Source organism: Amblyraja radiata, chromosome 6 (assembly GCF_010909765.2).
Source record: "Amblyraja radiata isolate CabotCenter1 chromosome 6, sAmbRad1.1.pri, whole genome shotgun sequence".
Classification (NCBI taxonomy): Eukaryota; Metazoa; Chordata; class Chondrichthyes; order Rajiformes; family Rajidae; genus Amblyraja; species Amblyraja radiata.
Window position 1 is genome coordinate 25313765 of NC_045961.1, and position 72089 is coordinate 25385853.

General features: G+C 43.3%; 1 protein-coding gene across 1 annotated transcript; it reads left to right on the forward strand.

Annotated features, from left to right (window-relative positions):
* The first annotated feature begins 46590 nt into the window (after positions 1-46590).
* On the forward strand, positions 46591-54489 carry LOC116974700 (collagenase 3-like). Its single transcript, XM_033023420.1, has 9 exons — positions 46591-46755; positions 47636-47784; positions 50007-50132; positions 50592-50753; positions 51448-51562; positions 52625-52758; positions 52939-53098; positions 53310-53413; positions 54389-54489. Exons 1-9 carry the CDS (start codon positions 46604-46606, stop codon positions 54487-54489), a joined length of 1203 nt encoding a protein of 400 aa, XP_032879311.1. The 5' UTR covers positions 46591-46603.
* The last annotated feature ends 17600 nt before the right edge of the window (positions 54490-72089 follow it).

Consider the following 72089-nt stretch of genomic DNA (forward strand, 5'->3'; position numbering starts at 1 on the left):
AAATGTCCCATGACCATCATAGTATTGCCTTTTTTACATGCCAATTGTAACGTACCCTATATCCTATAATTTGGGGGCCTGTAAATAACTCCCATTAGGGTCTTTTTACCCTTATCATTTCTCAACTCTAGCCACAATGACTACATCTTCTGATCCTTTATCACCCCTCATTAAGGTCTGAATTTAATTCCTAACCAACAGAACTACCCCACCCCCTCTGCCCACCTTCCTGTCATTCTGATGTAACATATAACCCTGAATATTTAGCTCGCAGCTCCGATCATTTTGCAGCCTTGCCTCTGTAATTCCCACAACATCATACCTACCAATCTCTAACTGTGCTTCAAGCTCATCCGCTTTATTTCTTATACTACGAGCATTCAAATACAACACCTTTGATTTGGTATTCACCTCCTTTCTTACACCGGTCCCGATTTTACCCGACCTTACTCTCTTACCCCTTCTTAAACTTTCTGTCCCATTAATCATTGATTGTTGGGCTAGAAGGTAAAACTCCGCTATTCAGTACATCCACAGTAGAAAGAAAAGTTGTGTAGTTATACGAGAATGACGAAACTCAGCAGAGATCAACTGACACACCCATGCTGGTTTTCCCCAACAGTGCTGGTTTCAGAAAATGCATACCAGCAACAAACACAAAAAAATCAACTGATTCCCAGAAATTAGTCATTTGTAAAGGAAATTCTATGATTGCATCTCTTGTGGTTATTTCTACCTTGTTTGGGCTGTGATAAACAAGATACCGCTCCTAAGCTATTAATGTCTGGAATTGCCCCAACACTCCACCAGAGTTTAATCATCATTTAACAAATTACACATCAGTATCAGTACCCTGCAGGATATGTATCTTGTACCTTTTATTAGCACTCGTCTAATTCATGATCTCATCACCAAGTTAGAACTCAAACTCCTGATTTTTTTTGGCAGGTTGAGCTCGATGTTCTGAAATCCAACAGAGTTTTACCTTCTAGCCCCACAATCAATGAGATAAATCCCAGGTTTCCTCTAGAGATTCCCATGATTGACATTAATGCTGGACAGAGAGGCAGAGAGGCACTGCATGGAAATTGACCCATTGGCTCTACAAATGCGCACTGACTATCAATCCATTTACACTAATCCAATACTAATCTCATCTAATTTTAATCTCTCCATATTATTATTAATTCCTCCCAGATACTACCAGTCACCTACACACAAGGGTCAATTTATAGTGGCCAATTAACCTATTAACCTGCTCGTATTTGGGATGTGGTGGGCAAATGGAGCACTTGTGGTCACAGGGAGAATGTGCTAATTCAACACAGACAGTTCCTGAGGTCAGAACCTAACTCAGGTCTCTAGTTCTGTTAGGTAACTGCTGTACTGAGTCTGATGAAGAGTCTTGACCAGAAACATCACCTATTGCTTTTCTCCAGAGATGTTGCTTGACCCGCTGAGTTACTCCAGCATTTTGCTTTTGTTTTTTGTGTCTATGTTCTATATTTATAACAAGGATGCTAAAAGTAAAGGAACAATTAAAGTTACAGATAACCCTCACACAAAAGAGGGGCAGTGTTTCATCTATAACAAGATTTTCTATAACATTTGTCATTGAATCCCATGTTATAAGAAGCGGAGATGTGTTCCTACAGATATTTTTTCTCTCATCTGCTGGTTCATAACAGGAGGCTACTTAAGAGATTGCCTTGTTAGTTTCCAAACCAAATCTCTTAAATGGCCTGCTGCTGCATTTGGAGGCACAAGTGACTGCATACATTGTAATCTAGAGTAAGAAACAACTAGAATGGAAGGTAATAGGAAGAGACAGATAAGGAGAGTGGAAAATAGTGGGCAGATGGAGCCATGTTGGGGGAGGGGAGGATTAAGGTAGGTGGCAGCCTCTATTGTGTCCACTAGTCACCTTCCAGATTTGCGTTTGAATGGGGACCTATACTTTAAAATACATATCAAATCTAGATGAGATAATTCAATGATATAACTCACAACAAAACAATTGTCGTTTAGGTTTACGACTTGCATTTAAATGTGCTGGCCCTGTTTCAGACACCCTGAAGGTAAATAACGTGGAAACCACTTGAAATAAAAACTGCCAGCCCGCATGATTAACCTCCGGTGCTGTAAAAGCTACTACATTTTTTTGCACACACAATATAAAGGTGAATCGAAAAAATAGAGATAGACGAAAATGTGTGTTTTTTTTTTGTATTTTGTCTTTATTTATTATTTCCCCCCAAACCCCCCCATACAAATTCCATAAGAGTAAATTTTATTCTGTACTTTGGATTTTTTGGTGGTAATTTGTGAACTCCATAATGGTGAATTTCCGTAACCTGAAAGGCTGTAATGCAAGGGGTCATCTGTATATGATAAATAAACAGAGCCCAGGTGGCCTTGCCTGCCTTCTAATGAGAAGTCTAATGAGAAAAAGATCCCCAAATTCCCCTCCCACTAGTCCACACTCAGAGCCTTCATCGTTGATGACAATTTGGGGCACAGAGTCTTTTTTATTTAAATCTTTTTATTTGAATTTCACAGCAATTTGCATACATACAATGATAACAGACAGTGACAGTCAAGGCATAATTGTGCAACAGTATGTAAGCGACCCTCAAAGCCCTTACCCTTACCCACCTTCAACCCACCTGAATCAGGTCGGAACCAAACGGGGACAAACAACACTCACATACATACACATCCACACAAATATGGTAAGATAAACAAAACAAAAAGTACAAAAAAAAGAAAGAAAAAAAAAGGGGGTCACTAATAACAGTAAATAAGTAAGTAATTAAATAAATAAGTGGGGGGGGGGGGGGGGGTTAAGGGGAGAGCAGCTGCAGTAGAGCAGAACAATGGTGGAGAGCACTCAGTACTCTTCCGAGTCCGGGGACAAGTTGAGAGAGTTAACAAGTTCCAAGAAAGGGTTCCATGTATCTAGGAATGTCTTGGTAGAGCCTTTGAGAGAGAACCTACGTTTTTCAAGCTTTAAATTGTAAAGCACCTCCTTAATCCAGCGGGCGTGTGTCGGGGGACAGGTAAGCCTCCAGTTAAGCAAGATCAGTCTCCGGGCTAACAAGGTTGTAAAAGCTAGAACCCGTTTCACCGCAACAGAGAGGTTGGTGTTGGGAGGGGTACCGAAAATGGCTGACAGTGGGTTTGGAGGAATAGTCTGGCCATAGGCTCTGCTTATCAAGTCGAAAGCACTCCTCCAAAAGGCTGCTAGCTTAGGGCAAGACCAAAACATATGTCTATGATTGGCAGGGGATTGATTACATCTGTTGCAGGTGTCCCTAACAGCGGGGTAAATTCTAGATAATCTTGCATTTGTGTAGTGGACTTTGTGAAGGACTTTGCATTGGATTAGGCCATGACGGGCACATATGGAGGAAGAATGGATCAAATCCAAGGTAGAGTCCTATTGCTGGTCTGTTAGTTTCGTATTCAGCTCACCCTCCCACGCAGCTTTTAATGAGGTATGAGGTTTCAATATAACCGACCTTAACAAGTTATACAAAACAGAGATGCATTTCTTCCGGTTGGGATCTAGAGCTAAGATGGTATCGGTCAGAGTTTCAGGGGGGGCGATTTGGGAAATGGGGGAATGTCTTCTTCACAAAATCCCTAATCTGGAAAAAAAGGTGGGAGTTTGGGAGGCTGTAGTTGGACGAGAGCTCCGCAAAGGACGAAAAGATGCCATCCTTGTATAGGTTTTTGATACTACTGATACCGTTGCTATGCCAGGTTTTGAATGCGTGGTCTGTACTTGAAGGTTTAAAGATGTGATTTTTAAGCAGTGGGGTCAAGATGGAAGGGCCTTGTAAACCGAAGTTTTTCCTGAGTTGACTCCATATCTTGAGCGAGAGGGACGCAATTGGGCCTGAACCCACAGATGTTATAGAAAGGGGGAGTTGGGAGCATAGGACAGACCGCAACGGAGATGTGAACTCGCCTTTTCCATGTGTACCCAGGTCGGTAGGTGGTCGCAATCATCATTCATCCAATACAGGAGTTTTTGCAAGTTAGCTGCCCAATAGTATCGCCTAAAGTCAGGAAGTGCCAAACCACCGTCACTCTTAGGAGACTGCAGTATCGCCTTTCAGATTCTAGCCGGTTTGCTACCCCATAAAAATTTAGATATTGCCCTTTCTAATTTATCAAAAAAAGATTTAGTGATAAGTATAGGGACGTGCTGGAAAAGATACAGGAATTTGGGTAGGACGACCATCTTGACCAGATTTATCCGGCCCACGAGGGATAGGGGTAAAACTGACCAGCGGTCAAAATCTCTTTCAGCTTTCTCAACCAGAGGCAGAAAGTTTGTGCGAAACATATCAGATAAGGGTGTTGTGATAAAGACGCTGAGGTAGCGAAACCCGTCCTCTGCCCATTTGAATGAGGTTAAAGAGCGAGGGAGCTGCTTAGCCAATGAGTTAATCGGTAATAGCTCACTCTTTTGGTAGTTAAGTTTATAACCAGAATACGCACCAAACCGTTCTAAAATATTCGTAATCACAGGGAGAGAGCTGACTGGGTTCGAGATGTACAGGAGCAGGTCATCTGCATACAATGAGACTTTATGAGTTGTGTCGAACCGTGTAATACCTTTAAAGCCCTTCTCTGAGCGTAACCAGACCGCTAAGGGTTCTATCGCGACAGCAAACAGAAGTGGTGATAACGGGCAACCCTGTCTGGTACCTCTCTGAAGGGGGAAGTGGGGCGACAGTGTGTCGTTTGTTTGTACTGAGGCCATCGGGGACGAGTATAATAGACTGACCCAAAGAATAAAACTGTTACCGAGGCCAAACCTGTCCATCGCCTCATATAGGTACCTCCACTCGACCCTGTCGAAAGGTTTTTCGGCGTCGAGGGAGACCACTATCTCCGGGGTCTCACTACTCGGTGAATGGATGATGTTAAGGAGACGCCTAGTATTGTGTGAAGACTGTCAGCCTGGTATGAACCCTGTTTGATCTAACAAGATAATAGAGGGCATCACTCGTTGAAGACGGAGCGCAAGGGCTTTAGAGAGGATTTTGAGGTCCACGTTCAGGTGTGAAATTGGTCTATAGCTACTACAAAGCAGGGGATCTTTCTCCTTTTTAAGAATTAAGGAGATAGTAGCCCACGACAAGGTGGGCAGTAGGCGACGATGTAAAAACGCCTCATTGTACATATCTCTCAGGACTGGTGCGAGGAGAGCAGGGAAAGCTTTGTAATATTCTACAGTAAAGCCATCAGGGTCGGGTGACTTTCCGCTTTGCAGCGATGTGATGGCTGCTTGGACCTCAGCAACAGTTATGGGACCACCCAAGTCTCTCATGGCTTCATCGTCAATTCGGGGAAACGTCATACTACTGAGCATGTCACCTGCAGTGGGAGGACAATCGGAAGCGTATAGTTCAGCGTAGAATTTAGCAAATGCTTCATTAATTCTAAGAGGATCAGTATGAATCTCCCCTAAGCTGGATCTAATGGCTGGAATTAGCCGTGAAGTCGCCTCGGTTCTGGCCTGATGGGCCAAAAGCTTCCCAGCTTTATCCCCAGATTCAAAAAAGTGTTGCCTAGATTTAAGCAGTCGTAGCTTGGCTTTATTAGTAGACGTGAGGTCAAAGTCTGTTTGTAACCTAAGGCGTTCTCTATAAAGGTTAGGGTCTGGGTCAGATGTATATTTGTCATCAATGTCCTTTATTTTTTGTAACAGGTCTGCCGTTTGGGACGTCTCGGTTCTTTTCAGGTTGGAGGCAAAAGAGATAAGTTGGCCCCTAATATAGGCTTTTGAAGCTTCCCAGAGTATACCTCTTTCTATGTCCGGCGAGTCATTCAGCTCAAAATATAAGGTGATTTGGGAGTGCAAGAATTGCATGTAGTGAGCCTCTGCTAGTAATGAGGAATTGAACCTCTGTTTAAAGGGGTTAGCTCGTTTACAAAAGTGGAGATCGAGGGAGGTTGCAGCGTGATCTGATATTACGATGCTATGATACTCGCTGGATTTGATTTTGGAGAGCAGTCTGTTATCTAAGAGAAAGAAGTCTATACGGGTATAGGTACGGTGCACGTGGGAAAAAATGAAAATAATTTAGTCGTGGGGACTGTAAATCTCCATGGGTCTGTGAGCCCAAGTTGTTTGGCAAAAGCATGCAGAGTCTTACCTGATTTAGAGGCTTTGTTTGAAGATCTGTCCAGTATAGGGTCTTGGACCAGATTAAAATCTCCACCCACAATGACGTGGTGATTTTCAATATTTGGGAGAGATGTAAAACATTTGGTTACAAATGAGCTGTCATCCCAGTTGGGGCCGTAAATGCTGGCCAATATGACAGGTGTGTCTTGCAGTTTGCCAGACACCATGACAAAGCGGCCAGCAGGATCCTCCACAGTTTTCTGTGGTTCAAACATAATGTTCTTACGAATCAGGATAGCAGTACCCCTAGCCCTATCATTAAATTTCGAGTGAAATAAGTGGCTAATCCAGCCTCTCTTAAGCCGTGTTGTCTCTCTGTTACGAAGGTGGGTCTCTTGAATAAAAAATATATCGCCTTTGAGCTGTTGCAAGTGGGTCAAGATCCTGTCAGTCTTGGTAGGACTTCCCACCCCCCTCACGTTCCACGAGACAAATCTAAGAGTGTCGTTTGTGTTGGCCATACTTAGCTATATCCAAGCGAGTGGGCAGAGCGCTGTAGTACTGCAAGTCGAAACGGAAGAGCGCATCGAAACCAGCTGCCGAGAGTGGGGATTTGGGGGGGGGGGGGAGAAGGAGTGATTTAAAAAAAAAAAAAGATACATACACACGTACACACACAACAAACAAGTGGGACACATATCACTTAACCATCTTTCAAACCTGAGTCCCCGGACCTGAGATCCCCCATGTCCCAACTGAACCTTGAGTGCCCATTGCACCAAGGTGCGTTGTCCTCGCATCCGCATGGAGATATCCGATCTTAACTCCCAATATTTCCACCTCCCAAAGCAACAAAATCGCTCAATGTCAGTAAAGTAACATAAAATGAAATGAGTGTAGTAATAATAATAATAACAATGATAATAATAATTTGAAAAATAGAAAGTAGAAATAAAATAAAATAAACATAAATAAATAAATACAAAGTTGAAATAATAGCCATAGTAGTTGCACTGCCAATGTCATTGCTAACACTAATGGTAATGGTTGTAATGATGATAGTAATAATAAGACAAAGCAAATTAACAAAATGGTGATACTGAATAAGCAAGACAACGTATAAGTGGAGCAAGAATAGCTTCCTTTGGTATTACATAGTATATCTTAAAGTCGACAAGGTATAAAGAAAGAGTTAGCGTTAGAGAAGTTAGCAAGTTGCAAACTGGGCTCTTGGATTAAAGCGCAGGGCAAAAGAACATCAATTAAGTATTGTTAAATAAAAATGCTGTAGGAGCAGATTGGTATAACACAGCCTTTTTTTTATTTATTTATTTATTTTTTTAATCAAAAATATTTATTCAAATATTAAAATAGTATTGACAATACAATAAAACAAAACACCACCATAATACAAGACGAACAAATATGCTAAGCAACTGCTAAACAATTATATTGCCATCCTTGTCAAGGATACATTCAACCCCCCTCCGTGCCCAGCGGTCCCGGAACTCCCTCAGGGTGCCCGTAGACAGGGCGTATTCCCTTTCCATCCGCACCCGGGCACGGATATAACACAGCCTTTTTTTTTTTTTTTTTTTTTAAATCAAAAATATTTATTCACATATTAAAATAGTATTGACAATACAATAAAACAAAACACCACCATAATACAAGACGAGCTAAACAATTATATTGCAATCCTTGTCAAGGATACATTCAACCCCCCTCGGTGCCCAGCGGTCCCGGAACTCCCTCAGGGTGCCCGTAGACAGGGCGTATTCCCTTTCCATCCGCACCCGGGCACGGACGTATCCCCGGAAAAGGGGCAGGCAGCCGGCTCGGGTAGAGCCCTCAACCGTCTGGCGCCGTGACTCGCGGATGGCCAGCTTGGCCAGGCCCAGGAGCAACCCAACCAGCACATCTTCAGCCCTACCCTCTCCCCTACGCACAGGGTGTCCAAAGATGAGGATGGTGGGTGAAAAATGCAGCCAGAAGGCAAGGAGCAGCCCCTTTAGGTATTGAAACAGTGGCTGCAGCCTCACGCACTCCACACAGCCTTGGCTGTAATGAGCTCTTATCAGCCCCAGACAGTCCGCTAGGAAGACTAGTGTAAACAAACTAGCCGAATGCTGGCAGCGTTAGCAGCCAGCTGCCAAAAACAAGAAGGCAGAGACCAGATCACGAACCACAAAGTGGGTCCCTTAAGCCCAATTTTATAGCATATGCAGGTGAAGAACCTTTCAAGTATGATTACACATAAACATTATAAGGAAAAGTTGGTATAAGATAGTCACGAATCGTGGTGAATTCTTACCAGTCTCATACATTTCAAGACAGGGGTCTAGTATAATCAGCAAGGCCGAGCGCTAGCAATGGCTAATTGCTAAGAGCAGTCAAGCTAAAGTTAGTCCATAGTGTAACCGTAGATTAACCGGACCCCTGTGCCACTCGGATATAGACGTACCGAGCGAAGTCAGTCGTCTGTGGGTCCCGGTCTGCGTCGATGGTAAGATGAGATGAAATCCTGAGCGTCCTCGGGAGATGTTAGTCGTCGCCTCTTTCCTTCCCCGGCCATGATGAACAGCTTGGCTGGATAATGAAGGGAGGATTTGAGACCCAGGTTGTACAGCTCCTTCATAACGTCTCGGTACGCGGAGCGTTGTTCAACTGTCTCGGGACAGTAGTCTTCGAAAATGTGGATCGGGATATCCTTGTACTTCAGCTTACCCCTCTGTCTCCGAGCCTCACGCACCACCAACTCGCGGGTCTGGTATCTTTGGAAGCAGATCACAACTGCTCTGGGTTTCTCACCAGGGCTTGGCTTGGCTGTTAGCGTACGGTGGGCTCGGTCTAGCTCCGGGGCTGATTCCAGTGTGTGTTCGCCAAGAGTCTCGAGCAGGAGTTGAGAGAAAAAAGCTGTTGTTTGGGGGCCTTCGATGTTCTCGGGGAGACCGACTATCCTTATGTTATTTTGGCGACTCCTGCCTTCCAGGCCGATAAGATTAGACTTTAGCTTGGCGTTCTCTTCGGTCACCGTAGTTAGCATTGTCGCTATAGCTCGTATGTCTTGGCTGGTGGTATCGGCAAAAGACTCTAATGATGAAAGACGGTGTTGGTGATCTAAAATTGTGGTCTGGATATTGTCCAGCTTCGTTTCCAGTTTGGTGAACGCTGCGTTGAATTCTGCCAGTAGCGATACCTTGTGCTCTGTTAACATGGCTGCTAGCGTGGCCATGCCGGTGCTGGTCGTCGGGTCTTCCGTCCTTTGCTCCTCTTTCTTTCCTCTGCCTGGCATCTTTACGGCGTGGAGAGGTGCTGTCAATGGTGTTTAAATATTTATGGGTAGTTATAAAACTTAGGCTGAGCTATAATAAAAGTTGGAGGTGAACAGGTCGGGAGCGTGGAAAAGTGCGACTACTCCAACATGTCGCCCCCAGCGGCTCGCACGGAGTCTTTTTTTACAAATCTCCAAACTTGGCTTTGATGTAACGTGTTACACCAAAGCACCTTGAATGCAAAATAGAAAATAATGATTTCATGATGCAGCCAAATTAATTTTCTTCAAATTTAATTACCTTGAATTATACTTTTCAACAACTTTCATCCAGTAAAGTGTCCAGGTGGTGAGCATTCCTTACAAAGTCTCCTTGTCTTCCAAGGCAGCTCCCTGGGGTCCAGGATGACTTACTTCCATTCTGGCCTTGAGGGCTAACCATAGATTAATCCACCGATGGGGCAGGTATGACTGATGGCCAGGTGGGCAGGTGGGTGATCACCTGTCGCTTAACCTGGGTCTCCGTACCCGCTTAATGAAAGATTTCTAAATTCTCAATACCATCCTGAATGCTCTTTCTCCACCTTGAGCAAGCAGAGGACACAGATTCCCAGAGGTCTGTGGCTGTATTACATTTCCCAGGAGGCAATAAGCACTCTTTTCCTTTGTTCACCTCAAATTCACTTCCATTGATAGAGTTCGGAAAGGTGTGTTTGTTTCGGGATTCATGAGTCTGGTGCCAGGCAGGGGACTGGTGGAGTTAGTTGTGTTTCTGAGGCCAGGAGTCAAGGGTTGAGGGTCGCTGAATTTAGGTTTGTGGCTGGAGTCATGGTCCAGAAATCAGCATGGTTAGGTGTGTGGTCAGCATCAGGAATTGGAGGTTGGGGTAGCCGGATGTGTGGTTAGACTAGGGGTCAATGTAGTTAGGTGAGGTAGGAGTCAACGGTCAAGTGTCATTAGTATGTGTTTGGTGCCAGAGGTAACAGATCAGTGTGGTTAGGTGAGTATCTGGAATTATGGTTTGGTGACTACCATGTACATGGAACTGGCAAACTAGCCTACCGTGTAATGCCCAAGTGGTTGCCACAATATTTTATGATAAAAATAGATTAAGCTTTGACCTTTTCTACCTCTTGCCTTTTCCAAACTTTCCAAACCATTCCACATCATTCATGTAAACCACATTTTGGCAACATAATATATAATTAGAACATTTACCTCACTTGTCTAATTAGAGGTTTGTACATCAAGCCACTAACATACAAGTGTTTAAGAAGGAACTGCAGATGCTGGAAAATCGAAGGTAGACAAAGATGCTGGAGAAAAAGGGTGTGAAGAAGGGTCTCGACCCGAAACGTTGCCTATTTCCTTCGCTCCATTGATGCTGCCTCACCTGCTGAGTTTCTCCAGCATTTTTGTCAACATAAATGACTGTCCCAATTGTGCAATCTTGTTGATACCTTTCATATTTCCAAATAGGTTTGGTATCAGTAAGTTCCTATAATTTGGGTATTTGAGTGTTATGATATGCAACAGTTACGTTATAATTTTCTATGGAAAAGAAAAAATAAATATGCTGACCATTGGACAAATGAGTTAGCTTTTTGGTGGATGTATGTGGAGCTTTTCCACTGATATTGCGATACCGGGAAAGTTCAATGCAACGATTCTGTGGCCACTGCTGCCTGTGGTTCTATTTACTGTAGATGCTAAATGTTTAGCAGTTGAATCCTTGCCCACTATTTCCAAGATGTGATGTCAAGGAACTGTATCACTATCTCTAAGTACTGGCAGCATTCTTGAGGTTTTCCTTTCTTCGGTTTAGAGTCATGTCGTAGTTTGGCACATTGCGACTGTGGTGACCCAAATCCTAGACTCATCCCATTTTCGTCTCACATTTGCATGAACTCTTGCCATGTCCTACCATTCATCTACACACTCAGGCAATTTACAGTGGCTAATCAAACCACTGACCCACACGTCTTTGTGCAACTCTTCAGAGACAGCCCCCGAGGTCAGAATTGAACCCATGTCGTTGGAGCTAGTTGGCAGTAGTTTTAGCAGCTGAACCCTCATACCAGTCCCGTCGTGGGCCGCTATCTCTTCACCTACACACATATCGCATGCTCAGTCATGGATTTAAATCAATGCCAATTGTCCCTGAACTTCAGTTCTGGGCATGCAATAGGAATTTTATTTTGTTAGTAATGGTAAGTGATGCAAATAACTATCAGGAAGTACAAGCTATTGCAACAACTACAGGATGTTCGAGTTTCGTGTGTTTTGGCATGTGGCAATAATGAGTGCTGACATCCAACTGTAAAGGAAAAATTCAAATAAGCGAAATGGGCCACAGACTCTTTAATGAAAATTCCAGTAAGGGGCAAATTGGTATACTTTTAAATTCACCATGTTAATTTTGAAAAATTAAATGCATATACAAACATGGGAGATGTGGACTGACTTTGAATCTGGATTTGCGCATCTACCCTTTAATAACTGAAATAGGTCAGGAGTCAATAGTGTATAAATGTCATATATACTGACCACAGAACAATTAAATTCCTACTTGCAGCAACACAGCAGGCCTGTATACACAATTCATATTAATAATACATAATAAACAAAACATTACTAAATTAATAATCACAATACTAGTGCAAAAAAACCTCAAAGTCTTCAGTGTAACCAAAGACAGTCTATAGAGGTTCATAATTGTGGTTAGTGTTGTGTAGTGTTCACGAGGCTGATGGTTGTTGGGAAGAAGCAATTCTTGAACTTGGTGGTTATGGTTTTCAGAGTCCTATTCATTCTTCCCGATGGTAGGAGTGAAATACGAGTGTGGCCAGTGATGACTATTCCTGATCAGCCCTTGTCCATCTAAATGCATGTATATCCTATCCCACAGCATTGGTGCGCTGGAGCGGAGCGGGCGATCCCTTGCCTGGGTCGCCGCGCTAGAGCGACGCGCTGGAGCTTGGCGAGCTGGACCGCCGAGAGCAACAACTCCGGGCTGCGGGTCTGCGGAGCGGAGCGGGCGGCGCCGACTTTGTCATCGGGAGCCTGGGAGCTCCAAACCGGCGCGGCCTTGTCGGCTTCGGCAGCCGCGGGCTCCAACCAGGAAGCGGCCGTTCCAGGTGGCCCAGCCGCCGAAAGGACTCTCCCGAAGCCGGGGCAAGACCACCCGGTGAGAACGGCCAGGAACATCGGGCCTCCGTAGAGGCAATTGCGGCGGCCTCAATAGGCCTGACTTTGGGGTGAACATGGGGTGGGGACTGGACATTGTGCCTTCCTCCACAGTGCTACCCACTGTGGGGGGATGATTTTTTTGTCTAACTGTAGTCTTGTAGGTCTGTGTCCAAGATGGCTGCCGTGAAGAGAGAGTGAACGCTGGCGCGCTTTGGCTGCCGCTGCTCCCTCTTCACACTGTGTTTTTGATTTTCTGTTTTTGGATTGAATCCTGTTTTTAATTTGTGTCTCTGTGATGTCTTTATTACTTGTTTTATTCCGATTATATGTTATTCCGATATACTATGTAAGGTGTCCTTGAGATGTTTGAAAGGCGCCCATTAAATAAAATTTATTATTATTATTATTATTATCCCTCAGAATACCCTCTAGTAACTTACCGACGACAGATGTTTAGCTCACTGGTCTGTAGTTCCCCTTCTTGAATAGAGGCACATCATTTGCTACCCTCCAGTCTTCCAGCACCTCGCGTGTATTTAATGATGAAATAAATCCCAGCGAGGGCTCCTGCAATGTCCTCTCTAGCTTCCCACATTGTCCGGGAATATATTTGATCAGGCCCAGGAAATGTGTTTATCTTCATATGTATCAGGACCTTCAGCACCTCTGCGGTCGTATTACTGACTGTTATCAAGACACTCCCAGTGACTACTTCATGCTCCTCGTCCTCCTCTCTTTCGCCATGGTAAAAACAGAGGTGAAATACTCGTTGAGGACTTTGCCCATCTCCTGTGGCTCCACACAGAGTTGACCGCTTTGATTCCTGAAGGGTCCCACTATCTCTGGTTACCCTTTGCCCCTTTATGTGTTTATAAAATCTCTTGGGTTTATCCTTAATGCTATCTGCCAGTGTGATGTGGATCTTCGATGATATAGGCTGCCTTAGATCTATTCGATGGTGGGGAGGTCAGTACCTGTGATGTTCAGAGCAGAGGAGAAAAAGAGCTGCCAGATTATGCAATGCTATATTCTTTCTCTGGATTAGCAATTATTTTATTCCTGATTTCTATATCACAGGAAAGGTCAGATTTAATAGTCACTTAAAAGTCCAGCTTACAACCCAGCGGTATGAATATTGATTTCAAGTAACTCCTACATTCCCTCGACTCAGAGCATCAGGTAAGTTGGGACGTTTTTTCCAGTCTGATGAAAAATGGCCACGAGTACAAAAATAGACCCGAGGACCTACGGCTGGCATAACGAGCCGGTACGATATATCCACGGACTCCTACGGCCTCCTACGGACTCGTTACGAACATTCTGTGAGTTTGAAAACTCGTGAGAATTTGTGAATAACTCAGGGGAATTTGTGAATAACTCGGGAAAGTGGGACAGGCCCTTAACTCCAGCAGTTTATGTCTATCTTTGCTATAAACCGGCCTCGTTCTTTTCTATAAACTAAAAATGTAGGAAATAGGAGCAGGAGTAGAAATTGGATCTTCAGTCCTGCTCAGCAGTTCATCAGGACTGCAGCTGATTTGTATCTTAGTATCTCTTTTTGCACACCTCTTACTTTCCTTAATTATCTGAAAATCTATCAATCTCTGTTTAGAACAAACTCAAGAGTAGAGAATTCCAAAGATTTATTATTTCCAACATCAAGAAATTTCTCCCCATGTCAGTTAGAAAGTTGATCCATTATTCCGAGACTGTGACCCACATTCTAGATGACTTGGCTGAGAAAAAACATATCCTCGCAATCAGCTTGTGGAACCATGTTAGAATTTTCAGTGAAGTTTTGTCTCGTTCTTTTAAACACTAGTGAACACTAGTGAACACTAGTGAACAAAACACCACAAAGTCCAGAACTGTTTAGACAGGTTATAAGGTAGCATGTGTAGTCAACCGGTTAAGAAGAGAGGGGGAGAGAAAATAGGCAACTATGGAGCAGATTGTCTGACATTAGTAGAATTGAAGAGAGTTGTTCAGGGCATCCTGAAAAAAAAGAATTACTGGAGTCAACATGGATTTATGAAAGGGTAATTATATTTAACAATTCTATTAGAAGTTATGACAGTCATAGAGTCAAAGGGTCTTACAGCGCGGAAACGTGCCTTTTAGCCCAACCCGCCCACACCAACCAACATGTCCCATCTACACTAGTCCCTTCTTGCATTTGGTCCATATGCCCCTAAACCTGTCCTATCTGTGTACATGTCTAAATGTCTCTTAAACATTGCAGTAGTACCTGCCTGAATTACCTCCTCTGGCAGCTTTTTTCATATATCCATCACCCTTTGTGTAAAAAGGTTTAATAGATTTCTATTAAATCTTTCCCCCTCCCCTCACTTTAAACCTTTGTGCTCTGGTTCTCGAATCCCCTACTCTGGGCAAGGGACTCTGCATTTACCTGATCCATTCCTGTCATGATTTTATGTACCTCTATAAGATCACCCATGATATACTGAATACTGCCGAAAGCCTTTTTGACTACCCTATCTACCTGTGGTGCCACTTTCAAGGAACTATGTACCTGCACTCCTAGATTGCTCTACTCTACAACACTCCCCCACTGTTCACTGTGTAGATCTTGCCCATGTTACACTTCTCAAAATGCAACATTTCACATTTTGCTGTATTAAATTCTATCAACCATTCCTCAGTCCACCTGCCCAAACGATCAAATTCCCGCCGCAATTTTTGACAACACGCTTCACTGTCTACAATATCACCCACTTTCGTGTCACCTGTAAACTTGCTAATCATGCCATGTACGTTCTCATCCAAATCATTGATATAGATGACAAACAACAATGGGCCCAGCACTGAACCCTGAGACACACCACTAGTCATAGGCCTCCAGTCTGAAAATCAACCTTCCACCATCACTCTCTGCTGCCTTCCATGAAGCCAATTTTGCATTGAGCTATCTCTTCTTGAATCCCATGGGATTTAACCTTCCAGAACATCCTACCATGCAGAACCTTGTTGAATGCCTTACTGAAATCCATGTGTCCAATGTCTACAGCTCTGCCTTGATTGATCTTTTTGGTCACATCCTCAAAGAACTCAATCAGATTTGTGAGACACGACCTCCCATGTGGAAAACCATGATGACTATTCCTGATCAGCCCTTGTCCATCTAAATGCATGTATATCCTATCCCTCAGAATACCCTCTAGTAACTTACCGACGACAGATGTTTAGCTCACTGGTCTGTAGTTCCCCTTCTTGAATAGAGGCACATCATTTGCTACCCTCCAGTCTTCCAGCACCTCGCGTGTATTTAATGATGAAATAAATCCCAGCGAGGGCTCCTGCAATGTCCTCTCTAGCTTCCCACATTGTCCGGGAATATATTTGATTAGGCCCAGGAAATGTGTTTATCTTCATATGTATCAGGACCTTCAGCACCTCTGCGGTCGTATTACTGACTGTTATCAAGACACTCCCAGTGACTACTTCATGCTCCTCGTCCTCCTCTCTTTCGCCATGGTAAAAACAGAGGTGAAATACTCGTTGAGGACCTTGCCCATCTCCTGTGGCTCCACACAGAGTTGACCGTTTTGATTCCTGAAGGGTCCCACTATCTCTGGTTACCCTTTGCCCCTTTATGTGTTTATAAAATCTCTTGGGTTTATCCTTAATGCTATCTGCAACATCTGTCTCCTGCTCATTTTTCCACCTGATCTCCTTGTTTAGCTTACTCCTTAGTTCGCAAAACTCCTCTAGGGATACACATGACCCCAGCTGCCTGTACGCGTCCCACGCTACCTTCTTACTCTTGACCAAAGCCTCAATTTCCCTCATCATCCAGGCTTCCTTATGCCCCTGTCCCACTTATGAATGAATGAAAACTTTATTGTCATTCAGATATACACCTAAACACAGTGCACCTTGAACGAAATTTCGTTGCATTTGACTCTCCAAATCAGGTAAATAGTAAAAGTAAAAGTGCTAGGTGCGTCCATAAAAATGCCTCATGTGCATGGTTCTGTAAAATAAATATATATAAAAAGTTTTTTAAAAGTGTCGATATTTAAAAAGTTCTAGCCTCAGTTTTGTTGATTGTTCAGTAATCTTATGGCCTGGGGGATGAAGCTGTTGCAGAACCTGGTTGTCCCGCTCTTCATGCTGCGGTACCTCCTCCCAGAGTTAAGCAGTATAAACAGTCCAAATTGTGGGTGTGTGGGGGCTCTGGTAATGCCCTTAGCTCTAATCAGACAGCGCTTGTACCCCATGTCCATGATGGAAGGAAGAGAAGTCCCAATGATTTTTTCCGCTGTCCTCACCACTCTCTGAAGGCACTTCCAGTCCGCAGCTGTACAGCTGCCGCACCACATAGAGATGCAGCTGGTCATGACCGACTCAATTGTGCTTCTGTAGAAAGTGGCGAGAATGGGAGGGTGGAGGTGTAAGCTTCTCAACCTGCGGAGGAAGTACAACCGCTGCTGTGCCCGTTTTGCCAGAGATGTAATGTTTGTGGACCAGTTTAAGGTGTCCGTTATATCCACCCCCAGGAACTTGATCCTTTTCACCTGCTCCACTGCTGAGTTGTTGATGCAAAGTGGAGTGTGACTGGGCTGAATTTTCCTTCTGAAATCGACGACAATCTCCTTGGTTTTGTTCACGGAGGTTTTTGTCAGTCTCCCTACCTGCTTCCACTACCTGCAACCTCCAGCAACCACCTGCAACCTCCGGGAACCGCACGGAAACCTTGTATGCGGCGCAAAGTCTCCAGAGGTTTCCGTTCAGGTTTCCTAAGTGGGACAGGGGCATAACAGTTGCCTGCCTTGCCCCTCACTCTAACAGGAACGTTCATGTTCTGAACACTCTCAGCACACTTTGAACAACATCCCACTTTCCTGACATTCCTTTACCTTCAAACAACCTACTCCAATCAACTGGAGCAAGTTCCTATCTCATACCCTCAAAGTTGGCTTTTCCCCAATTTAGGATTTTAACTCGTGGGTCCGCTCTGTTCCTATCCATTACTATCTTAAACCTAATAGAACAGTGGTCACTGGTCCCAATAGACTCATGAACAAACACTCCATCCACTTGCCCTTTCCCAAGACTAAATCAAGCATTGCCCTCTACCAGGTAGGGCCCTCTACATATTGCCAGAGAAAAATATCCTGAACACATTTAACAAATTCCACCCCGTCTGAATCTTTTGCACTCTCACATTCCCAGTCAATATTGGGAAAGTTAAAAACTACTACTACTACTACTAACTACTACTACTACTAACTACTACTACTACTACTACTACTAACTACTACTACTAACTACTACTATTACTACTACTACTACTACTAACTACTACTACTACTACTACCTACTACTACTACTACTAACTACTACTACTACTACTACTACTACTACATAACCTTTTTAGACCTGCAGCTGCCTGCAATCTCCTGGCACATTTGCTCTTCTAATTTCCATGGACTATTTGAGGGTCTGTAGTACACACCCTCAACAAGGTGATCATCCCTTTCTTGTTCCTCAGCTCCCTCCATATGGCCTCACTAGATGAACCGTCTGTAATGTCACCTCTGAGCAGAGCCATGACATCCTCCTTAAGAATAATGCAACCCCCTCCTCCTCTTTTACCCTCACCTCTGTTTCTCCTGAGGCTCCTGTACCCTGGAACATTGAGCTGCCAGTCCTGCCCTTCTCTTAACCAGGTTTCCGTAGTGGCCACAACGTCCCAATTGCACGTACTGTACCTATTCATGCCGTAAACTCACCTCCCTTACCCGTCAGACCTCCTGCAACAAAATAAGAGCATTTGAATCTACCATTTCTTCCAGCCTTTTCTCCTGCCTATTCTGTCCTCTATACTTTCTCTCATCAAACAGAACAGAAAAGAGAGAGAACCAATAGAAGCATAGTGTTATGATTCTATGACTCTAAGCGATGAGATTCCAATTGGACTAATAGATTCTGCGATAATATGACACACAAAAAGTTAATTCAACAAATGACTTAGCGTGGAAGGTAATATAATGGTAATAATAGGTAATTAGCAGCCAACCTGAGGCACAGCACTAGTCACATGTGGTGACTGTGAATGTGAGATAAGAGAATGGAAATTCTCAGCTTTGGAGACTGTAATTAGTTGCATACCACAAGGATTGGTGTCAGGCCAAAATAAATATTAATTATTTGGTTTATGGGAGTGAATGTAATATACTTGAAATGCTTAATATCAGTCTGCATCTAATTGAGAAAGACGCAGACTGGCCTTTGGGGGGGGGGGGGGGGTTGGACAGGCTAGATGCAGGAAGATTGCTCCCGATGTTGGGGAAGTCCAGGACAAGGGGTCACAGCTTAAGGATAAGGGGGAAATCCTTTAAAACCGAGATGAGAAGAACTTTTTTCACACAGAGAGTGGTGAATCTCTGGAACTCCCTGCCACAGAGGGTAGTCGAGGCCAGTTCATTGGCTATATTTAAGAGGGAGTTAGATGTGGCCCTTGTGGCTAAGGGGATCAGAGGGTATGGAGAGAAGGCAGGTACGGGATACTGAGTTGGATGATCAGCCATGATCATATTGAATGGCGGTGCAGGCTCGAAGGGCCGAATGGCCTACTCCTGCACCTAATTTCTATGTTTCTATGTTTCTAAATAACAGGAAGTTAGTCAAAGGTCCATCATCTGCAGTACCTTCTTAAACAATGTAAGGATCCTTATCAGTAGCCCACAGAAGTTTCTGCTAGTCGAGGATACAGAATTCTCAGGAAGTTCCCAAGCTCCCAAGACTTGTGTTTAAAACCAGCTAGGTGAATAACAAATAATGTGACAGATTTGTGGACTAATTTGGAGTAATCCATCATGACCAATAAAGTAGGAAAGCATGTATTAGGTGAAAATGCTTGGTGTCTTTCTATATAATGTTTTGAATGTTAGCATGCCAAAACAGCAAGCAATTAGGAAGCCAAATATAGTGTTGCCCTTCTTGCAAGAGGATTTCATTACAAGAGCAAAAGGATCTTTCGGTAATTAGTGGAGCACCACCAAGGGTCACCAGATTCATTCCAGAGGTAGGTGAGTTGTCCTCTGAAGAGGGTTGAAATGAAGTGGGCCATATATTCTTGAGTGCTTAGAAGAATGAGATGTGATCTCTTTGAGAGATACAAATGTTTTCCAGAACTTGGAAGGGTAGATGCAGGGAATATGTTTTCCCTGAATGGTTTTCCAGAAAGAAAAAAAAGAAGAGGCAGAGACAGTAGGCTTGTCGGAGAGCTGGGAAGGGGAGGGGAAGGAGGGAGAAAACAAGACTTCTCTACATTGGTGGGACCAAGCGCAGGCTTGGTGATCGCTTCACCCAACACCTCCGCTCAGTTCGCAATAACCAACCTGATCTCCCGGTGGCTCAGCACTTCAACTCCTCCTCCCATTCCGAATCCGACCTTTCTCTCCTGGGCCTCCACCATTGTCAGAGTGAGTCCCACCGCACATTGGAGGAGCAGCACCTCATATTTTGCTTGGGTACTTTACACCCCAGCAGTATGAACATTGACTTCTCCAATTTCAGGTAGTCCTTCCTTTCTCCCTCTTCCCCTCCCTTTCCCAGCTCTCCCACAAGCCTACTGTCTCCGCCTCTTCCTTTCCTTTTCCCCTTTTCCCGCCCCCCCCCCACCCCCCCAACATCAGTCTGAAGAAGGGTCTCAAACCGAAACGTTGCCTATTCCTTCTCTCCATGGATGCTGCCTCACCCGCTGAATTTCTCCAGCATTTTTGTCCACCTTCGGCCTATTTCAGTTTCTCGTTCTTACATTCACCATCATGTTGGAAGTCCATGTTTGGGGCAGATCAGTTACTTCCTGATCTCTGTTTAGAGCCAAGCTGCTGGGTGAGATGTTTGCCTCCCTGAAGCTACTCTGTCCATCTCAGCCCAGAGGGTAGACTTTTCATCATATTGCTCACATCATTTCCAGGAATGACTGACTATGTGTCCTGCAGTCAGTTACTGGCAGTTGCCATTTAAATGGAAACACGATGATTGAAGTCGCTTATGCAAAGAAATCAAGGTTTTGCTGCCTTTTAAAAATAATATCCTGAATTCTGTTCAATATCTTATGGAAGAAAGTGTCCAAATAAACATGTAAAATTATTGCCTGGGACTTCTTTCAAGTAATGAAGTTAATGGCACATGTGCTTAACACATATTTGAGTGAATTTGTCATAAGAAAAAAGAATGGCTTTGAGGTAAAGAGATATTAATTATGTAGAAATTAATACATTGCAGCGAGATTGGAAATCGGACTTTACCAGGAATAGCCAGCCTATTCTAGGGTCAAATATGGTGCCCAGGCATCTTTGAGGCAATTTGAGGCCCAGGCATCTTGTTGTTTGGTGGATTCAGCCATGTCAAATTATAGTGTGGTGTGGATAGTGCCAACATCTCACTGATTCATGGGCATTCCTTCCCCAGAAATTTGGAATGCAGGTTAAAGACATTAAGCCATTGTACGTTTGGTTAGACTGTGTGAGTAGGCACAGAACTCAACAGTGGTAATATGAATTACTGGGCTTAGAATATCAGAGATGGTTTGATCAGATGCCAGGAATGGAATGGTAGAGTTACCAAAGCCACATTCCCTGGATGTGACCCGAATGGAAAGAAGAGTGTCGGTGGAAAAGGTTACAGTACATGTGATGGTTATTGGGTCGGTACCATGAATGAGAATCAAGCGAAAGGTAAAAGGAAAATACAAAATAAAATGGCAAAGAGGGAACGTGAAAATAGGCTGGCAGCTGCCATAAACGGCATAAAAATGTCTGCTGCTGACATGTTTATAAAGAGAGGCGTTAGGCTCCCTCTCAAGTGTGCAGAGACACAAGGCAAAGGAATCTGGATGCCAAGGCAACTGCGGCTTAAAAAAGGAGCAAAAACAGATGGGGCTCCCTGCAAATATTTGGGTGAGGCAAAGATGTGAAAGTTTTTGGAAGGAGTGCAGTCAGTCCTTAAATGTTGGATGGATAATTTGCAGATATAATCGTTAGCATATGTGCATATACAGAGCATCTTGCCAAGTAGCTCAAGCTGTGCACAAACCACATGGAATTATAATGCACTTATGGTATTCAGCAACATCAACAGTAATATTGGTGATCAGTCATAACTTCCTTCATCTCTAGTTCTGATCAGACTGTTGATGACAATGTGGAAATCACAGACTTAGAGGCATAAGCAATTAATGGAGGCGTGGAATTAATATTGATAGGTGCCGTGGTCGGCAAAGGCACAGTGAGTCAAAGGGCCAGATTTTTATGCTGTACCTGGCACTGGGGGCCTAGATTAGAAGGAGGTGCGTTCATTCAGTTGCGGAAGCTGGGCTTCTGTTTGTTCCAGGCACGTGGACTCACGTGCTCCTTATCCTTACACTTACCACAGTGGGCGGCACGGTGGCGCAGCGGTAGAGATGCTACCTTACACCTGGGTTCGATCCTGACCATGGGTGCTGTTTATATGGAGTTTGTATGTTCTCCCGGTGATCTGCATGTGTTTCAGTTTCCTCCCACTTTCCAAAGACGTACAGGTTTGTAGGTTAATTGGCTTCGGTAAAATGGTAAATTGTCCCCAGTATGTGTCGGACAGTGTTAATTTGCGGGGATCAATGGTCAGCGTGGACCTTGTGGGGGGTGAAGGGCCTGCTTCCACGCTGTATCTCTAAACTAAACTAAAAACACAACTATGATGCAACAGGAGGAGGCCAATTTTGCCAAAAGGACCATACATGCTCTCAGAGAAATAATCTCTTTAGTTTCATTCCCACTCTCATTTGTCTGTACCCTTGAAACCTATTGTTTCTCACATCTGCCCATCAATTCCCCGTTACTATTTTAGCCATTAATGTACATCAAGGGTTAATTCACAATGGACATTTTGCCTACCAGAATATCTTTGGGATGTGGGAGGATATCAAAGAAAACCCATACACTCATAGAGATATCATGCAAACTCCACACAGACAGCATCTGGAGACAGGTTTCAGTCCATGTGCCTGGAGCTGTGTGGCAGCAGCATGAACTGCGACATCACTGTGTTACCCTAATGGCCGGTTCTCACGGTGCGACCTGACCCAAGACCTAACAAGAGTTTGACACCTGGGAACCTCCTGCGATAACAGTACGGCATTCGTGGACCACCGAGGACCTCCGTGGCGCTATCGTGTAACTTTGTAAGGTCGGGAGAAAATTCAAACATTTTTGAATTTCTCCAAGAGTGACTTGAGCACTTTTTGGTGAGCGTTGCAACATTGTATGAAGCAGATGCCAGTGCGATACCCGTGCGATATCCGTAATGACTCTTGCGGGTACCGTGGGAACTCCTGCGAACGGTAAACCCGGAAGCTTGACAGAGGGGACATAAGGTGAGTAATAGGTATTAAAGGGGGCTTGGGGTGTGGAGGAAGGGAAGGGTGGGGGGGGGGGGGGGGGGGTGCTCGGGGTGATTACAATGCTCTCTGGGGTGCGGGAAGAAGGGTCTCGAAAAGCAACTCGCCGCTTTGCTCTTAAGACAAATTGCTTCGATTTGAATCTCCCCGCAGTACAAGGAAGTAGAGGCAAGGTTGCGCCGTGTGTTGGAAGGAACTGCAGATGCTGCTTTAACCCGAAGATAGACACAAAAAAACTGGACCACTTCATCGGGTCAAGCAGCATCTCTGGAGAGAATGAATAGGTGACGTTTCGGGTTGGGAGACCCTTCTTCAGACCAGAAACTCTCGAGCCGAAACATCACCTATTCATTCTCTCCAGAGATGCTGCTTGACCCGATGAAGTGCTCCATTTTTTTGTGTGTCTATCTTCGGGTTAAAGCAGCATCTGCAGTTCCTTCCAACACACGGCGCAACCTTGCCTCTACTTCCTTGTACTGCGGGGAGATTCAAATCGAAGCAATTTGTCTTAAGAGCAAAGCGGCGAGTTGCTTTTCGAGACCCTTCTTCCCGCACCCCAGAGAGCATTGTAATCACCCCGAGCACCCCCCCCCCCCCTTCCCTTCCTCCACACCCAAACCCCCCTTTAATACCTATTACTCACCTTATGTCCCCTCTGTCAAGCTTCCGGGTTTACCGTTCGCAGGAGTTCCCACGGTACCCGCAAGAGTCATTACGGATATCGCACGGGTATCGCACTGGCATCTGCTTCATACAATGTTGCAACGCTCACCAAAAAGTGCTCAAGTCACTCTTGGAGAAATTCAAAAATGTTTGAATTTTCTCCCGACCGTACAAAGTTACACGATAGCGCCACGGAGGTCCTCGGTGGTCCACGAATGCCGTACTGTTATCGCAGGAGGTTCCCAGATGTCAAACTCTTGTTAGGTCTTGGGTCAGGTCGCACCGTGAGAAAGCCCTTTAACTCAAGATACAAGACGATAGATGCAGGAATCTAATCTGCCATTCAATCTGATCATGGCTGATCTGCTCTCCTGCTGAGACCGTTTCCTATAGTCCTCTGTTCCCTGGTAGACACAAAATACTGGAGTAACTCAGCAGGACAGGCAGCATCTCTGGAGAGAAGCAATGGGTGATGTTTTGGGTCGAGACCCTTCTTCAGACTGATGTCAGGGGAGTGGGCGGGACAGAGATAGAATGTAGTCGGAGACAGTGCGACTGGTGAGGGAACTGAGAAGGGCGAGGGGATGGAGAGAGAGGGAAAGCAAGGACTATTTGAAGGTCAATGTTCATACCGCTGGGGTGTAAGCTTCCCAAGTGAAATATGAGGTGCTGTTCCTCCAATTTGCACTGGGCCTCACTCTGACAATGGAGGAGGCCCAGGACAGAAAGGTCAGATTGGGATTGGGAGGGGGTTAAAATGCTGAACAGCCGGGAGATCAGGTAGGTTAAGGCGGACTGAGCTGAGGTGGTCAGCGAAACGATCATCGAGCCTGCGCTTGGTCTCGCCGATTTACAGGAGTTGGCACCAGGAACAGGGGATACAGTAGATGAGGTTGGAGGAGACGCAAGTGAAGTTCTCGGTTCCCTGATCTTTCAAAGGTTTGTCTACCTTCTCCCTAAATACTGCGGTGATCTAGCCTTCACAATCCTTGTACATCCTCCAATAAACTGCACAGTGTTCAGTGTTTACAATGTGGTCTCCTCCCCACTCATGTGCTAGTACAACAGGTAGGGCAAAAAGAGAGGAAACAGAGTGTAAAATATATAGTTACAGCTACAGTGAAAGGGCAGATTTAAAAAATTGCAAAAGCCCCAATGGGGTAGATTGGGAGATTAGGACTATATCCCTTACTTTATGAGAGGGTTGTTCAAGAGTTTGACAGCAGCGGGAAAGAAGCAGTTCTTCAATTAGGTGGCAAGTTCTTTCAAGCTTTAAATCTTCTGCCCGATGGGAGAAGGGAGAAAAGAGAATGACCAGTTCTGGGCACCATGTTATAGGATCAAGTTGGAAATGTTACAGAGAAGATTTACGAGGATGCTGCCAGGATTCAAGGGTGTGAGCTATAGGGAGGGGTTGAGCAGCTTGGATTCTATTCCTTGGTGCGTAGGAGAATGAGGGGTGATCTTATAAACCCATGAGAGGGGTAGATCGGGTAGATACTCAGTCTCTTGCCCAGAGTAGGGGAGTCGAGGACATAGGTTTAAGGTGAAGGGGGAAAGATTTAATAGGAATCAGAGAGGTAGCTTTTTCCACACAAAGGGTGGTGGGTGTATGGAACGAGCTGCCAGAATAAGTAATTGTGGCAGGGACTATTGCAATGTTTAATAAACAATTAGACAGGTGCATGAGTAGGACAGGTTTGGAGGGATAGAGGACAAATGCAGGCAATTTAGGCCGAAGAGCCTGTTTCCACACAGTGTCACTCTATGACTCTATGGCTGAGGTGTGAGTCATCCTTGATATTGCTGGGGTGTTTTTTTTTTTTTTTTTTTTTTTTTTTTTTTATTTTTTTTTTAAGTAGGGTAAATTACAATAATACACAACACATATATCTTAATACATTTTTTGTACCGCTTCATTTTTTTTTTTTTAAAGCTTTAAGAAAAAGATAGAAGTAAGGAAAGTAAAGAAGGTGCACAAGAGTTGTGAAGTGCAAGAGAGTGTTGGGAAAAGAAAGCCCCTTAGAAAAGAAGTTAGAGAAGGAAGTAAAGTAAGAAAGTAGACCCTAGAAAAGAAAGAAAAAGAAAGTATGGACAATCGCTCTATTATAACATTAAACTCCGCAGAAAGACTACCAACCAAGTCTGTTTTTGTTGTTTTATCTCCCAATGCCAGGTCCTGATACCATTTATTTATTTATTTATTTTTAAAATTACTATTGCACCTCATGCTTGTAATAGGTCCATAAACGTAGACCACGTCTTTTGGAATTTGCTGGGGTTTTTTTAGACAGCATGAAGTGTAGATAGGGTTGATGGATGAGAGGCTAGTTGCTCTTTATTTTGCAATTCTATCCGTACATAACATTTCATGCAGAAAAAAAGGGGATTTCCATGCCTACTCCTGCTGACTCATTGAAATTTCTTGCATCCACTTGCAATTCAGGAAGTAAGCGAGTTGACACACTGTGCTGCTGTCTCCTCCCTTCCTAGAGACATTTCTAGTGTTTAGAGATATAGCATGGAAACAAGAACATCGATCACCCGTTCACACTAGTTCTATGTTATCCCACTTTTACATCCACTCCCTACACACTAGGAGCAATTTACAAGTTACAATTTACAATTTACTCAAAAAACGATGAACCTACAAATCCGCATTTGTATGTGGGAGGCAAACTGGAGCACCCAGAGGAAACCCATACTAACATAAAACTTATGTCCAAACATGGTTTTTCACTCTTTTACTTTGTCACCCAGGATGTTTTGTAGATCAGCATCACTGTTAATTATCTTTATTGCCTTTCCTGCTAGATGCAGGAAAAATGTTCCCAATGTTGGGCGAGTCCAGAACCAGGGGTCACAGTCTTAGAATAAAGGGGAGGTCATTTAAGACTGAGGTGAGAAATAACATTTTCACCCAGAGAGTTGTGAATTTATGGAATTCACTGCCACAGAGGGCAGTGGAGGCCAAGTCACTGGATGGATTTAAGAGAGAGTTATGGGTTATTGATAGGGGACGATCAGCCATGATCACAATGAATGGCGGTGCTGGCTCAAAGGGCCGAATGGCCTCCTCCTGCATCTATTTTCTATGTTTCTATGTTTCTATATGCCTTCTAATAATCTTCTTTGATGTCTTTACATGTAAGACACTTTCTAAAGTTGCCACATGTGAGCTCATCTGTAATCGAATGTAAAATAATTAAACTTAGAAACACTATCAGTTACTTGGAGCAGCCAGCTTGGCGGGCAATATGTCATGGATGCAACATGTTGGACTGTGCTAAACAATGTCCATACTTGCACCAAGTATGGGTGCTCGAGGAATTTGGCTTAGGGATGATGAGCTGAAGTTCGAACTCCAAACTGTGATACATCTGGGATGAGGATAGTTACCTGGTCACTATATTTCATGGACCATCTGAGAGGCATTTGGAAAGTACAAGGAAGGTACAGGGAATAGAGGGATATGGATCATGTACAGGCAGATGAGACCAGTTTAATTTGGCATCATGTTTGACGCAGGTATTGTGGGCCAAAGGGCACATTCATGTGCTGTACTGTTCCATTTTCTACGTATCTCTAATGATGTTATCACAAGATGGTGTGATTGCAGAAAATGCAGGAGGAGGGTACCAAAGGAGAGTTCCTGAGGAGCCTTAGGTCCTACCCTTGTCTATCAGGCACAGGGTATTGGCTCACTGTCTGGGCGAAAGTGAGCATGGCAGAGATGATCTACAAACACTCTATAGCTCCATAGAACAGGTAGTATTTTACTGTGTGGGGAAGAAAAGATAAATATTATAGTCATCAAGCATACATAGAAAATAGGTGCAGGAGTAGGCCATTCGGCCCTTCGAGCCTGCACCGCCATTCAATATGATCATGGCTGATCTTCCAACTCAGTATCCTGTACCTGCCTTCTCTCCATAACCCCTGATCCCTTTAGCCACAAGGGCCACATCTAACTCCCTCTTAAATATAGCCAATGAACTGGCCTCAACTACCCTCTGTGGCAGAGAGTTCCAGAGATTCACCACTCTCTGTGTGAAAAAGTTTCTTCTCATCTCGGTCCTAAAGGATTTCCCCCTTATCCTTAAGCTGTGACCCCTTGTCCTGGACTTCCCCAACATCGGGAACAATCTTCCTGCATCTAGCCTGTCCAACCCCATAAGAATTTTGTACGTTTCTATAAGATCCCCTCTCAATCTCCTAAATTCTAGCGAGTATAAGCCAAGTCTATCCAGTCTTTCTTCATATGAAAGTCCTGACATCCCAGGAATCAGTTGGGTGAACCTTCTCTGTACTCCCTCTATGGCTATAATGTCCTTCCTCAGATTTGGAGACCAAAACTGTACGCAATACTCCAGGTGTGGTCTCACCAAGACCCTGTACAACTGCAGTAGAACCTCACTGCTCCTATACTCAAATCCTTTTGCTATGAAAGCTAACATACCATTCGCTTTCTTCACTGCCTGCTGCACCTGCATGCCTACTTTCAATGACTGGTGTACCATGACACCCAGGTCTCGCTGCATCTCCCCTTTTCCTAATCGGCCACCATTTAGATAATAGTCTGCTTTCCTGTTTTTGCCACCAAAGTGGATAACCTCACATTTATCCACATTATACTGCATCTGCCAAACATTTGCCCACTCACCCAGCCTATCCAAGTCACCTTGCAGTCTCCTAGCATCCTCCTCACAGCTAACACTGCCCCCCAGCATACCAGTGTTAGGGGAAGAGGGACTGCTGTCAGGCAAAATTAGAGTCCTGCAGCAATGTTGCCTGCCACCATCAAGAACACCCTCTGGGCTGGAGAAGTATGGGAATGGGAATGGAGGGGGGAAGGGTGGGATTGAGTGGTCATACTTCATGTAGGCACCAAAGACATGGGCAGGATGAGGAAGGAAGTTCTGTTGAAGGCTTATGTGGGGCTTGGGGCAAAATTAAAAAGCAGAACCACAGGGGCGATAAGTTCTAGTTTATGACTTGAGTCATGTGCAAATTGGCAAAAGATAGGTAGGATCAGAGAGGTAAATGTGTTGCTCAAGGGCTGGTTTGGGAGTAATGGATTTAATTCATGGGTCTCTGGCCCCAGTGTTGGGGAAGGAAAGAGATCTTCCATTAAGATTGGCTCCACCTGAAACATACAGGGACTGGTGTGCTGGTGAATTGCATAAATAGACTGTAGACGGGGCTGTAAACTAAATAGAAAGGGTGAGGCACCAAGAATATAACCTTTTATAAATCAAGAGAAAATTATAGAGTGGTGACGCAAGATAGCGAGGGGGAAATTGATAGGCAAAGTGCTGGGCAGAAAATACAAATAAAAATATAAGTACTGAGCCAATCCAGAGTTGGTAAAAACGATAAAAAATGAAACAATTTTTTGCGATAAAATAGATGAGTTGTCAGCACAGATAGCAACATGAGTATGAGCTATTACAGGGACATGATTGTAGGTTAACTGTCAAAGAGAAAATGCAGGGTTGTATTATTATTCTGGGTAAGTATGAGAGCAGTGTTCATTCAAGATATAGAGACAGGATGGTTACATAGAATCAATAAACAATAGACAATAGGTCCAGGAGTATGCCATTCGGCCCTTCGAGCCAGCACCGCCATTCACTGTGATCATCCCTAATCAGTACCCCATTCCTGCCTTCTTCCCATATTCCTTGACTCTGCTATCTTTAAGAGCTCTATCTAACTCTCTCTTGAAAGCATTCTGAGAATTGGCCTCCACTGCCTTCTGAGGAAGAGAATTCCACAGATTCACAACTCTCTGGGTGAAAAGGTTTTTCCTCATCTCTGTTCAACGGCCTACCCCTTATTCTTAACCTGTGGCCCCTGGTTCTGGACTCCCCCAACATCGGGAAAATGTTTCCTGCCTCTAGCGTGTCCAATCCCTTAATAATCTTATATGTTTGAATAAGATCCTCACTCATCCTTGTATACACTCATTCCAGTGTATACAAGCCCAGTTGCTCCATTCTTTCAACATATGACAGTTCGGGGTGAAATCAGGAACAGCAGGGGTAAGAAGATATGAGTGGGAGTGGTCCATAGACCACCAGAATGTGACCTCACAATAGGGTAAAGCATGTATGAAGGAAATTGTAATTGTCTCGTGGAATTATAATCCACACATTTGAATGGCACAGTGGAGCAGCTGGTAGAGTTGCTGCCTCACAGCGCCAAAAACACGGGCTCGATGCTGACCTCAGGTGCTGTGTGTGTGGACTTTGCAAATTCTCCCTGAGACTGCATGGGTTTTCTCCCGGTGCTCAGGTTTCCTTTTAAGTCCCGAAGATAAGCGGGTTTGTGGCCACTAACTTGGCACTAGTGTGTAGGGGGTGGATGTGAAAGCTGGATAACATCGAACTAGTTAAATGCTTGACCAATGGTTGGCGTGGAATCGGTGAGCCGAAGGGCCTGTTTCCATGTTGTATCGCTAAACTAAACTAAGCTAATCAAAACTTTGATTTGACTAGCAAGAGTATTGTGGAAGAATTAATTGTGGATTGATTCAAAGATTGCTTCTTGGAATAGGATGTTAGAATGTCTTGAATCTACCGGGAACAGGCTATTTCGATTTTGTCATGAGTAATGAGGAAGGATTAATAAGACATCTTTCGGTTAAAGATTCCCTAGGGGAGTGACCACAATATATTAGAATTTTAGACGCAGTCTGAGGGTGAACATCACAGGACCAAAACCACTGTCTTCAACTTAAATAAGGGCAATGGTAATGGTATGAAGGAGGAGTTGTACAAAATGAATTGGAAAAATACACTAAGGGACAGATGAGTGGATGAGCGGTGGCATATAGTCATATAAATGGTCCATAACACTCCACATTAATTTATTATTTGCTGCAAGAGAGATTCTACAAGAAAGAGACACAATATGGGGTTAACAAACGAGGTCAAGGATAATGTTAAATTGCAAAGTAGGGCACATAAAGAGGCAAGGACTGGTGGTAGACCAGGCGACTGGGAAATTTAATGAATTCAGCAGTGAACACTAAGAAGATCATAAGAGAAATTACTGTAGAGAAAATATGTTTAATATCAAAATAACTGTTAAGAATTTCTATAGGGAAAATAATGTCTGTTTGGTGTGGGACCTCCAGAGAATGAGGCTGGTGAATGAACAAAGGGGAACTAATTTCAAATAACGGGGGAATTTTTAAGGACCCCAATCGAAGGGAAAATGTATTAGAGGGACCAAAAGTGGGACCAAAAGTGGCTAAATTCCAAAGAACTGATGGGGTACACTCAAGGATTTTAAAGGAAGTGACCACAACAATAATGGGAGGAATGTAACTGGTGGAGTATTCCAGGGGTTGGTTGTTGGACCTCAATTTTACTTCAAAGTCACGTGAGTGACTACGTGAAGAACCCCGCCAGGACGCATGCGTGCCATATCGCTACACGCATTGCAACGAGTCACAGCAGGGGGAACGACGTTCCCTTAGCGGCAAAATTTGAAAACCGGGAACAGCAGGTAAGGAGACTCTGCGTTCCAGAATTGAAAGTCGGGAACTGCAGGTAAGAAGACTCTGCGTTCCTTCCACTTACCTTTTAGGTGGAGACATGGACCGGATCCACGAAGGCTGCGGGAAAGCTGGCGGGGGAGAACCGCGGAGTTGCGGGCAGCCGGCAGCAGCAGCCAAAGGCACGCTAATCTCCCGTAATGGGAACAGCTGTGCCCGACTTCGCTCCCGACTTCGCTCCCGCACCGGCCAAGCCGGGCCGGAGAGGTAAGCAAAAACTAACAGCGTCGTTGACTCCGAGGAGTCCGACTCTGAATAGCCGCGAGCGGCCAGTGCCCGTGCGCATTGGGGCCGGTTGGAGCGGCTTTAGGAGCAGCCGCGAGCGGCCAGTGCCCGTGCGCACTGGAGCCGGTTGGAGCGGCTGGGAGCGGGGAACAAAGCAGCCGCGATGGCTAGTGCCCGTGAGCATTGGAGCCGGTTGGAGCGGCTGCAGGAGGAACAGCTTCAAGCAGCCACGACGGCCAGTGCCCGTGAGCATTGGAGCCGGTTGGAGCGGCTGCAGGAGGAACAGCTTCAAGCAGCCACGACGGCCAGTGCCCGTGAGCATTGGAGCCGGTTGGAGCGGCTGCAGGAGGGACCATCTACAAGCAGCCGCGACGGCCAGTGCCCCAGAGCATTAGAGCCGGTTGGAGCGGCTGCAGGATCAACAGCAGCCGGGAGTGGCCTATGCCCGAGAGCATAAGAGCCAGTTGGAACGGCTGCTGGAGGAAATACCCCAAAGTGGCAGGAGATGGAGGCTAGCCACAGTGGGCAGGTAGAAAGCCCCAAGCAGTACCTCGTGTAGGGCTGCACAGTGTTTCTCCCTCATCAGAGGGGAACACCGAGGGTCAATCCTGGGCTGACTGCAGGAGCTGGAGCAGGAGCGGCTTCAGGAGCAGCCGCGACGGCCAGTGCCCGTGAGCATTGGAGCCGGTAGGTTGCCCGAGAGCATCGGAGCCAGCTGGAGCGGCTGTTGGAGCAGGTAAGTGGCAGGCTCCGGGAGATGGAGACTAGTCACAGGGGGGCAGCTAGTAAGTCCTACAACAGTACCTCTTGTAGGGCTGCACAGTGTTTCTCCCTCATCAGAGGGGAGTATAGGGGGTCAATTCTGGACTGCACCTGAACAGGGGAGCAGAACATACCCCTAGTGCACATAGGGTGCAGAAAACCTATTGGAAGACACTTACCATCAGAGAACTGCAAAACACTGAATGTTCCCAGTATCAACCAGTGTATTTGAAAACATGGCAGGGCAGGGAATTGAAACGAAAGAAAGTTCTAAAAGTCCTAACAGCGGGACGGGTTCACCCGCACAATAAACAAAAAGACATGACACTAGATCACCAGGATGCACTGGCCTTATATGCAAACCTGGAACCTCCTAACCTCCAATATAAAAATTTGGAGGCATCTTATCTTAACAGGTAAAGAACTTGACATAGAGGGAAACTCTGGGGCACATTAAGCAACGTCTAAAAACTACTTCCTGGGGAATGCGCAAACGCTCATCACAGACACTGGCACCTCAACGACCACGGAGGATGCCGAAATAGTAACAAACCTACTAATAGTAACCATGGAGGAAGGTGGATTTGGCTCCTTACGAGGTTGGTGGGAGATTACAGTTCTATCTGGATGCATAGAATATATTACTACCGACACTTATATTTCAGAAGTATAGGGGTATACCATAGAATTATCAAAACATAATCCTCCAGTTCAGCATGTACCGAACTGAATGTTCATGCTTACAGGGAAAGAAACAATCAAAAGCGCATACTGAACTACAGTGCCCAAATAAAATAGGAGTGATGGAGGACATCCAACACGAATCACAGGAATTTGTGTCCAAAAAATCTTTATCATAATATAGATGGTGGTTGCCACATCATCATAGATTTGACTAATTTGAATACTTTCGTACTTTATATTCATTACTAGATGGGAACCTTTGTTACTGCAAAGGTATTGATCCAGGGGTACTACATGGCGAGCATCGTATTAAAATATGCTTACTATACAGTACTCATTGGAGGTGCCCACAGATGTATTTAACACAATAGATCATCTGCGGTTCACCCTTAACACAGTTCACATGTCAGTGACTTTGCCGTAAGAAAGGGTACAGCCTTAATGGAGGCTTGCAGGAAACTAAACCATCCATCAGACTGGTAGTAGAATAATTGGCATTAGTGCCTGTGTTCCAGCCACATAAATCGGACCTTTACATTATCAAATTACTGAGCGCAATCATGCGTCACTCAAAAATTTATGGGGGGTCATTCTGACAGACCAATGAAGCTACCAACAGAGGCCACTATGGTACTAAAATGGTGGAAACATAACATTAGGCATTGTTCCAATCCAAACATTAACAGCTACCCGTCTATGGAACGACATACTGATGGGCACTTGGATTGGGATGCTACTAATTCCATCTCCAGCTGTGGGGGAGATGGAATGCACAGGAGGCATCATTACAAACGCTGGCCATAAATACCAGGGGAAGTGAGTGCATGCCATGGCTTTAAGTCATATAGTTCTGGGTTATATCACCAGTATGTTAGACTACAAATTGACTACACCACCGTGGTAGCATATGTCAACCAAATGGGTGGAAACATATCGACATCATGTGACTATCAGGCCAACACTATTTGGCAATAGTGTATCCAGATAGATATTTGGATATCAGCTAACAACTTACCAGGTAAACTGAATTTAGTGGCAGACAACAGGTCATGCTAAGTCTAGAAACACAGTATGGATGCTGGATAAAAAATGTATTGCTGGAACAGCACGGTATGGAACACCAGATAACGACCTATTCACATCCATGCTCTTACCAGTAATCGAATTATGTTCTTGGGAACCAGAACCTGGGGCAATGGTTCAGATGCATCATCACTGCTTTGGGGGATCATTTATGCATTCCCTCCTTCTGCCTCATCAGTCGGGTATTTAGGAAGAAAAAATAGACTCCGCGTCTCGTATTTTGATAGAACCTGATTGGCCTACTCAACCATGGGTCCTGGTGATATCGACATGGTTTTAGAACCATGCATCACTATCCATCATAGACCTAACTTACTGGTTCTTCCCGCTACAAGGGGCGTTACCCATGTCACAATTATATATAAACCTATTAATTTATAGAGTTGAAAGCACCTCTTCTACACCTGGGACTGACGGACCGAATGTGGAATTATGTCAGCGGGCCACAGACAGTCCACCAAAACATCAGTACTTGGTGTCATCAAGAAATGGGAAGTACTGTCACAACAATAAACATCACCCACAGATCTATGAACATGCCGTCTGTTCTGGAATTCCTGGCAAGCCTCCATTACGATGAGAGGCTCAGTCATAGTGCGCCAGAAGTGCTCTGTCAACATACCTGTCGCAAGGAACAGAGCGGCATTCTGTTGGGACACACCCTGGAAACCAAACTCATGAGGGGCATTTTAATATCAATCCCCCAAGAACCAGGTATTCCCAAATATGGGATGTGAGCATTGTACTGACCATGTTAAGAAACTGGTCTCCAGCTACAGCTCTGCCCCTACAGAAACTGACTATGAAAACAGTCATGCTAATGGCCTTGGTCACGGCACAAAGGGTCCAGTCACTACAGAAACAAAGGTTGGACAACATGATTATTTCATCTGGAAATTTAACTTTTCACATCAATGTAATAGTCAAACAGAACAGACAGGGGTCAGCAGGCCTAAAAATAGAATTCAGGGCCTACCCTACAGATGGTCGTCTCTGTATTGTAACACACTTACTATTATATATGGAGTATACTAAGATCATCAGAAGGAAAGAAATGTCACTTTAATCAGCTACAAACAGCCACTCAAAACAGAGGCAGTCCATCTCTAGATGGCTAAAACAGGTCCTAACAAAGGCTGGAGTAGACACTAGCATTTTAAATCTCATTCCACCAGGGCTGCAGCTACATCGGCAGCTATGAAGTTGAACGTTCCTATGGACCAAATCCTCAAGACAGCAGGATGGTCAATGGAGGAAACTATCCAACGACTTTATAACAAACCAGTCATTGAACCTGGAACATTTGCAGAAACAACTTTAAGTTCTGTAATATAATTTACCCCATAAATAGGGGCAATAATTGGTGTTAATATTTTTATCGTTGGGTTTCAATATCGTATTGATGTCTAATGATGTTAACGCTATTCTCCCCATAATCAAGGCAGATGTGATGCATGGACTCGTTTCCACGGCATGAAATCACAGAGCTTTAAAATCTTCACGTAGTCACTCACGTGACTCCGAAGTGAAATAGTAAGATTAAACGAGAACTTACCAGTTTGAAGTTTGATCTTTATTTTATGAGGAGTAACGTTGAGGGAATACGTGCCCTCCGCTCCCACCCTTGATCATATCCTGAACTGGTATCTCTTCTCTAATCTTACTATGTTTAGTCATTACAGTTATCTGTGATTTCACACCGCTGCTTTGAAGAATGACACGCATGCGTCCTGGCGGGGTTCTTCACGTATTCCCTCAACGTTACTCCTCATAAAATAAAGATCAAACTTCAAACTGGTAAGTTCTCGTTTAATCTTACTATTCTTTACTATTTATATTAATGACCTGGAGGAGGGAGAAAAATGTAAGCTTTAAAAGTTTGCCTACGATTAAAAAAAAAGTGGGAAAGCATGTTGTGATGAAAACATTGCGATTGTGCAGTTGTAGGTACATTGAGTGATTTGGTGAATACCTGGCAAATGGAGTTTAATATGGAGAAATGTGAGGTCATGTGGCAAGAGGAATCAAAAGGCAGGATATTAGGTGAATGGGTAAACACTGCAAATTAATGAATTTCAGTGGGATCCTGGTTCATGAATCTATGATTCCATGAATTGCACAACGTTAATGGGCAAGTCTAACAAGTAGTTAACAAGGCAAACAGTATGTAGAAAGAAGGAACTGCAAATGCTGGTTTACAAAGAAAGACCAAAAGTGCTGGAGTTCTCCAGAGATGCTGCCTGACTTGCTGAGTTACTCCAGCACTTTGTGTCTTTTTAAGGCAAACACCATTTTTTTGGCAAAGGTGTTGATGTTTAAGAGTGGGAATGTTTTGCTACAGTTATATAGGGTGTTGGTGAGGCCATGCCCGGAATACTGCACTCAGTATCGGTCCCCTTTAGCTAAAAAAAAAAGCAATACAGTGGCATTGGATGTTTTTCAAAGGAAATTGACCATGCATATTCCTGAGGAGAGGATTGTCGTATCAAGAAAGGCTAGACAATTTGGCATTAATATCCTTGGTGTTTAGAAAAATGAGACGCGACCTTAATCAAACAGATAAAATCCTAAAGGGACTTCAGGACAGGGTAGATGTTGAGATATTTTCAGTGCAGGAGAGCCATGAATGAGGGAACATCAGTACAAAATTTAAGTCAGCAATTCAAAACCAAGGTGTGCAGGAACCTCTCTCAGAAGGTAGTGAAACTGCTGAATTCTCTGCCCCTGAGGGTGATGGAGACCAGGTTGTTTTTTGTTATATTTAAGATGAAGATAGATACATATTTGAATTGAGGAATTATGGGGAACTGGCAAACAAGAGAAAATGAGGCCAGCGTAGATCAGCCATGATCATATTGAGTGATAGGACAGGCTTGTACGCCTGAGAACCGGTCTTGCATTGATCTTCTTTTCTTCTTGTGCTCTTCTCCCAGTCTGCAATTCATATTTCCTCAATTCAATGCAGTCAGGTAAGCAAATGAACTGATCTGTAATGTACAGGAAGGAACTGTGGTGCTGGTTTACACTGAAGATAGACACAAAATGCTGGAGTAACTCAGCGGACCAGGCAACATCTCTGGAGAGAAGGTATGGGTGGCCCGAAACGTCATCATGCTGCCTGTCCCGTTGAGTTACTCCAGCATTTTGTGACGATCTGTAATGTATGTCAGGATCAAAAATTGAGATGGCAATTTTGGTTTTATCACAGTAAGTAGGGACAGAATGATTCACACTAATAAGAAAATGTCATGCAATATGCCTACGTGTCATGTTCCAGGAAGAATTGAATGAAACCACATACTATCCAATTTCCTGGCTTCACTGCGTCTAATTCTTCCAAACTCCCATCAAATTAAAACCATGTTCAGCATATTTTCCCACTTTAGAAAACCTCACATTTACAATGAAGCGATGAAACAACTACGTCAACCTTTGACGGACACTTGGGCTGTGTACCAGGCAGCTGCTGATGTGTGGGGGAAATCACTGGGTGGTGAGCATTGAAACTCCCAGCCAATGAGTTTAGTATGTTGCAAGCAAAACAAGAAAACTTATCAGTAGGGCAAAATGTTTTCTTTCAATTGTTATCACTGCTTACATCAACAGATTGAGTTTACGATGTGCCTAAAGTAGCGTGACAATGTTAATGAAATGAAGAGACTGCAGATGCTGAAACCTGGAGCAAATAAAGGAGAGCTGCTGGAGGAACTCAGCGGGTCAGGCAGCATCCGTGGAGGGAAATGGACAGCTGGTGTTTTGAGTTGAAACCGTTCATCTGTATCAGAATAAGAGTCTCGACCCAGAATGTCATCTGTCCATTTTGTTCCTCCGGCAACTTTCCTTTTTTTACCGAATTAAATCCTTATACTGAATCAATTCATAGGTTCCCAATTAGACACCGATTGAAGCACATTGTGCTTTGCCATATTAAATAGGCAGTTACTTGCAAACACAGGCACCCAGGAACCAGAAATTATGTTTTCATCATGCTATTATTTAACCCGCCTATGCATGTTTTGAAACTCAAAACCATGTATCTATAGATTCAAGTTATCCCCTAAGGCAATGATTATTAACTGCACATACACTTTGACACACCTTTATGTCAATGCAACGCTAAACAAGTCCGTTCAGGTCATGGGGTACGTTTCAGGTCCCAGGAGAATAATTCCATTAATCTCATTCTTACTCACTTTATTTACCATCCCCTTGCACCTTATTCTCTTTATTGAATATCATTTGATTCATTTTGTCATTAACCAATGCTGAGGGGTAATTTACAATGACCAATTGATATCTCAGTGTCATTGGCAGATGTGAGGAAACTGGTACTCCGAGAGGAAACCCAACAAATCATGGAGAGAACATGCAAACTCCACACAAATTGCACAGGAGTTACAATCAAACCTGGGACCCTGAAGCTGTTGCTGCACCAAGTGTCACAGTATCCCCAGGTACAACAAACCCCATTACAAAACCTATAGCAGAATATACTGCAGGAATTCATATTCCACTTATACCATACGATAAATGAGCATAGCCTTCCTCAACAATTCGGAAAGAGATATGAGGATCTTAATTTCTTGCTGTATTTTGTATATTAGCATCATGAAGAGATATCTGGTTTCTGACAACTGGATGAAGTGCTGACTTGCCCCTGGGAATGAGAATGATAATAGTGAAGAAAGGGCAGACTGCAGACAGAATTTTCAAAGGCTTTTGATTAGGTGCCACATTTGAGGCTGTTAAACAAGATGAGAGCCCATGGTATTCGAGAGGAGATACTAGCATATATAGAAGATTGGCTGGATGGCAGAAGGCAAAGAATGTTTTCCAAATGGGGAGAGGATTCAGAAATCGGAGCTGCAAGATGATGAGTGTTAGATGGCGCTGGGACAGTACTTGCTGGAGTTTAGAAGGATGAAGGGGCATCTCATTGTAATTTACAGAATAATGAAAGACCTAGATCCAGTGTATGTGAAGATAATGTTTCCACTCGTGGGAGATTGATAGGTTCTTGATTAGTATGGATGTCAGATGTACGGGGAGAATGCAGGAGAATGGGATTAAGAGGGAAAAATTGATCAGCCATGATTGTATGGTGTCTGTGTGGAGGTTGCATGTCCTCCCTGTGACTGTGATGTGTGAGTATGAAGATTTATTGGCCCCTGTAAAATTGTTCTTTGTGTGTTGGGAGTGGATACAAATCTGGAATAACATGGGATTTGCATGAGCAGGTGATCGATGGTTGGCATGGGTTTCGTGGCTGAAGGGTTTGTTTCCAGGCTCTATCTCTAAACTAAACTAAATTAAAAGTCAGAGGTTTAGCGAGGGAATTCTGAAGTTCAGAGTCTTGGCTGCCAGAGGTAGACTTTTATATTCTATATAATTGATTTGTTACAGTAGGGAGAAGTTTAAATAAAATGTTGTGTAACCAGGGATCAACTTAAGAGCAAAAGAGGGGAATCCAGTCATTAGGAAATAAAGTCAATAGTTTTAGACTTAATTTGGTTGGAAGTAATTTTGGCCGATTCGATGCCTGATACCTGATACACAATTTAGGAACAGATGGACACATTTTTGGGAAGGGATAATCAATTCAGAGAAGATAGACATAAAATGCTGGAGTAACAGTGGGACAGGCAGCATCTCTGGACAGAAGAAATGGGTGATGTTTCGGGTCGAGGCCTTCTTCAGACTGAGAGTCAGGGGGAGGGAGTCTAGAGATATGGAAGGGTTGGTTGTGAAAATGACAGATCAAAGCAGATGATGTTAAGGAAATGTAGAATGGTTCTTGATAGCTGAGGGGAAGGTGACAACGAAGCATAGAATCAATCCAGAGAAAACAGTATGTTGAAAATGAGGCCATAACTAGCCAAGCCTAAGGGATCATGGGTTTCAGAAGAGTGTTGATGATGACGGTTTGAAGGAGGGGATGGGGAGGATAAATGTTAGTGATTAGCTTACACAGGAATACAGAAAGAAAGTTTTATTCTTATCAGTTTTATTGGGAATGAGTTTGTGTGACTAGAAGGTGGAATCTTTGAATAAGATTAGCTCAGAGGGATCATGGATCTACCAAAAACTTAGCTTAAAAATGCCTAATATTGATTCATACTGAGATAAAATAATGCTAAAAGTTTCTACCAAGGGCAGCACGTTAGCGCAGCGATAGAGTTGCTGTCTTACAACACCAGAGTCCCCGATTCAATCCTGACCACGGGTGCTGTCTGTACGGAGTTTGTACGTTCTCCCCGTGACCTGCGTGGGTTTACTCTGGGTGCTCCAGTTTCCTCCCACATTCCAAAAACATACAGGTTTGTAGGTTAATTGGCGATATAATTGCAAATTGACCCTAGTGTGTGTAGGGACGTGTTAATGTGTGTGGATCGCTTGTTGGCGCCGACTCGGTGGGCCGAAGGGCCTGTTTCCGTACGGTATCTCTAAACTAAACTAAATAAACTTAAGTTCTTTCCTATTTTTAGATTGTTCAGAATGCAGGTTATGGCTAAAAAGTGTACGTCTCTGTTATATTGGCTTCAAATGGGAGCAAATTCCATAAAACTTGACAAAAGTCCAATTGCCCAGAGAATGTTATATTTATATATAACCATATAACCATATAACAATTACAGCACGGAAACAGGCCATCTCGGCCCTACAAGTCCATGCCGAACCATTATTTTCCCTTAGTCCCACCTGCCTGCACTCATACCATAACCCTCCATTCCCTTCTCATCCATATGCCTATCCAAATAAATGATACCAACGAACCTGCCTCCACCACTTCCACTGGAAGCTCATTCCACACCGCTACCACTCTCTGAGTAAAGAAGTTCCCCCTCATGTTACCCCTAAACTTCTGTCCCTTAATTCTGATGTCATGTCCTCTTGTTTGAATCTTCCCTATTCTCAAAGGGGAAAGCTTGTCTCTGTCTATCCCTCTCATCATTTTAAAGACCTCTATCATGTCCCCCCTTAACCTTCTGCGCTCCAGAGAATAAAGACCTAACTTATTCAACCTTTCTCTGTAACTTAGTTGTTGAAACCCAGGCAACATTCTAGTAAATCTCCTCTGTACTCTCTCTATTTTGTTGACATCCTTCCTATAATTGGGCGACCAAAATTGTACACCATACTCCAGATTTGGTCTCACCAATGCCTTGTACAATATTAACATTACATCCCAGCTTCTATACTCAATGCTCTGATTTATAAAGGCTAGCATACCAAAAGCTTTTTTTACCACCCTGTCTATATGAGATTCCACCTTCAAGGAACTATGCACGGTTATTCCCAGATCCCTCTGTTCAACTGCATTCTTCAATTCCCTACCATTTACCATGTACGTCCTATTTTGATTTGTCCTGCCAAGGTGTAGCACCTCACATTTATCAGCATTAAACTCCATCTGCCATCTTTCAGCCCATTCTTCCCAATGACCTAAATCACTCTGTAGAATTTGGAAATCCTCTTCATTATCCACAACACCCCCTATCTTGGTATCATCTGCATACTTACTAATCCAATTTACCACACCTTCATCCAGATCATTGATGTACATGACAAACAACAAAGGACCCAACACAGATCCCTGAGGCACCCCACTAGTCACCTGCCTCCAACCCGACAAACAGCCATCCACCATTACCCTCTGGCGTCTCCCATTCAGCCACTGTTGAATCCATCTTGCTACTCCTGCATTTATACCCAACAGTTGAACCTTCTTAACCAACCTTCAATGAGGAACCTTGTCAAAGGCCTTACTAAAGTCCATATAGACAACATCCACTGCTTTACCTTCGTCAATTTCCCTAGTAACCTCTTCAAAAAATTCAAGAAGATTAGTCAAACATGACCTTCCAGGCACAAATCCATGTTGACTGTTCCTAATCAGACCCTGTTTATCCAGATGCTTATATATATTATCTCCAAGTATCTTTTCCATTAGTTTGCCCACCACTGAAGTCAAACTAACAGGTCTATAATTGCTAGGTTTACTCTTAGAACCCTTTTTAAACAATGGAACAACATGCGCAGTACGCCAATCCTCGGGGACTATTCCCGTTTCTAATGACATTTGAAATATTTCTGTCATAGCCCCGGCTATTTCTACACTAACTTCCCTCAATGTCCTAGGGAATATCCTGTCAGGACCTGGAGACTTATCCACTTTTATATTTTTCAAAAGTGTCAGTACTTCTTTTACTTGGAAACTCATAGTATCCATAGCAACTCTACTAGTTTCCCTTACCTCACATAATTCAATATCCTTCTCCTTGGTGAATACCGAAGAAAAGAAATTGTTCAATATCTCCCCCATCTCTTTTGGCTCTGCAGATAGCTGTCCACTCTGTCTCTCCAATGGACCAATTTTATCCCTCGTTATCCTTTTGCTATTAATATAGCTGTAGAAACCCTTTGGGTTTACTTTCACCTTGCTTGCCAAAGCAACCTCATATCTTCTTTTAGCTTTTCTAATTTCTTTCTTAAGATTCTTTTTACATTCCTTATACTCCTCAAGCACCTCATTTACTTCATGCTGCCTATAATTATTGTAGATCTCCCTCTTTTTCCGAACAAGATGTCCAATTTCTCTTGAAAACCAGGGCTCTTTCCGATTTTTACTGTTTCCTTTCAACCGAACAGGAACATAAAGATTCTGTACTCTTAAAATTTCCCCTTTAAATGTCCTCCATTTCTCTTCTACATCCTTCCCATAAAACAAAATGTCCCAGTTCACTCCTTTTAAATCATTTCGCATCTCATCAAAGTTAGCCTTTCTCCAATCAAAAATCTCACCCCTAGGTCCAGTTCTGACCCTCTCCATAATTATATTGAAACTAATTGTATTGTGATCACTGGACCCGAAGTGCTCCCCAACGCATACCTCCGTCACCTGTCCCGTCTCATTTCCTAACAGGAGGTCCAGCACTGCCCCTCCTCTAGTAGGTACCTCTATGTATTGCTGCAAAAAACTATCCTGCACACATTTTACAAACTCCAAACCATCCGGCCCATTTACAGAATGTGTTTCCCAGTCTATATGTGGAAAGTTGAAATCTCCCACAATCACTACCTTGTGCTTACTACTAATATCTGCTATCTCCTTACATATTTGCTCTTCCAATTCTCGATCCCCATTTGGCGGTCTATAATACACCCCTATAAGTGTTGCTGCATCTTTCCCACTTCTCAGTTCCACCCAAATAGCCTCCCTAGATGAGCCCTCCAATCTATCCTGCCAAAGCACTGCTGTAATATCTTCCCTGACTAGCAATGCAACACCTCCACCTCTTGCCCCTCCAATTCTATCACACCAGAAGCAACGAAATCCTGGAATATTTAGTTTCCAATCACAGCCCTCCTGCAACCATGTTTCACTGATCGCCACAACATCATACTTCCAGGTGTCTATCCAGACTCTAAGCTCATCCACCTTTCTTACAATGCTCCTAGCATTAAAATATGCACATTTAAGAAACCCCCCGCCTCTTATTCTCTGTTTATTTCCTTTTTCTTCTTTCTCCTCTTGTGTCCGAGTGCTTCCCTTTTCTGCTTCCTGTCTCCCATTCTGTCTACTAGCTTTCTCTATTTGAGTCCCTCGCCCCAACCATTCTAGTTTAAAGTCTCCCCAGTAGCCTTTTCAAATTTCCCCGCAAGGATATTGGTCCCCCTCGGGTTCAAGTGCAACCCATCCTTTCTGTACAGGTCCCACCTTCCCCAAAAGAAGTCCCAATGATCCAGAAACTTGAATCCCTGCCCTCTGCACCAGTCTTTCAGCCACGCATTTATCCTCCACCTCGCTCCATTCCTACTCTCACTGTCGCGTGGCACAGGCAGTAATCCTGAGATTGTTACCTTTTTGGTCCTTTTCCTTAACTCTCCTCCCAACTCCCTAAATCCTCCCTTCAGGACCTCTTCCCTTTTTTTACCTATGTCATTGGTACCTATATGTACCACGACCTCAGGCTCCTATCCCTCTGATTTCAGGATATCTTGGACGCGTTGAGACACGTCCGAGACCTTGACACCAGGGAGGCAGGCCACCATCCTGGTCTCCCGACTGCGTCCACAGAATCGCCTATCCGACCCCCTAACAATAGAGTCCCCAATTACTATTGCCCTCTTCTTTTTGTCCCTACCTTTCGGAGCAACAGGGCCGGTCTCTGTGCTGGAGGCCCGTCCGCTGTCGCTACCCCCGGGCAGGCTGTCACCCCCATCCGTACTCAAAGAGGAATACTTATTTGCAAGGTGTACTGACATTGGAGTACTCACTCGTCCCTGCCTCTGCCCCTTGCCCTTCCTTAGCGTGACCCACATGTCTCTCTCCCGTGGTTTTGGAGTGACCACCTCCCTATAACTCCTCTCTATGACCTCCTCACTCTCCCTGACCAGACAGAGGTCATCGAGCTGCTGCTCCAGGATCCTAATACGGTCCCATAGGAGCCCCATCTCGATGCACCTGGTGCAGATGTGGACGTCTGGAGGGCCATCCGACACCATGACCTCCCACATCTGACATCCAGAACAGTACACTGCTCTGGCTGTCATTCTCCCGCCTTACCCTGGATCCGATACAAGTACAATACAATAGAAACTGCTGGGAGAAATCAGCAGGTATCTGACTCACAACAGCTGCTCCGTCTTGACCTTTAAACTGTACCTTTATTATATAAACAAAAAGCACTGTACCTTTACTAAAGCACTGTACCCTTAGCTCACTGTACCTTCAGCCCAATGTACCCTTAGCTCACTGTACCCTTAGCTCACTGCACCCTTAGCTCACTGTACCCTTAGCTCACTGTACCTTTAGCCCACTGTACCCTTAGCTCACTGTACCCTTAGCTCACTGTACCCTTAGCCCACTGTACCCTTAGCTCACTGTACCTTTACTAAAGCATTGTACCTTTAACCAGAAAGCAGAAATGCTAACCTGAGGTTGCACCCAATCAGCTGCTTCCTCTAGTCTGCTTCCACCAATCAGCGGCTTCCACCAGAACCCTCCCTATGGAGTGTGGAACGTTATAGATTTCGGTAAAAGCCCTGACCCTCCTCCACTCGCTCCAACGGTTCCCGGGCCTCTGTGAAAGAAAGCCCCGCGCTCGATTTAAATACTCACAGCCCTGACCCTCCTCCACTCGCTCCAACAGTTCCCGGGCCTCTGTGAAAGAAAGCCCCGCGCTCGATTTAAATACTCACAGCCCCGACCCTCCTCCACTCGCTCCAACGGTTCCCGGGCCTCTCATATCTCGTACCTTGCAATTTGGTTGTCCACATCTTCTACTATATTCTCAAAATACCACCTGGGTTAGATAAAGCTGAAGCATGGCCAGTCTTGAGCTTCAGGAATAAATGAAATAAATCTAATCTCAAGATTAGAAACTGATAAATGTGCAGTAACTGTCCAATACAATTTGGAGAGAGTCAAGGATAAGGGACAAGAAACACTATGCCCTTGGGCCAACTCGGCCAAGCCCTCCTACCACATGGGGATCCAGGTATCCAGCTGGGCTGAGGCCACTGAAAGGGAAAGTTTTCAAGAGAGAGTTAGACTGGATGTTTTCAAGAGAGAGTTAGATTTAGCTCTTAGGACTAAAGGAATAAAGGGATATGGGGAAACAGCAGGAACGGGGTAGTGATTTTAGATGATCAGCCATGATCATATTGAATGGTGGTGCTGGCTCGAAGGGCCGAATGGCCTACTCCAGCACCTATTTTTCTATGCTTCTGTTTCTATGAAAGGGGAAGTTGCCGACTTTCATGTGATTACGCTCCCTATGGCATGCAAGGGAAGTAATTGACCAGTGTTGAGGTAAATTCTGAATGCTCATATACCTGAAACATTAAAGCAATTTCTCTCTCCACTGAGTAATTCCTGCACTTTCTATTTTATTTCAGAATTTCAGTGCCTGATGTGTTTTGATTATCAATTAATTACATTGTGTTGGTGCTGTGATGAAAGTTCATTTTGACAACAAAATATTACAAATGTTTGATTGACTCAAATGTAACATTCAATGGCCACTGGGCTGATTTATTCTCAAAAATACATGGAAGATTTACAAATATTGGATGAGGAAATGGAAGCACGTCCTTAAATGGACATCCTGGCAGACCTTAACCAGCCGTCATACAGCTGTGGTTAGTTCTTAATCACATCTGAATCATCCTGTAATTAGCAGAGCACTATACAAACCATAGTATAAAAGCCACAAGGAAAAGCCAGGAAACAGAAGTGTCCTGAATATCCTTCAGTTGAGAAGAGAAAGATGAAGTATTTTTGGTCTCCAGTTTTATTTGTTTTAGTTCATGTAACATGTACTTCTGCTATTCCGCGACTTTTCGAAGCTGAGAAATATGAGAAGGATCGGCAGTTGGCTGAGGTATGTACAGAATGCAAGTAACAATATGCTGTGAAATCCATTTTCTAGTATAATTTTATTTTTCCTAATAGGTAAAGGCAACATTAACAATGCTAAAACTTTTGTTTTGAAGACTTACCTGAACCAATTCTACAATCTTGAAGATCACTCAACACAAATCATGGAAAAGTCCAAAATCTACAAAGCATCAGGTTCATTTTCGGAGAAGATTAGGAAAATGCAAGAATATTTTGGCCTCAGGGTAACTGGCTCTCTAGATGCTGAAACTCTGGGAGTCATGGAAAAGCCTCGATGTGGAGTTCCTGACGTTGCTGAATATAATCACTTCCCAGGAAAACTGAAATGGAAACAGAATAAGTTAACATACAGGTAATCTTCTGCACAGTACATCTCAACAACAATTCAGTGTTTGGTTGGGCTAAACACTGTTAGTAGGATAACAGTATACAATTGTATTGGTACTCCATTCATCTTAGAAATTTAGGTGATTAACTGAGAAGTCTTAAACTGAAAATTTACAGAATGTTTTGATTGATTCAAATTGATTTACAGTTTTCATTGTGCAAACAGCATCACACCCTTAGTCTGCTTGTAATTTTAAAGAACTTGTGAATTAATGTACCAGTTGAATATTGACCTTATTATAGATAATTGGGCTTGTAATTATGTTTAGATAATCTACAAATGGCAAAATAGTTAATAATGCAATGCCATTCAATATGTTTAGAAAGGGATTATTTTAAACTGTGTAGAAAGGAATTGCAGATGTTGGCATAAACCGAAGATAGACACAAAGTGCTGGAGTAACTCAAAGGATCATGCGGCATTCCGGAAGTTTTATTCATGACAATTTATGTTATATCCAGAGATTTAAAAAAAATTCAGGTCCTTTTTCAATCTCCGTAATTCAATCATTTAAAAAATAAAATTCTACATCTTTCCCCTGTTTGAGCTTGTTTAATTATTCAATTTAATGCTCCTTCTCTTTTATTTCTGTTTGTTTTTCAATCTTTCAATCATGTTGTTGAAGAATATAGATGTTATATCCTTATATTCCCTATGGCTTAAGATACTCTATTTGTCAAACCCACCTTAAGGTTCCAACAATTTGTGGCATAAGAAATCTTTGTTGAAGAGAACAAGATGAGTTTAACTGGTGCATACTATACGCTGAGAAAAGTCCTACTCCAGTAAGGTTTGATCAATTGTATTCAGTACAAATTCTTACTTTGTGCTTTCTTTATTAAAGAATTATAAACTATACGCCGGATCTTTCACATGATGAGGTGCACCTGGCAATAGAGAAAGCTTTGAAGGTTTGGAGTGATGTCACGCCTTTGGAATTCAGCAGAATTAATGAGGGACAAGCTGATATCATGATCACATTTGGGGCTAGAGGTATGAACAGATTTATTTTAAGTTGTTGCTTTTTTAGTATAAATGTTGATGTCCAAAGTTCTTTAGACTTTACTTTTAATACCTTGGTCTTTAGAGATACAGCAAGGAAACAGGGCCTTCAGCCCTTGCTGACCAACGATCACCGTATACTAATACTATCCTACACACGAGGGACAATTTACAATTTGACCAATTTACAAATTAACCCAAACACCTGTACATTTTTGGAGTGTGGGAGGAAACAGAAGCACCTGGAGAAAACCCACGTGGTCAAGGGGAGAAAGTACAAACTTTGTACGGACAGCATCCGTAGGCAGGATCGATCCCGGGTCTAAAGCGCTGTAAGGCAGCAACTCTGCCGCTATGCCATTGTGCCGCCCAAACTAATAGAACTTTTTTGAGGAAATACAATATGCACAAGCAACGCAAATAATTAAAATGCTTCAAAAATGTATCATGATCCGATGAATATTTCAAGTCGTAGACTGTTCATAATCATGATAGTGGAAGGAAACACAGACATTATTATTATTTATAATATGTGGTAAATAGTGGTTGATTCATAAACTAATAGATTTAAACTTATGTCTCTCAGTCGATGACCCCATTCTGGGCCATTGGTCTCGAGATGTAACTTTAAATCTCATCATGTCAGTTCGAGAAATTGAATCACGACAATGCAATTAATGTGAAACTTTTAAAAAGCTTGTCTTAGAAATAGTATGCATGAAACTACTGCTTGTTAGAAAAATACAATGTTCATGAATGCTCTTTAGGGAATGAATGTTGGTGTCCTTACCTAGTCTGATTTGTATGTGACTCCAGACCCACTAATGCAGTTGGCTCTTAATTATCTCCTCAGTTCAGGTGGTGTCCAAATTCTATACATCAATCAATTAAAATATATATCTGATTATTTATTTGGTGGTACAAATTTCCCATTTACTCTGTATTGTTAAAGATGAGATGGGTTCCGCACTCCAGAAATACTGCCCTGTAGGATCCTATATTCAATTACAGACTGGGGCTAAGGATGCAAATGTCTCTTGCATTGTAACAGTTTGTCCATCAGCTTAAAATAAGAGTAAAATGGAACCAGTGCTTCTCATTTCTCCTCAAACCAACTGTGCTAAATAGTCTGAAGAAGGGTTTCGGCCCGAAACGTCGCCTATTTCCTTCGCTCCATAGATGCTGCTGCACCCGCTGAGTTTCCCCAGCAATTTTGTGTACCTTTGTGCTAAATAGTCAATGGTCTGTTGGTACCTCTCATGATTATGTATGAAGTTCAGCTGTGGTGCACCAGAGAGCAGCTGGTGACAGTGCAACAAGACAGGAGACAGAGAAGCAGAACTTAATTCTGCAACCTGAGCACCAGGTAGCGGAAGGCAATGACTGACCATTTCACACCAGTACTCCTGCCATCGACTTCTTAATGTGGCATTGGTCATAATATGTATATTATGTTCATATACAATCTGTTGCATATGTACAACATACAACATGTACAACATAGTTTTTAGGGAGAAATAAGGAGAGCCATCCAAATATGCCCCATCCACTTTTTTCTAGGGACACAAAAGGCTTTAAAATTGATTTCCATAGGGTCAAGAATAGCAGAAATTTCCCCTCTGACTCCATAAAGGGCCTGTCCCACTTAGGCGACTCTTTAGGCGACTGCCAGGGACTAGTTTTAATGGAAATCAGCTACGACACCCGGCGACAACCGACGAGAGCACCGACGACAGCAAAAATTGTTGCCACTCTCGCTGAAAAATTTTCAACATGTTGAAAATTTTGCTGAAGTCGCTTGTAGGCGCCCAAAAAATCGCTTAAGTGGGACAGGCCCTTTAGTATAGGACTTTCTGGATTAATGGACTCCTATTCAAATTCATGTTCACAACCCTCCACACACACAAAAATAGTTTTATGTTACTGAATATTGCAGTGACCTTAAGATTGAGATCTCCAGTGAGATGCCCTGATGGTTCCGGTAGGTCATGCGCAGCATGGTCAAGAGGTCTCACTTCCTATGGAACAGGAAGCTGGCTGTGAGGATTTTCATGTGTTTAAAACATATCCTTATGTGATTGGTGGGGAGATAATGGGAGAAGTTTTTTTTTTTTTAAATTTGTTTAACTCATCATTTCTAACATTTTGCATACAGTAAGCCATTCACAGCTTCCAAAATTGTTTTTTCATGCATTTTGTTGCATTATTTCCAGAACATGGAGACAATTATCCATTTGATGGACCAAATAGCATACTGGCCCATGCTTTTCCTCCAGGTGAAGGTATTGGAGGGGACGCTCACTTTGATGAAGATGAAGAATGGACAATGGGATCAAATGGTAAAACAATTGACTAATATTATTAACATAATAATCATTGGTAAAAATGAGCTTTGACCAATAAGGTTTTTTTCCGTAAAAGTGCAGCTAAGTTGTTAGCTAGCAAAATTAATCTTTAAAAAAATATTTTCCTTGGAATTCTTGATGTAAACTATTTTTTTTTCTGGTGGAGATTTAATTACAAAGAATCATTTTATTCATCGTCGCTCTGAAATATAATTAGATTGTAAGTTGTTAAAGCTCCTCACCATGAACATACTAATTCAACCCATTAACAGATAAAATGTACTAATACACATTTTCAGCATGTCTGAGGAAAAAAATAAAGATTCTATGAAACTTATTACTGCTAAATTCCATGCTGTTAATACTTCATTGTTTGGACATTGGTTGATAATCATTTTAAATATCCATCAGAGAAGGTTTTAAATTTGCCATCTTGTAATCCTTTTACCTTAGGGTACAATCTTTTTATTGTGGCTGCCCATGAATTTGGCCATGCATTGGGACTGGCTCACTCTCAAGATCCCGGTGCATTGATGTACCCAATGTACGTATACACATCGATGAAAGAGTTCCGTCTCGCACGTGATGACGTTAATGGAATCCAAGCTCTATATGGTAAGTTTAAGTATCAAATAAATGCTGAACTATTCCTGCCTTAGTAATCAGTGATGATGCAGATAGTTTAAGCACTGTTTAGTTTTGTTTATTGTCACGTGTACGAGGTACAGTGAAAAGCTTCTGGTACACTGCCAGTGTAATGAATATGCTTTGATAGTTGTTTGTCCAGAATACAAAAAATTGCCATAAAATAACATTTTAAAGTTTGAATGTGTTGTGTCTCACCTTTATCTATTGGGCCTTTGAATTAAATGTAAATTAGAACATTCGGAAGTTTCAGCGTTTGTACCTTTATCAGCTGCGTAGATTGCGTAACGGAGGTCAGGAAGAATTATCTACAGTTTATTGAACTGACCTGGTGATGGGTGGTCTTTGTAATTGTGGACATCAAAGTTAATTGTGCTATTAAGTAGAAGGACACAATCATGCACACTCTTATAATAAAGGAGGAGTATCTCAAATGGCCAAGAGATGATGGCATGGGTACTTGTATAAGCCCAAATGTCCATTAATCCAGTTAATCAAGATTGGAAGCAATAAACCAGTGTGTTTTACAATTATACTTCCCTGATTTAATGATGTTATCCAGTACTACATAAGCTGTTGACTATTGTTTCCCATGCTTTCTTCACTGCCTGCTGTACCTGCATATTCCACATTATTTACAATATGTTTACTTACTTTTCACAAGGTTCATCAAATGAGGTGCATCCACCACCAGCAGAAACGCCTGATGTCTGTGATCCTTACTTGTATTTTGATGCTGTTGCTAGTCTTCGTGGAGAAACATTATATTTTAAGGACCGGTATGAAATTTGCAAAATATCTGAGAACAATGCTGTTAATAACATTAATATAGGACTGCACCCTGCCTTATACAAGATCTGTTCAGTAGTCTGATGAAAATGAGGAAGAAGCTGTTCCTGAATGTGGTGGTGTATGCTTTCAGACTTGTGTATCTTCTGCCTGATGGGAGAGGGGAATAGAGGGCATGATGGGGTGAAAAGGAAATGTTCTCAAGGCAGTGTAAAATGTAGGTGAAGTCGAAGTGGGGAGACTGATCTGTGCGATGGACTGGGCTACATCCACGACTGTCTTTAATTTCTTGCCGTTTTGGGCAGAGCAGTTGCCAAACCTAGCTGTGATGCATCCTAACAGGATGCTTTCTAAGGTGCAACTGTAGAATCCGGGAAGTGTCCATGACCTTTCTTTGTAATTTGGAGAATAAAAGCATTGGTGTGCTTTCTTGACCGTGGCTTCAATGTGGGTGGTTGATCCAGGACAAATTGTCAGTGACATTTATGCATAGGAACTTGAAGCTGTTGCCCATTTCCATTTTGGTACCATTGATGCTGATTGGGATGTCTACTCCACCTCATATCTTGAGTCAGTAACTAGTTAGACTAGCCAATAACTATTTTGTGGAAGTAGGTGCTGATTCAAATCAGGGTAAAGTAGGTTGATGGACAGTACGGGCCGCTTCTGTTCCAGTTTTTCTTATGCTCAACAGAAGAAGCAATGAAAACCGGTCCATCCTTATTATCCTGGGGCAGTGAATGGGGACAGGGGGAAATGACAAGCTGACTACTATAACCTGACTACTTCTCAGAGACCTCTGCACCCAGGGAAATGTTTTTTTAACTGCATTTGATTTTGTAATGTAGAAATTATATTCATTTATGGAATGCATCACTTACCAGTTTTAATATCAGTATGTCAAGTAGTTAAAATAATATATTATTTGAAATTATTTGTCGATGTTGTGTTAAATAGACAGTCAAATATAACATATATGGAGGAACATGCCAATGTTGTATTTCTCAGTTGGGCTACTTACACATTCTGATCATTTTTTGTTATTTTACTAGGTTTTTCTGGAGGAGATATCCACATCAATCTACTAGTGAGCTTGTTTTAATTAAATCATTTTGGCCAAAGCTTCCTGCCAGGATTCATGCTGCGTACGAAAATCAAAAAAATGGTTTACTCATTGTTATTAAAGGTGAGCCCTGTTTCTTTTCCTTACTGAGGACAGTGTTAAGGACAGTGAACTATCAATAGACAGAGGCATTGGTGGTGGCTGTCTTCCATCCTATTGAGAAGCTGCCCTCTGGAGGAGTTATTTAAAAGGGAAAACTTTTGCTGATATGCAGATACCAACATGTGTCCTGTAATCCAATAGGAATGAAATACTGGGCCATCGACGGCTACACCATCATGCCGGAATATCCAATGTCCATCTACAAATTTGGTATTCCAAAATACATCAGGAAAATAGATGCCACTGTTTATATTGAGAAGACTTCAAAGACATTATTCTTTGCAAGAGGCCAGTACTGGAGGTAATGGTTTGTTGTATAAAAAAACATTTATGCAAATACTTTAGCCTGAATGTAGCATTACCTGGCACCTGTTTTTGGATATTGTTACTATTGTTACACACCTGTTATGTAGGTCAATTCTGTGATTTTTGTTTTTCAAGATTATGTAGAGTCCAGTGTCTAGATGTTTTGTTTGATAGTGCATCCCTTCACTTATCTTTTTGTCTTTTAGCTATGATGAAGTGAAACAGAGGATGGATGAAGGTTACCCACGACGGATGGTGGATGACTGGCCAGGAGTCCCTTCCAAGCTGGATGCAGCAGTTGAACGTAATGGTAAATTTAGACACAAATATTATTTTCATACATTGAGATTTTGAAGTGTTGGTGTTTTTTAAAATTTCAGTTACAAAAGCTGCATTTGACCACCTCTGCAATGAAAATCTACACCTGTCAAAGTGGTGAAATGATGAACCAGGCACCTACATCTACATTTAATTCAAATGTTCACAGATCAATATTTTTAGTTAAAGAAACATTGCACTCAGCTTCTTCAACATCACTTAATTAATCTGATGATCTTTAAACTTCCAGATTAACCCCTGGTCTATACAGTGATGTGACTTAAGCAGAGCAGTATTGGGGTCAGTGCAATTCAATTGGATTCTGATTTATGGGCAAACATGTCATATATTCATATAGGTAGATACAAGGAACTGCAGTTGCTGGTTTACAAAAAAAGGCACAAAGTACTGGAGTAACTCCGCGGGTCAGGCAGCATCTTGGGACAATATGGATAGGTGACAGTTACCGAGAAAAATGATGCAATTAGCACCCGCTGAGTTTCTCCAGCATTATTGTCTACCTTCGATTTTTCCAGCATCTTAAACAAATAGCCATTCATGTCACTTCTTTGGTGTTTCTTAACATCATGGCTCAGGTGAAACCCTCCACATTTACTTGCCATTTCTGATTAATCTCTGCTGATTTTATTGCCCCTCCTACTTTGATGTCATCTTCTAATTCAAGCATTGCACTGTTTCTAAAACAAAGTTATAATGCAAATTTGAAACCATATTTCTTTCAACACCAAAGATCCAAGCACATCACACAGAGACACCCCATACTACTCTTTTCAGTTAGTATCATTCATAACTTATACAGATTTTCTAAGATGCATCAGGACCAAAATATATTTTGCTAAAAACTGTTAAAAATGTGAATGCAGAAATACAAATGCATATCTGGAGAACATTGTTTGAAACTGATTGTGTGACCTCACGTGAATGTTATCTTTTATATGTTTTGCAGGATATATTTACTTCTTCTCTAAATCATCTCAGTTCATCTTCAACCCAAGTGAGCAACGTGTCTTTGCAATACAAAGAATCAATTCACTGTTGGGATGTTAAATTTCTCGACGTATCAAGCTGTGTCAAATAATCTAATTCGAGCATCTTTGCAAGAGGCGATTTATTGGGTCTGCACTAGTATAAAATCGAACAACAAACCAGAATATAATTTAAAATGCCTCGCCGTGTAGCCTACTTGTACGACATAATTCAAAACTGATAATCTGGCATCCTTGGGATATTGGTGGGGTGGACCCGCAGATTTTCTGAATTATTACGACGTTACCCCTACTAATAACCCAACACAATTTTATTTCACATTTTCTTTTGAACATGTGACATTGTAGCATAACACATTTTTCCAGTGAATATAATAAGTTTAATGTGAGAAAAAGAGAGTTCTGGTGAGTTCAGCTCATCTGTTTCAAATGGATAACCAGGTTTAGTGTAACGATGAGTGATCCTGAAGTTGAATCATCAGGAGATCTGAAAACTTGGATACCAAATTATCAGTGTTTTACTTTGGTGTTGTGTTGAAAAAAGAATACAATCTTGTTTACATCATAACTGTTTGAATAGAAACATAGAAACAAAGAAAATAAGTGCAGGAGTAGGCCATTCATCCCTTCGAGCCAGCACCGCCATTCAATATGATCATGGCTTTTCATCCAAAATCAGTACCCCATTCCAGCTTTTACCCTATATCACTTGATTCCCTTAGACCTAAGAGCTAAATCTAACTCTCTCTTGAAAACATCCAGTGAATTGGCCTCCACTGCCTTCTGTGGCAGAGAATTCCACAGATTCACAGATTATATGTACGTAGTCAGATGATCCATGTTCTAATATATTTGAATGTATTATAAAATGCAATAAATTTGTATATACCTTTATAATATGGTAAAAACCTTTTTCCTCATCTCAGTCCTAAATGGCCTACCCCTTATTCTTAAACTGTGAATAATCCTGTATTATTCCTTTACCTATTTATCATTTTTTATTGTACTTTTATTTTCTCATTGTGACTGGAAAAGATCATCCACACATTTTTCTCCTCCCGCCTCGATTACTGCAACTCCCATTACACTGGAATCAGCCAATCCTCCCTGTCCCGCCTGCAACTGGTCCAAAACGCCGCAGCGAGACTCCTGACGGGCACCCAAAAAAGGGACCACATCACCCCGATTCTAGCCTCTCTCCACTGGCTCCCTGTGCGGTTCCAAATAAATTTCAAGATCCTTCTTTATGTTTACAAAGCCCTTAACAGTCTTGCCCCCACCTACATCAAAACTCTGCTTACCCACCACACCACCTCCAGGTCCCTCAGATCGGCCGACTTCGGGTTACTGAACATCCCGCGGTCTCGGCATAAGGTCAGGGGCGACCGCGCCTATGCGGTTGCAGCTCCTAGACTGTGGAACAGCATCCCTCTTTCCATCAGAACTGCCCTCTCCATCGACTCTTTTAATTCAAGGCTCATCTTTACTCTCAAGCCTTTCTTGACGTCCTCTGAGAGAGGGCTATATGTATGTATTTATGTATGTTCTTAATCTATGAACCACTGTTGTATAACATTAGTACCTCCACCAATGTAAAGCACTTTGGTCAACGAGCATTGTTTTATAAATGTGCTATAGAAATAAAAGTGACTTGACAGTCATGTTAAATATTTATTTAGAACTTTAATATTTATATTCTGATACTTGAAAGGATTGTGTTGCTTATATTTTGTGAGTTATTTTATTCAGTAATAATAAGTATTATGGAGGCAAACAAGGCTAAATTCATTTTGTCAGCCTAGCATTGAAAACTGAGATTTAATATCACAAAAGTGGAACAAAGAAAACTGAGCCCCATATTTTTTCATCTATTGTATTGTAAGCAACCGAAAATGGTATGTAATTTTATTTCTTTACAGATATTATATGTACTTAGTCACAGATGATCCATGTTCTAATATATTTGAATGTATTACAAAATGCAATAAATTTGAATATACCTTTATAATATGAACAATCTTTGGTTTGTCATTGGTTTTCACATTGCTTTTTACCAGTCTCTTGATTCCACAGGGACCTAGACACCACCTATTTCTATTCTTTTTTCTATGTTCTATTTTCTACGTACACTAATGATGTCATCACAAGATAGTGTGATTGCAGAAAATGCAGGAGGAGGGTACCAAAGAAGAGTTCCTGAGGAGCCTTAGGTCCCACCCTTGTCTTGTTAAGGTTCATTTTCTTAAAACAGACAACTTACAATAAGTTGGGAAAACCAATACAGGCTTTAATGATCATTTAGCTAGAGAGTGCTAGGAGATACAAGGTCAAGCATATAGCAGATGCTTAACTCCTCCCAGGCCATCACTCTCAAGAATGAAGACATGCAGCATTGTTTTATACTGTTTTGGAACCATAGTCACATGTTCATACAGAATGGCAGCAATGACGTCTAACATATCAATCACAGCTCTACCCATTCAAAGCATGCTTGTCACTAATACAATATAATCATACTATGGTTATATCGATCTTAGTTTAGTTACGAAACCCCAAATAACAGGAAGTTAGTCAAAGGTCTATCATCTGCAGTACCTTCTTAAACAATGTAAGGATCCTTATCAGTAGCCCACAGAAGTTTCTGCTAGTCGAGGATACAGAATTCTCAGGAAGTTCCCAAGCTCCCAAGACTTGTGTTTAAAACCAGCTAGGTGAATAACAAATAATGTGACAGATTTGTGGACTAATTTGGAGTAATCCATCATGACCAATAAAGTAGGAAAGCATGTATTAGGTGAAAATGCTTGGTGTCTTTCTATATAATGTTTTGAATGCTAGCATGCCAAAACAGCAAGCAATTAGGAAGTCAAATATAGTGTTGCCCTTCTTGCAAGAGGATTTCATTACAAGAGCAAAAGGACCTTTCGGTAATTAGTGGAGCACCACCAAGGGTCACCAGATTCATTCCAGAGGTAGGTGAGTTGTCCTCTGAAGAGGGTTGAAATGAAGTGGGCCATATATTCTTGAGTGCTTAGAAGAATGAGATGTGATCTCTTTGAGAGATACAAATGTTTTCCAGAACTTGGAAGGGTAGATGCAGGGAATATGTTTTCCCTGGATGGTTTTCCAGAAAGAAAAAAAGGAAGAGGCAGAGACAGTAGGCTTGTGGGAGAGCTGGGAAGGGGAGGGGAAGGAGGGAGAAAACAAGACTTCTCTACATTGGTGGGACCAAGCGCAGGCTTGTTGATCGCTTCACCCAACACCTCCGCTCAGTTCGCAATAACCAACCTGATCTCCCGGTGGCTCAGCACTTCAACTCCTCCTCCCATTCCGAATCCGACCTTTCTCTCCTGGGCCTCCACCATTGTCAGAGTGAGTCCCACCGCACATTGGAGGTACAGCACCACATATTTTGCTTGGGTACTTTACACCCCAGCATTATGAACATTGACTTCTCCAATTTCAGGTAGTCCTTCCTTTCTCCCTCTTCCCCTCCCTTTCCCAGCTCTCCCACAAGCCTACTGCCTCCGGCTCTACCTTTCCTTTTCCCGCACCCCCCCCCCACCCCCCCAACATCAGTCTGAAGAAGGGTCTCAAACCGAAACATTGCCTATTCCTTCTCTCCATGGATGCTGCCTCACCCGCTGAGTTTCTCCAGCATTTTTGTCCACCTTCGGCCTATTTCAGTTTCTCGTTCTTACATTCACCATCATGTTGGAAGTCCATGTTTGGGGCAGATCAGTTACTTCCTGATCTCTGTTTAGAGCCAAGCTGCTGGGTGAGATGTTTGCCGCCCTGAAGCTACTCTGTCCATCTCAGCCCAGAGGGTAGACTTTTCATCATATTGCTCATATCATTTCCAGGAATGACTGACTATGTGTCCTGCAGTCAGTTACTGGCAGTTGCCATTTAAATGGAAACACGATGATTGAAGTCGCTTATGCAAAGAAATCAAGGTTTTGCTGCCTTTTAAAAATAATATCCTGAATTCTGTTCAATATCTTATGGAAGAAAGTTTCCAAATAAACATGTAAAATTATTGCCTGGGACTTCTTTCAAGTAATGAAGTTAATGGCACATGTGCTTAACACATATTTGAGTGACTTTGTCATAAGAAAAAAGAATGGCTTTGAGGTAAAGAGATATTAATTATGTAGAAATTAATACATTGCAGCGAGATTGGAAATCGGACTTTACCAGGAATAGCCAGCCTATTCTAGGGTCAAATATGGGCCACTTTGAGGCCCAGGCATCTTGTTGTTTGGTGGATTCAGCCATGTCAAATTATTGTGTGGTCTGGACAGTGCCAACATCTCACTGATTCATGGGCATTCCTTCCCCAGAAATTTGGAATGCAGGTTAAAGACATTAAGCCATTGTATGTTTGGTTAGACTGTGTGAGTAGGTACTCAACAGTGGTAATATGAATTACTGGGCTTAGAATATCAGAGATGGTTTGATCAGATGCCAGGAATGGAATGGTAGAGTTACCAAAGCCACATTCCCTGGATGTGACCCGAATGGAAAGAAGAGTGTCGGTGGAAAAGGTTACAGTACATGTGATGGTTATTGGGTCAGTACCATGAATGAGAATCAAACGAAAGATAAAAGAAAAATACAAAATAAAATGGCAAAGAGGGAACGTGAAAATAGGCTGGCAGCTGCCATAAACGGCATAAAAATGTCTGCTGCTGACATGTTTATAAAGAGAGGCGTTAGGCTCCCTCTCAAGTGTGGAGAGACACAAGGCAAAGGAATCTGGATGCACCAACGCCAAGGCAACTGCGGCTTAAAAAAGGAGCAAAAACAGATGGGGCTCCCTGCAAATATTTGGGTGAGGCAAAGATGTGAAAGTTTTTGGAAGGAGTGCAGTCAGTCCTTAAATGTTGGATGGATAATTTGCAGATATAATCGTTAGCATATGTGCATATACAGAGCATCTTGCCAAGTAGCTCAAGCTGTGCACAAACCATATGGAATTATAATGCACTTATGGTATTCAGCAACATCAACAGTAATATTGGTGATCAGTTATAACTTCCTTCATCTCTAGTTCTGATCAGACTGCTGATGTCAATGTGGAAACCACAGACTTAGAGGCATAAGCAATTAATGGAGGCGTGGAATTAATATTGATAGGTGCCGTGGTCGGCAAAGGCACAGTGAGTCAAAGGGCCAGATTTTTATGCTGTACCTGGCACTGGGGGCCTAGATTAGAAGGAGGTGCGTTCATTCAGTTGCGGAAGCTGGGCTTCTGTTTGTTCCAGGCACGTGGACTCACATGCTCCTTATCCTTACACTTACCACAGTGGGCGGCACGGTGGCGCAGCGGTAGAGATGCTACCTTACACCTGGGTTCGATCCTGACCATGGGTGCTGTTTGTATGGAGTTTGTATGTTCTCCCGGTGATCTACATGTGTTTCAGTTTCCTCCCACACTCCAAAGACGTACAGGTTTGTAGGTTAATTGGCTTCGGTAAAATGGTAAATTGTCCCCAGTATGTGTCGGACAGTGTTAATTTGCGGGGATCAATGGTCAGCGTGGACCTTGTGGGGGTGAAGGGCCTGCTTCCACGCTGTATCTCTAAACTAAACTAAAAACACAACTATGATGCAACAGGAGGAGGCCAATTTGGCCAAAAGGACCATACATGCCCTCAGAGAAATCATCTCTTTAGTTTCATTCCCACTCTCATTTGTCTGTACCCTTGAAACCTATTGTTTCTCACATCTGCCCATCAATTCCCCGTTACTATTTTAGCCATTAATGTACATCAAGGGTTAATTCACAATGGACATTTTGCCTACCAGAATATCTTTGGGATGTGGGAGGATATTAAAGAAAACCCATACACTCATAGAGATATCATGCAAACTCCACACAGACAGCATCTGGAGACAGGTTTCAGTCCATGTGCCTGGAGCTGTGTGGCAGCAGCATGAACTGCGACATCACTGAGTTACCCTAACTCAAGATACAAGACGATAGATGCAGGAATCTAATCTGCCATTCAATCTGATCATGGCTGATCTGCTCTCCTGCTGAGTTTCCTATAGTCCTCTGTTCCCTGGTAGACACAAAATACTGGAGTAACTCAGCAGGACAGGCAGCATCTCTGGAGAGAAGCAATGGGTGATGTTTCGGGTCGAGGCCCTTCTTCAGACTGATGTCAGGGGAGTGGGCGGGACAGAGATAGAATGTATTTGGAGACAGTGCGACTGGTGAGGGAACTGGGAAGGGCGAGGGGATGGAGAGAGAGGGAAAGCAAGGGCTATTTGAAGGTCAATGTTCATACTGCTGGGGTGTAAGCTTCCCAAGTGAAATATGAGGTGCTGTTCCTCCAATTTGCACTGGGCCTCACTCTGACAATGGAGGAGGCCCAGGACAGAAAGGTCAGATTGGGATTGGGGTTAAAATGCTGAACAGCCGGGAGATCAGGTAGGTTAAGGCAGACTGAGCTGAGGTGGTCAGCGAAACGATCACCGAGCCTGCGCTTGGTCGCGCCGATGTACAGGAGTTGACACCAGGAACAGGGGATACAGTAGATGAGGTTGGAGGAGACGCAAGTGAAGTCCTCGGTTCCCTGATCTTTCAAAGGTTTGTCTACCTTCTCCCTAAATACTGCAGTGATCTAGCCTTCACAATCCTTGTACATCCTCCAATAAACTGCACAGTGTTCAGTGTTTACAATGTGGTCTCCTCCCCACTAGGAAAACTAAACACAGACTGGATGACTGCCATGCAGAGCACCCATGCACAGTCCTCAGCAGTATCTCTAAGCTCTCTGTTGCTTGCCATTTTAATTCTCCATTCCATTCCCACTCTAACTATCGGTCTGAAGGCTTGCCATTCCCCAAGCACTAGCTTGATGTCTGTCTGAAGTGGGATAAATAGTGAGGGGCCGAGAGGCCTTCAGTATCTTGCAGTGCAGGGTGGTCTTCCCCACAGGAACGAGCATGCCTCCCCCGTAGGCATGCAAAAGGGAGCGATCAGGAGTAACCTGCTCACTAGTCCTTATCTTCCTGAAAAGGCTTGTTGACATTACATTTGCGACCGCCCCCGTGTCGATTTTTGCGGTGAAGGTCGAGTCGTTTACAGTTACACGAACCGAAGGGTCCGTTATCAGAGCAGGTGCATCCAACAGTGAAAATATGCTGGTCTCCCCCTGGGAGGAACTGGAGTCAGACATAAGGAGTTCGTCAGGCTGGTACTGGGAACCAAGCTTGTACCAAATTGTTTAACATGCAGCAGCAACAGGCTTCCCACGGGAACGACAGGCTGCAGAGAAATGGTTAAATTTTCTGCAGAAATTACACGTTTTGCCCAAGGCAGGGCACACATTAAATTGATGAGAGGCAAAGTTGCAATTGGGGCAATGCTGCGGGTTGCTCCCCCCGGGTGCAGGGGGCCCCCGTTGTCGTGGCGGGCACGTGTTCCGCCGACGGCCAGCAACACTGGCAATGTTAATGTCATGATCAGCCGGTGACACCATGAGGAGACAGCCTCGGCCATACGGGAGGCGTGCAGAGCCTCATCAAAAGACAGGTCGGGCTTGCGCAGAAGTTCAGCCCTCAGCTTTTCATCACGTAGACCATAAACCAGAATGTCCCGGGTCAGTTCATCGGGGGTCAGCGTGTCAAGGCGGCACCGCCTGGCCAGGTGTCGCAGCGCAGCGACATAATTATCAACGGATTCGCCTGGGTTCTGATGCCGCCCGAACATTTTAAAACGCTCTAAGATGCAGTTAGTGGGGATGTCGCACATCGCGGTAAACTTAGCCACTAGACATACCGGGTCCCGAGCATCTTCACCCGCAGCATAGACGAATGAGTCAGACCGTTCCAGGGCATCGCGACCAGCCAGGTTGAGGAGCAGAGAAGCCTTGACCTCAGGGGTGGCGGCAGGATGAGCGATCGTGACTTAGTGGTCGAAGTCACGTCTAAAGACATTCCACCGATGGACAATGTCGGAATCGAAGACAAGCACATCGGGCTTGCGGCAAGAAGCGGCCATAACGAGGAAATAGAGAAAGGGAGCGGGGGACTGGGTCAAAAGGAAATAAAACAAAACCGATAAACAGGAGGCGCAAGGGAACGATTTATGACACCATGTAAAGATGAGTCACCAACACTCTGTGACTTTACTCCAGTTTATTCATACTGTACATACATTACTGCACTAGCTGTACATGGTCTGTCACGGGAACCGGAGAGAGATCAGTGGGTGGGGAGGTTGTAATTATACTTGTGATATGGGGAGTGGTTAGTAGTGGTGAGGTCACTATGTTAAAGGTGCATGCACATATCATCAACCGGAAGGTAGCCGGTTCGAATCCCGCTTGGAGTGCATACTGTCGTTGTGTCCTTGGGCAAGACACTTCACCCACCTTTGCCTGTGTGTGAATGTGTGTGAATGTGTGTGAGTGATTGGTGGTAGTCGGAGGGGCCGTAGGTGCAGAATGGCAGCCACGCTTCCGTCAGTCTGCCCCAGGGCAGCTGTGGCTACAGAAGTAGCTTACCACCACCGAGTGCGACTGAGGAGTGAATGAATAATGCGATGTAAAGCGCCTTGAGTATTAGAAAGGCGCTATATAAATCTCATCCATTATTATTATTATTATTATTATATAGAGGCAGGATGGTTACATAGAATCAATAAACAATAAACAATAGGTCCAAGAGTACGCCATTCGGCCCTTCGAGCCAGCACCGCCATTCACTGTGATCATCCCCAATCAGTACCCCATTCCTGCCTTCTTCCCATATTCCTTAACTCTGCTATCTTTAAGAGCTCTATCTATCTCTCTCTTGAAAGCATTCTGAGAATTGGCCTCCACTGCCTTCTGAGGAAGAGAATTCCACAGATTCACAACTCTCTGGGTGAAAAGGTTTTTCCTCATCTCTGTTCAACGGCCTACCCCTTATTCTTAACCCGTGGCCCCTGGTTCTGGATTCCCCCAACATCGGGAAAATGTTTCCTGCCTCTAGCGTGTCCAATCCCTTAATAATCTTATATGTTTGAATAAGATCTCCACTCATCCTTGTATACACTCATTCCAGTGTATACAAGCCCAGTTGCTCCATTCTTTCAACATATGACAGTTCGGGGTGAAATCAGGAACAGCAGGGGTAAGAAGATATGAGTGGGAGTGGTCCATAGACCACCAGAATGTGACCTCACAATAGGGTAAAGCATGTATGAAGGAAATTGTAATTGTCTCGTGGAATTATAATCCACACATTTGAATGGCACAGTGGAGCAGCTGGTAGAGTTGCTGCCTCACAGCGCCAAAACACGGGCTCGATCCTGACCTCAGGTGCTGTGTGTGTGGACTTTGCAAATTCTCCCTGAGACTGCGTGGGTTTTCTCCCGGTGCTCAGGTTTCCTTTTAAGTCCCGAAGATAAGCGGGTTTGTGGCCACTAACTTGGCACTAGTGTGTAGGGGGTGGATGTGAAAGCTGGATAACATCGAACTAGTTAAATGCTTGACCAATGGTTGGCGTGGAATCGGTGAGCCGAAGGGCCTGTTTCCATGTTGTATCGCTAAACTAAACTAAGCAAAACAAAACTTTGATTTGACTAGCAAGAATATTGTGGAAGAATTAATTGTGGATTGATTCAAAGATTGCTTCTTGGAATAGGATGTTAGAATGTCTTGAATCTACCGGGAACAGGCTATTTCGATTTTGTCATGAGTAATGAGGAAGGATTAATAAGACATCTTTTGGTTAAAGATTCCCTAGGGGAGTGACCACAATATATTAGAATTTTAGACGCAGTCTGAGGGTGAACATCACAGGACCAAAACCACTGTCTTCAACTTAAATAAGGGCAATGGTAATGGTATGAAGGAGGAGTTGTACAAAATGAATTGGAAAAATACACTAAGGGACAGATGAGTGGATGAGCGGTGGCATATAGTCATATAAATGGTCCATAACACTCCACATTAATTTATTATTTGCTGCAAGAGAGATTCTACAAGAAAGAGACACAATATGGGGTTAACAAACGAGGTCAAGGATAATGTTAAATTGCAAAGTAGGGCACATAAAGTGGCAAGGACTGGTGGTAGACCAGACGACTGGGAAATTTAAAGAATTCAGCAGTGAACACTAAGAAGATCATAAGAGAAATTACTGTAGAGAAAATATGTTTAATATCAAAATAACTGTTAAGAATTTCTATGTATATGTAAATAGGGAAAATAATGTCTGTTTGGTGAGGGACCTCCAGAGAATGAGGCTGGTGAATGAACAAAGGGGAACTAATTTCAAATAACGGGGGAATTTTTAAGGACCCCAATCGAAGGGAAAATGTATTAGAGGGACCAAAAGTGGGACCAAAAGTGGCTAAATTCCAAAGAACTGATGGGGTACACTCAAGGATTTTAAAGGAAGTGACCACAACAATAATGGGAGGAATGTAACTGGTGGAGTATTCCAGGGGTTGGTTGTTGGACCTCAATTCTTTACTGTTTATATTAATGACCTTGTGAGATTCAAAAATCACAAATGCTCTTGAGACAAATTCAGACAAAGAAGTGTTTTTATTAATTTCATATTCTGCAGAATAGGTGCCTCTCCACTGATGTCCCCTAGAGGCACACCGAGGATCGGGATGTCTTTTATCTTTATACATTTCTTTTCATTATTATCACATTCTCATCTCTCCCCATTGAGCTTCTTCCAATCATAACATAAAGCCCAGATTCCCACGAGAACGTCGTGGAACGCCCACCCAACGTCAAAGGCACCTCCCCTATCATGCATCGCATGTGCATTTAAATTAGGCATCTTGTCATAGTGGGTGTGAGTACATTTTCATGGCATCTCATCAAGCAAGAGCAGTACAGAGTAGCTCATGCCCCTTCCCCCAGTTCCCGTTATGTTCTTGTGTGACTGTGGTTATCTTCTGACTCTCATCCTTGAAATGTCACCATCTGTACTTGCTGCTATTATCTAGAATTTCTCTCTGTTCTTTATATTGTTACTTTCTATTCTACCAGCAGTCTAGTTTCTGCTGACACCTTATTTCTTTCTAAGTTATATTTCTATCCCTAGTCTAAATCAACCATCCCTATTAACCCTTCTCTCACAATCCACCATTTTTCTTTTTGCTACGCACCCTTGATTTATACTATCTCCTCCTTTTCTAATGCTCGCAGAAGATTCTTCACCTCCCTATCCTCCTCTCGTTGGTCATACTGTGTTCTGAAGGCCATTATGGTGGCAGCACTGTTCTTCGTCAGGGCGGTTTCTATCAATCGCTGAGCCAATCCCCGTACGCAGGGAATGATACAACATCCGAACAAACACAATAACCCTGCCATGACTATTACTGATGTTAGGGCTGATGTATAGATGTGCTTCCATTTCCCAAACCAGGAGTCTAGAAACCCGGTCCAGGAGGTGTCTACTCCAGAGTTCTCAGCCAATTCGATAGACAGAGAGGTGAGACCTGCTAGGGCTCTTGATACTGACCCATCCGGAGCAGTGTTGTTGGGGATGTATGTGCAACATTGTTCGCCAAACATTACACACACCCCTCCCTTCTCAGCCAGTAGCATGTCCAAGGCCATGCGATTTTGCCAGGCCATTTGGCTGGTAGCTGTCAGTTGTTCCGCTAATCCTTCAACTGCATCTCGAGTGTAATTTATAAAGCGTTGTTGATTGTAGTATAAGTAGTTGATCCAGTCCACATTTTTATTAATTGTGGACCACCAGAAGAGTATGGACTCAAAGCCCGCAGCTATCTGATTTCTGGCTTTAAATTCATCGGGTACCCCTCTTGGCACCCCTATCACATCTATATAGATGTGTGTGTCGAATGATCCTCTCACCTTTCTCTTTTGTCGTCGGCTTCCTTTATCGAGTTCTACAGCATGTTCTACTGCTATGGTGAAGGGCATCATCAGTTGTATGAGGGTACAGGTTCCCGTCCATGACCCTGGTAACCGGGGCCACAGGGTATTCTCCCCGCACCACCACCAGACATCGGCTCTACTGACTATCTGCTTTTTCAGCCAGGAGCTATTGAACAGCGGCCCCTGTTCCTCAGCCGTTATATTATACGTCTTATTGCGTTATATTATACGTCTTATTACCATCCCCTTGCACCTTATTCTCTTTATTGAATATCCTTTGATTCATTTTGTCATTAACCAATGCTGAGGGGTAATTTATAATGACCAATTGATATCTCAGTGTCATTGGCAGATGTGAGGAAACTGGTACTCCGAGAGGAAACCCAACAAATCATGGAGAGAACATGCAAACTCCACACAAATTGCACAGGAGTTACAATCAAACCTGGGACCCTGAAGCTGTTGCTGCACCAAATGTCACAGTATCCCCAGGTACAACAAACCCCATTACAAAACCTATAGCAGAATATACTGCAGGAATTCATATTCTACTTATACCATACGATAAATGAGCATAGCCTTCCTCAACAATTCGGAAAGAGATATGAGGATCTTAATTTCTTGCTGTATTTTGTATATTAGCACGATGAAGAGATATCTGGTTTCTGACAACTGGATGAAGTGCTGACTTGCCCCTGGGAATGAGAATGATAATAGTGAAGAAAGGGCAGACTGCAGACAGAATTTTCAAAGGCTTTTGATTAGGTGCCACATTTGAGGCTGTTAAACAAGATGAGAGCCCATGGTATTCGAGAGGAGATACTAGCATATATAGAAGATTGGCTGGATGGCAGAAGGCAAAGAATGTTTTCCAAATGGGGAGAGGATTCAGAAATCGGAGCTGCAAGATGATGAGTGTTAGATGGCGCTGGGACAGTACTTGCTGGAGTTTAGGAGGATGAAGGGGTATCTCATTGTAATTTACAGAATAATGAAAGACCTAGATCCAGTGTATGTGAAGATAATGTTTCCACTCGTGGGAGATTGATAGATTCTTGATTAGTATGGATGTCAGATGTACGGGGAGAATGCAGGAGAATGGGATTAAGAGGGAAAAATTGATCAGCCATGATTGTATGGTGTCTGTGTGGAGGGTGCATGTCCTCCCTGTGACTGTGATGTGTGAGTATGAAGATTTATTGGCCCCTGTAAAATTGTTCATTGTGTGTTGGGAGTGGATACAAATCTGGAATAACATGGAATTTGCATGAGCAGGTGATCAATGGTTGGCATGGATTTCGTGGCTGAAGGGTTTGTTTCCAGGTTCTATCTCTAAACTAAACTAAATTAAAAGTCAGAGGTTTAGCGAGGGAATTCTGAAGTTCAGAGTCTTGGCTGCCAGAGGTAGACTATTTTACTTCGGAGTCACGTGAGTGACTACGTGAAGAACCCCGCCAGGACGCAAGCGTGTCATATCGCTACACGCATTGCAATGAGTCACAGCAGGGGGAACGACGTTCCCCTTAGCGGCAAAATTTGAAAGCCGGGAACAGCAGGTAAGGAGACTCTGCATTCCAGAATTTGAAAGCCGGGAACAGCAGGTAAGGAGACTCTGCGTTCCTTCCACTTACCTTACAGGTGGAGACATGGACCAAATCCACGAAGGCTGCGGAAAAGCTGGCGGGAGAGAACCGCGGAGTTGCGGGCAGCCGGCAGCAGCAGCCAATCTCCCGTAATGGGAACAGCTGTGCCCGACTTCGCTCCCGCACCGGCCACGGCCGGGCGGTAGAGCGAAGCAAAAAACTAACAGCGTCGTTGACTCCAATGGGTCCGACTCTGAATAGCCGCGAGCGGCCAGTGCCCGTGCGCATTGGGGCCGGTTGGAGCGGCTTTAGGAGCAGCCGCGAGCGGCCAGTGCCCGTGCGCATTGGAGCCGATTGGAGCGGCTGGGAGCGGGGAACAAAGCAGCCGTGACGGCCAGTGCCCGTGAGCATTGGAGCAGGTTGGAGCGGGTGCAGGAGGAACAGCTTCAAGAGCAGCCGCGACGGCCAGTGCCCGTGAGCATTGGAGCCGGCTGGAGCGGCTGCAGGAACTGGAGCAGCAGCGAGTGGCCAGTGCCCGAGAGCATTGGAGCCAGCTGGAGCGGCTGTTGGAGCAGGTAAGTGGCAGGCTCCGGGAGATGGAGACTAGTCACAGTGGGCAGCTAGTAAGTCCTACAGCAGTACCTCTTGTAGGGCTGCACAATGTTTCTCCCTCATCTGAGGGGAGTATAGGGGGTCAATTCTGGGCTGACCCTGAAGAGGGGTGCAGAACATACCCCTAGTGCACATGGGGTGCAAGAAAACCTATTGGAAGACACTTACCACCAGGAAACTGCAAAACACTGAATGTTCCCAGTGTCAACCAGTGTATTTGAAAACATGTCGGAGCCTCAATCAGAGCCAGGGACTTGAAACTACAGAAAGTTCTGAAAGTCCTAACAGTGGGAATTACGGGTTTCGCCCGCACAATAAACAAAAAAGACATGACACAAGATCACCAGGATGCACTGGCTTTATTTTGCAACTACCAATACGAGTAAACAGCATTAGGAAGAAGTGCCATCCAACCGGCTTTAGACCCTAATTTGCAGGCCTATGCAAACCTGGAACCTCCAAACCACCAATATTACTATTTGGAGGCAACTTATCAAAACAGTAAAAGAACTTGACGAAGAGGGTAAAACCCTGGGGCTCATTAAAGCAACGTCTAAAAACTACTTCCTGGGGAATGCGCTAACCCTCAACACCGACCCAACTACAGATCCAGACACCGGTACCTCAACGTCCACGGAGGATGCCGAAAAAGGTAACAAACCTACCAATAGTAACCATGGAGGTAGGTGGGTCTGGTTCCTTACGAGGTTGGTGGGAGATTACAATTCTATCTGGATGCATGGAATAAATTAACTACCGACACTTATATTTTCAAAAGTATAGGGTTATACCATAGAATTTATACAAAACATAATCCTCCAGTTCAGCATGTACCGAACCGAATGTTCGTGCTTACAGGCAAAGAAAAAAATCAAAAGCGCATGCTGAACTACAGTGGCCATATAAAAAAGGAGTAATGGAGGATATCCAACACGAATCACAGGAATTCGTGTCCAAAATCTTTGTCATAAACTAGATGGTGGTTGCCGCATCATCATAGATTTGACTAATTTGAATACTTTCGTACTATATATTCATTACAGATGGGAACCTTTGTTACTGCTAAGCAATTGATTCCTAGGTTACTACATGGCAAGCATCGATTTAAAAGATGCTTACTATACAGAACCCATTAGAGGTGACCACAGATGTTATTTAACACAATGGATCATCTGGGGTTCACCCTTAACTCAGTTCACATGTCAGTGACTTTGCCGAAAGAAAAGGTTACAGCCTTAATGGAGGCTTGCAGCAAAACAAAACCATCCATCAGACTGGTAGCAAGAATAATTGGCATTATAGTGGCTGCGTTTCCAGCCACACAAATCGGACCTTTACATTATCAAAAATTACAGAGGGTAAACATTCGTGCACTCAAAAATTATGGGGGTCATTTTGACAGACCAATGAAGCTACCAACAGAGGCCACAATGGAACTAAAATGGTGGAAACATAACATTAGGCATTGTTCCGATCCAAACATTATCAGCTACCCGTCTATGGAACTACATACTGATGCCAGTGCACTTGGATGGGATGCTACCAATTCCATCTCCAGCTGTGGGGAAGATGGAATGCACAGGAGGCATCATTATTACAAACACTGGGCATAAACTACCTGGGAATGTTAAGTGCATTCCATGACCTTAAGTCATATTGTTCTGGGTTATATCACCAGCATGTTAGACTACAAATTGACAACACCACCGTGGTAGCATATATCAACCATATGGGTGGAAACATATCGACATCATGTGACAATCTGGCCAACACAATTTGGCAATAGTGTATACGAGAGATATTTGGATATCAGCTACCTACTTACCAGGTAAACTAAATTTAGTGGCAGACAACAGGTCACGCTAATTCTATGAAAACACTGAATGGATGTTGGATAAAAATGTATTTGCTGAAATTACAGCACGGTATGGAACACCAGATATCGACCTATTCGCATCCATGCTCTCACCAGTTATCGAATTATGTTCATGGGAACCAGAACCTGGGGCAGTGGCAACAGATGCATTTTCGCTGCATTGGGGGATTGTTTATTTATGCATTCCCTCCTTTCTGCCTCATCAGTCGGGTATTTAGGAATATGCAGCAAGACTCCGCGTCTGGTATTTTGATAGTACCCGATTGGCCTACTCAACCATGGGTCCCGGTGATACACGACATGGTATTAGAACCATGCATCACCATCCATCATAGACCTAATTTACTGGTTCTTCCCGCAACAAGGGGTAGTTACCCATGTCATAATTATATAAACCTATTAATTTGTAGAGTTGAAAGCACCTCTACTACACCTGGGACTGACGGACCGAACAGTGGATATTATTTCAGCGGCCCACAGACAGTCCATCAAAAAACAGTACTTGGTGTCATCAAGAAATGGGAAGTACTGTCACAACAATAAACATCACCCACAGATCTATGAACATCCCGTCTGTCCTGGCAAGCCTCCATTACGATGAGAGGCTCAGTCATAGTGCCATCAACTGCGCCAGAAGTGCTCTGTCAACATACCTGTGGCAAGGAACAGAGCGGCATTCTGTTGGGACACACCCTGGTAACCAAACGCATGAGGGGCATTTTTAATGTTAATCCCCCAAGAACCAGGTACTCCCAAATATGGGATGTGAGCATTGTACTGACCATGTTAAGAAACTGGTCTTCAGCTACAGCTCTGTCCCTACAGAAACTGACTATGAAAACAGTCATGCTGATGGCCTTGGTCACGGCACAAAGGGTCCAGTCACTACAGAAACTAAGGCTGGACAACATGATTATTTCATCTGGAAATTTAACTTTTCACATCAATGAATTAGTCAAACAGAACAGACAGGGGTCAGCAGGCCTAAAAACAGAATTCAGGGCCTACCCGACAGATGGTCGTCTCTGTATTGTAACACACTTACTATTATATATGGAGTATACTAAGATCATCAGAGGGAAAGAAATGTCACTTTTAATCAGCTACAAACAGCCACTCAAAACAGTGACAGTCCAGACCATCTCTAGATGGCTAAAACAGGTCATAATAAAGGCTGGAGTAGACACTAGCATTTTTAAATCTCACTCCACCAGGGCTGCAGCTACATCGGCAGCTATGAAGTTGGACGATCCTATGGACCAAATCCTCAAGACAGCAGGATGGTCAATGGAGAAAACTTTCCAACGACTTTATAACAAACCAGTCATTGAACCTGGAACATTTGCAGAAACAAATTTAAGTTCTGTAATATAATTTACCCCATAAATAGGGGCAATAATTTTGTGTTAATAAATTTATCGTTGGGTTTCAATATCGTATTAATGTCTAATGATGTTAACTCTATTCTCCCCATAATTAAGGCAGATGTGATGCATGGACTCGTTTCCACGGCATGAAATCACAGAGCTTTAAAATCTTCACGTAGTCACTCACGTGACTCCGAAGTAAAACAGTAAGATTAAACGAGAACTTACCAGTTTGAAGTTTGATCGGTATTTTATGAGGAGTAACGTTGAGGGAATACGTGCCCTCCGCTCCCACCCTTGATCATATACTCAACTGGTATCTCTTCTCTAATCTTACTATGTTTAGTCATTACAGT

Coding starts and splice junctions, on each gene's coding strand:
- LOC116974700 (XM_033023420.1), top strand. CDS start 46,604: ATGCAAGAATATTTTGGCCTCAGGGTAACTGGCTCTCTAGATGCTGAA. Junction 46,756..47,635: donor CAGAATAAGTTAACATACAG/GTAATCTTCTGC, acceptor TCTTTATTAAAG/AATTATAAACTATACGCCGG. Junction 51,563..52,624: donor ACATTATATTTTAAGGACCG/GTATGAAATTTG, acceptor TTATTTTACTAG/GTTTTTCTGGAGGAGATATC.